Source organism: Schistocerca gregaria, chromosome 10 (genome assembly GCF_023897955.1).
Source record: "Schistocerca gregaria isolate iqSchGreg1 chromosome 10, iqSchGreg1.2, whole genome shotgun sequence".
Lineage (NCBI taxonomy): Eukaryota > Metazoa > Arthropoda > Insecta > Orthoptera > Acrididae > Schistocerca > Schistocerca gregaria.
Genome location: NC_064929.1, coordinates 9774192 through 9846280, shown reverse-complemented (window position 1 = coordinate 9846280; position 72089 = coordinate 9774192).

The window sequence follows — 72089 nt, the reverse complement described above, 5'->3', positions numbered from 1 at the left end:
GTATTGAATGCCGATGCAATTTCTGTGTTTCATCAACACTTTGAAGGTCCAAAAATTACAGAACGCCTCCAGATGTGCATCGGAAACTACTACTGTTCTTCCAGGGAACGATCAAAACGTAGACAGTTTGAGACATTACTCCCATGGAGGAATGTTCGCATGGTGACTGTTGTATTCAATCCCGATTCAATTTCTGTGTTTCAACAACACTCTTATAGTCCACAGATTACAGAATGCCTCCAGATGTGCATCGGAAACTACTACTGGTCTTCAAGGGAACGATCAAAGCGTAGACTATTTGAGACAGTACTCCCATTTAGAAAAATTGCGCATGGTGACTGTTGTATTCAATCCCGATGCAATTTCTGTGTTTCAACAACAGTCTGATAGTCCACACATTACGGAATGAACCCAGATGTGCATCGCAAACTACTACCGGTCTTAAAGTAAACGATCAAAGCGTAAACTGTTTGAGACATTACTCCCATGGAGGAAAGTGCGCATGGTGACTGTTGTGTTCAATCCCAATGCAATTTCTGTGTTTCATCAACACTCTGATAGTCCACAGATTACAGAATGCCTCCGGATGTGCATCGGAAACTACTACTGCTCTTCCAGCGAACGATCAAAGCGTAGACTGTTTGTGACATTATTCCCATGGAGGAAAGTGCGCATGGTGACTGTTGTATTCAATACTGATGCAATTTCTGTGTTTCATCAACACTATGATAGTCCACACATTACAGAATGCCGCCAGATGTGCATCGGAAACTACTACTTGTCTTCGAGGGAAACGATCAAAGCGTAAACTGTTTGAGACATTACTCCCATATAGGAAAGTGCGCATGGTAACTGTTGTATTCAATCCCGATGCAATTTCTGTGTTTCATCAACATTATGATAGTCCACAGATTTCAGAATGCCCCCAGATGTGCATCGGAAACTATACTGGTCTTCCAGGGAACGATAAAAGCGTAATCTGTTTGAGACATTACTCCCATGGAGGAAAATGCGCATGATAACTGTTGTATACAATCCCAAGGCGATTTCTGTGTTTCATCAACACTTTGAAGGTCCACAGATTACAGAATACCTCCAGATGTGCATCGGAAACTACTAGTGGTCTTGCAGGGAACGATCAAAGTGTAGACTGTTTGAGACATTACTCCCATTGAGGAGAGTGCGCATGGTGACTGTTGTATTCAATCCCGATGCAATATCTGTGTTTCTTCAACAGTCTGATAGTCCACAGATTACAGAATGCCCCCAGATGTACATCGGAAACTACTACTGGTCTTCCAGGGAACGATCAAAGCGTAAACTGTTTGAGTCATTACTCCCATGGAGGAATGTGCGCATGGTGACTGTTGTATTTAATCCCGATGCAATTTCTGTGTTTCATCAACAGTCTGATAATCCACAGACTACAGAATGATACCATATGTGCATCGGAAACTACTACTGGTCTTCAAGGAAACGATCAAAGCGTAGAAAGTTTGAGACATTACTCCCATGGAGGAAAGTGCTCATGGTGACTGTTGTATTGAATCCCGATGCAATTTCTGTGTTTCATCAACACTTTGAAGGTCCAAAAATTACAGAATGCCTCCAGATGTGCATCGGAAAGTACTACTGGTCTTCCAGGAAACAATCAAAACGTAGACAGTTTGAGACATTACTCCCATGGAGGAAAATTCGCATGGTGACTGTTGTATTCAATCCCGATTCAATTTCTGTGTTTCAACAACACTCTTATAGTCCACAGATTACAGAATGTCTCCAGATATGCATCGGAAACTACTACTGGTCATCCAGGGAACGATCAAAGCGTAGACTGTTTGAGACATTACTCCCATTTAGAAAAATTGCGCATGGTGATTGTTGTATTCAATCCCGATGCAATTTCTGTGTTTCAACAACACTCTGATAGTCTACACATTACAGAATGAACCCAGATGTGCATCGTAAACTACTACTTGTCTTCCAGGGAACGATCAAAGCGTTGACTGGTTGTGACATTACTCCCATTGAGGAAAGTGCGCATTGTGACTGTTGTATTCAATACTGATGCAATTTCTGTGTTTCATCAACACTATGATAGTCCACACATTACAGAATGCACCCAGATGTGAATCGGAAACTACTACTTGTCTTCCATGGAAACGATCAAAGCGTAAACTGTTTGAGACATTACTCCCATGGAGGAAAGTGCGCATGGTGACTGTTGTATTCAATCCCTGTGCAATTTCTGTGTTTGAACCACACTCTGATAGTTTACAGATTACAGAATGCCCCCAGATTTACATCGGAAACTACTACTGTTCTTCCAGGGAACGATCAAAGCGTAAACTGTTTGAGTCATTACTCCCATGGTGGAAAGTGCGCATGGAGACTGATGTATTCAATCCCGATGCAATTTCTGTGTTTCATCAACACTCTGATAGTCCACAGATTACAGAATGCCCCCAGATGGGCATCGGAAGCTCCACTGGTCTTGCAGGGAACGATAAAAGCGTAAACTGTTTGAGACATTACTCCCATTTAGAAAAATTGCGCATGGTGACTGTTGTATTCACTCCCGATGCAATTTCTGTGTTTCATCAACACTTTGAAGCGCCACAGATTACAGAATGCCTCCAGATGTGCATCGGAAACCTCTTCTGGTCTTCCAGGAAACGATCAAAGCGAAGACTGTTTGAGACATTACTCCCATGGAGGAAATAGCGCATGGTGACTGTTGTATTCAGTCCCGAGGCAATTTCTGTGTTTCATCAACGCTTTAAAGGTCCACAGATTACAGAATGCCTCAAGATGTGCATCGGAAACTACTACTGGTCTTGCAGGGAACGTTCAAAGCGTAGAGTGTTTGAGACATTACTCCCATGGAGGAAAGTGCGCGTGGTGACTGTTGTATTCAATCCCGATGCATTTTCTGTGTTTCATCAACACTCTGATAGTCCACAGATTTCAGAATGTCCCCAGATGTGCAACGGAAACTATACTGGTCTTCCAGGGAAAGATAAAAGCGTAATCTGTTTGAGACATTACTCCCATGGAGGAAAGTGTGCATTGTGACTGTTGTATTCAATCCCGATGCACTTTCTGTTTTTCATCAACACTCTGATAGTCCACACATTACAGAATGCACCCAGATGTGCATCAGAAACTACTACTGGTCTTCTAGGGATCGATCAAAGCGTAAAGTGTTTGAGACATTACTCATATGGACGAAAGTGTGCATGGTGACTTTTGTATTCAATCTCGATGCAATTTCTGTGTTTGAACAACACTCTGATAGTTTACAGATTACAGAATGCCTCCAGATGTGCATCGAAAACTACTACTTGTCTTCCAGGGAACGATCAAAGAGTAGAGTGTTTGAGACATTACTCCCATGGAGGAAAGTGCGCATGGTGACTGTTGTATTCAATCCCGATGCAATTTCTGTGTTTCATCAACACTCTGATAGTCCACAGATTACAGATTGCTTCCAGATGTACATCGGAAACTACTACTGGTCTACCAGGGAGCGATCAAAGCGTAATCTGTTTGACACATTACTCCCATGAACGAAAGTGTGCATGGTGACTGTTGTATTCAATCCCGATGCAATTTCTGTGTTTGAACAACTCTCTGATAGTTTACAGATTACAGAATGACACCATATGTGCATCGAAAACTATTACTTGTCTTTCAGGGAACGATCAAAGCGTTGACTGTTTGAGACATTACTCCCATGGAGGAAAGTGCGCGTGGTGACTGTTGTATTCAATCCTGATGCACTTTCTGTGCTTCATCAACATTGTGATAGTCCACAGATTAGAGAATGCCCCCAGATGTGCATCTGAAAGTACACTGGTCTTGCAGGGAACGATAAAAGCGTAAACTGTTTGAGGCATTACCCCCATGGAGGAAAGTACGCATGGTGACTGTTGTATTCACTCCCGATGCAATTTCTGTGTTTCATCAACAATTTAAAGGTCCACAGATTAAAGAATGCCTCCAGATGTGCATCGGAAACTACTACTGGTCTTCCGGGGAACGATCAAAACGTAGACAGTTTGAGACATTACTCCCATGAAGGAAAGTGCGCATGGTGACTGTTGTATTCAATCCCGATGCAATTTCTGGGTTTCATCAACACTCTGATAGTCCATAGATTACAGAATGACACCATATGTGCATCGGAAACTACTACTGGTCTTCCAGGAAACGATCAAAGCGTAGACAGTTTGAGACATTACTCCCATGGAGGAAAGTGCGCATGGTGACTGTTGTTTTCAATCCCGCGACAATTCCAGTGTTTCATCAACACTTTGAAGGTCCACAGATTACAGAATGCCTTCAGATGTGCATCGGAAACAACTACTGGTCTTGCAGGGAACGATCAAATCGTAGAGTGTTAGAGACATTACTCCCATGGAGGAAAGTGCGCATGGTGTCTGTTGTATTGAATGCCGATGCAATTTCTGTGTTTCATCAACACTTTGAAGGTCCAAAAATTACAGAACGCCTCCAGATGTGCATCGGAAACTACTACTGTTCTTCCAGGGAACGATCAAAACGTAGACAGTTTGAGACATTACTCCCATGGAGGAAAGTTCGCATGGTGACTGTTGTATTCAATCCCGATTCAATTTCTGTGTTTCAACAACACTCTTATAGTCCACAGATTACAGAATGCCTCCAGATGTGCATCGGAAACTACTACTGGTCTTCAAGGGAACGATCAAAGCGTAGACTATTTGAGACAGTACTCCCATTTAGAAAAATTGCGCATGGTGACTGTTGTATTCAATCCCGATGCAATTTCTGTGTTTCAACAACAGTCTGATAGTCCACACATTACGGAATGAACCCAGATGTGCATCGCAAACTACTACCGGTCTTAAAGTAAACGATCAAAGCGTAAACTGTTTGAGACATTACTCCCATGGAGGAAAGTGCGCATGGTGACTGTTGTGTTCAATCCCAATGCAATTTCTGTGTTTCATCAACACTCTGATAGTCCACAGATTACAGAATGCCTCCGGATGTGCATCGGAAACTACTACTGCTCTTCCAGCGAACGATCAAAGCGTAGACTGTTTGTGACATTATTCCCATGGAGGAAAGTGCGCATGGTGACTGTTGTATTCAATACTGATGCAATTTCTGTGTTTCATCAACACTATGATAGTCCACACATTACAGAATGCCGCCAGATGTGCATCGGAAACTACTACTTGTCTTCGAGGGAAACGATCAAAGCGTAAACTGTTTGAGACATTACTCCCATATAGGAAAGTGCGCATGGTAACTGTTGTATTCAATCCCGATGCAATTTCTGTGTTTCATCAACATTATGATAGTCCACAGATTTCAGAATGCCCCCAGATGTGCATCGGAAACTATACTGGTCTTCCAGGGAACGATAAAAGCGTAATCTGTTTGAGACATTACTCCCATGGAGGAAAATGCGCATGATAACTGTTGTATACAATCCCAAGGCGATTTCTGTGTTTCATCAACACTTTGAAGGTCCACAGATTACAGAATACCTCCAGATGTGCATCGGAAACTACTAGTGGTCTTGCAGGGAACGATCAAAGTGTAGACTGTTTGAGACATTACTCCCATTGAGGAGAGTGCGCATGGTGACTGTTGTATTCAATCCCGATGCAATATCTGTGTTTCTTCAACAGTCTGATAGTCCACAGATTACAGAATGCCCCCAGATGTACATCGGAAACTACTACTGGTCTTCCAGGGAACGATCAAAGCGTAAACTGTTTGAGTCATTACTCCCATGGAGGAATGTGCGCATGGTGACTGTTGTATTTAATCCCGATGCAATTTCTGTGTTTCATCAACAGTCTGATAATCCACAGACTACAGAATGATACCATATGTGCATCGGAAACTACTACTGGTCTTCAAGGAAACGATCAAAGCGTAGAAAGTTTGAGACATTACTCCCATGGAGGAAAGTGCTCATGGTGACTGTTGTATTGAATCCCGATGCAATTTCTGTGTTTCATCAACACTTTGAAGGTCCAAAAATTACAGAATGCCTCCAGATGTGCATCGGAAAGTACTACTGGTCTTCCAGGAAACAATCAAAACGTAGACAGTTTGAGACATTACTCCCATGGAGGAAAATTCGCATGGTGACTGTTGTATTCAATCCCGATTCAATTTCTGTGTTTCAACAACACTCTTATAGTCCACAGATTACAGAATGTCTCCAGATATGCATCGGAAACTACTACTGGTCATCCAGGGAACGATCAAAGCGTAGACTGTTTGAGACATTACTCCCATTTAGAAAAATTGCGCATGGTGATTGTTGTATTCAATCCCGATGCAATTTCTGTGTTTCAACAACACTCTGATAGTCTACACATTACAGAATGAACCCAGATGTGCATCGTAAACTACTACTTGTCTTCCAGGGAACGATCAAAGCGTTGACTGGTTGTGACATTACTCCCATTGAGGAAAGTGCGCATTGTGACTGTTGTATTCAATACTGATGCAATTTCTGTGTTTCATCAACACTATGATAGTCCACACATTACAGAATGCACCCAGATGTGAATCGGAAACTACTACTTGTCTTCCATGGAAACGATCAAAGCGTAAACTGTTTGAGACATTACTCCCATGGAGGAAAGTGCGCATGGTGACTGTTGTATTCAATCCCTGTGCAATTTCTGTGTTTGAACCACACTCTGATAGTTTACAGATTACAGAATGCCCCCAGATTTACATCGGAAACTACTACTGTTCTTCCAGGGAACGATCAAAGCGTAAACTGTTTGAGTCATTACTCCCATGGTGGAAAGTGCGCATGGAGACTGATGTATTCAATCCCGATGCAATTTCTGTGTTTCATCAACACTCTGATAGTCCACAGATTACAGAATGCCCCCAGATGGGCATCGGAAGCTCCACTGGTCTTGCAGGGAACGATAAAAGCGTAAACTGTTTGAGACATTACTCCCATTTAGAAAAATTGCGCATGGTGACTGTTGTATTCACTCCCGATGCAATTTCTGTGTTTCATCAACACTTTGAAGCGCCACAGATTACAGAATGCCTCCAGATGTGCATCGGAAACCACTTCTGGTTTTCCAGGAAACGATCAAAGCGAAGACTGTTTGAGACATTACTCCCATGGAGGAAATAGCGCATGGTGACTGTTGTATTCAGTCCCGAGGCAATTTCTGTGTTTCATCAACGCTTTAAAGGTCCACAGATTACAGAATGCCTCAAGATGTGCATCGGAAACTACTACTGGTCTTGCAGGGAACGTTCAAAGCGTAGAGTGTTTGAGACATTACTCCCATGGAGGAAAGTGCGCGTGGTGACTGTTGTATTCAATCCCGATGCATTTTCTGTGTTTCATCAACACTCTGATAGTCCACAGATTTCAGAATGTCCCCAGATGTGCAACGGAAACTATACTGGTCTTCCAGGGAAAGATAAAAGTGTAATCTGTTTGAGACATTACTCCCATGGAGGAAAGTGCGCATTGTGACTGTTGTATTCAATCCCGATGCACTTTCTGTTTTTCATCAACACTCTGATAGTCCACACATTACAGAATGCACCCAGATGTGCATCAGAAACTACTACTGGTCTTCTAGGGATCGATCAAAGCGTAAAGTGTTTGAGACATTACTCATATGGACGAAAGTGTGCATGGTGAATTTTGTATTCAATCTCGATGCAATTTCTGTGTTTGAACAACACTCTGATAGTTTACAGATTACAGAATGCCTCCAGATGTGCATCGAAAACTACTACTTGTCTTCCAGGGAACGATCAAAGCGTAGAGTGTTTGAGACATTACTCCCATGGAGGAAAGTGCGCATGGTGACTGTTGTATTCAATCCCGATGCAATTTCTGTGTTTCATCAACACTCTGATAGTCCACAGATTACAGATTGCTTCCAGATGTACATCGGAAACTACTACTGGTCTTCCAGGGAGCGATCAAAGCGTAATCTGTTTGAGACATTACTCCCATGGAGGAAAGTGCGCAAGGTGACTGTTGTATTCAATCCCTATGCACTTTCTGTTTTTCATCAACACTCTGATAGTCCACACATTACAGAATGCACCCAGATGTGCATCAGAAACTACTACTGGTCTTCTAGGGATCGATCAAAGCGTAAAGTGTTTGAGACATTACTCATATGGACGAAAGTGTGCATGGTGAATTTTGTATTCAATCTCGATGCAATTTCTGTGTTTGAACAACTCTCTGATAGTTTACAGATTACAGAATGACACCATATGTGCATCGAAAACTATTACTTGTCTTTCAGGGAACGATCAAAGCGTTGACTGTTTGAGACATTACTCCCATGGAGGAAAGTGCGCATGGTGACTGTTGTATTCAATCCCGATGCAATTTCTGGGTTTCATCAACACTCTGATAGTCCACAGATTTCAGAATGCCCCCAAATGTGCATCGGAAACTATACTGGTCTTCCAGGGAACGATAAAAGCGTAAACTGGTTGAGACATTACTCCCACGGAGGAAAGTATGCATGGTGAATGTTGTATTCAATCCCGGTGCAAATTCTGTGTTTGAACAACACTCTAATAGTTTACAGATTACAGAATGCCTCCAGATGTGCATCGGAAGCTACTACTGGTCTTAAAGGGAACGATCAAAACCTAGACTGTTTGAGACATTACTCCCATGGAGGAAAATGCGCATGATAACTGTTGTATTCAATCCCGAGGCAATTTCTGTGTTTCATCAACACTTTGAAGGTCCAGAGATTACAGAATGCCTCCAGATGTGCATCGGAATCTATTAGTGGTCTCGCAGGGAACGATCAAAGCGAAGACTGTTTGAGACATTACTCCCATGGAGGTGAGTGCGCATGGTGACTGTTGTATTCAATCCCCACGCAATTTCTGTGTTTCATCAACACTTTGAAGGTCTACAGATTACAGAATGCCTCCAGATGTGCACCGGAAACTACTAGTGGTCTTGATGGGGAACGATCAAAGCGTAGACTGTTTGAGACATTACTCCCATTGAGGAGAGTGCGCATGGTGACTGTTGTATTCAATCCCGATGCAATTTCTGGGTTTCATCAACACTCTGATAGTCCATAGATTACAGAATGACACCATATGTGCATCGGAAACTACTACTGGTCTTCCAGGAAACGATCAAAACGTAGACAGTTTGAGACATTACTCCCATGGAGGAAAGTGCGCATGGTGACTGTTGTTTTCAATCCCGCGACAATTCCAGTGTTTCATCAACACTTTGAAGGTCCACAGATTACAGAATGCCTTCAGATGTGCATCGGAAACAACTACTGGTCTTGCAGGGAACGATCAAATCGTAGAGTGTTAGAGACATTACTCCCATGGAGGAAAGTGCGCATGGTGTCTGTTGTATTGAATGCCGATGCAATTTCTGTGTTTCATCAACACTTTGAAGGTTCAAAAATTACAGAACGCCTCCAGATGTGCATCGGAAACTACTACTGTTCTTCCAGGAAACGATCAAAACGTAGACAGTTTGAGACATTACTCCCATGGAGGAAAGTGCGCATGGTGACTGTTGTTTTCAATCCCGCGACAATTCCAGTGTTTCATCAACACTTTGAAGGTCCACAGATTACAGAATGCCTCCAGATGTGCATCGGAAACTACTACTGGTCTTCAAGGGAACGATCAAAGCGTAGACTATTTGAGACAGTACTCCCATTTAGAAAAATTGCGCATGGTGACTGTTGTATTCAATCCCGATGCAATTTCTGTGTTTCAACAACAGTCTGATAGTCCACACATTACGGAATGAACCCAGATGTGCATCGCAAACTACTACCGGTCTTAAAGTAAACGATCAAAGCGTAAACAGTTTGAGACATTACTCCCATGGAGGAAAGTGCGCATGGTGACTGTTGTGTTCAATCCCAATGCAATTTCTGTGTTTCATCAACACTCTGATAGTCCACAGATTACAGAATGCCTCCGGATGTGCATCGGAAACTACTACTGCTCTTCCAGCGAACGATCAAAGCGTAGACTGTTTGTGACATTATTCCCATGGAGGAAAGTGCGCATGGTGACTGTTGTATTCAATACTGATGCAATTTCTGTGTTTCATCAACACTATGATAGTCCACACATTACAGAATGCCGCCAGATGTGCATCGGAAACTACTACTTGTCTTCGAGGGAAACGATCAAAGCGTAAACTGTTTGAGACATTACTCCCATATAGGAAAGTGCGCATGGTAACTGTTGTATTCAATCCCGATGCAATTTCTGTGTTTCATCAACATTATGATAGTCCACAGATTTCAGAATGCCCCCAGATGTGCATCGGAAACTATACTGGTCTTCCAGGGAACGATAAAAGCGTAATCTGTTTGAGACATTACTCCCATGGAGGAAAATGCGCATGATAACTGTTGTATACAATCCCAAGGCGATTTCTGTGTTTCATCAACACTTTGAAGGTCCACAGATTACAGAATACCTCCAGATGTGCATCGGAAACTACTAGTGGTCTTGCAGGGAACGATCAAAGTGTAGACTGTTTGAGACATTACTCCCATTGAGGAGAGTGCGCATGGTGACTGTTGTATTCAATCCCGATGCAATATCTGTGTTTCTTCAACAGTCTGATAGTCCACAGATTACAGAATGCCCCCAGATGTACATCGGAAACTACTACTGGTCTTCCAGGGAACGATCAAAGCGTAAACTGTTTGAGTCATTACTCCCATGGAGGAATGTGCGCATGGTGACTGTTGTATTTAATCCCGATGCAATTTCTGTGTTTCATCAACAGTCTGATAATCCACAGACTACAGAATGATACCATATGTGCATCGGAAACTACTACTGGTCTTCAAGGAAACGATCAAAGCGTAGAAAGTTTGAGACATTACTCCCATGGAGGAAAGTGCTCATGGTGACTGTTGTATTGAATCCCGATGCAATTTCTGTGTTTCATCAACACTTTGAAGGTCCAAAAATTACAGAATGCCTCCAGATGTGCATCGGAAAGTACTACTGGTCTTCCAGGAAACAATCAAAACGTAGACAGTTTGAGACATTACTCCCATGGAGGAAAATTCGCATGGTGACTGTTGTATTCAATCCCGATTCAATTTCTGTGTTTCAACAACACTCTTATAGTCCACAGATTACAGAATGTCTCCAGATATGCATCGGAAACTACTACTGGTCATCCAGGGAACGATCAAAGCGTAGACTGTTTGAGACATTACTCCCATTTAGAAAAATTGCGCATGGTGATTGTTGTATTCAATCCCGATGCAATTTCTGTGTTTCAACAACACTCTGATAGTCTACACATTACAGAATGAACCCAGATGTGCATCGTAAACTACTACTTGTCTTCCAGGGAACGATCAAAGCGTTGACTGGTTGTGACATTACTCCCATTGAGGAAAGTGCGCATTGTGACTGTTGTATTCAATACTGATGCAATTTCTGTGTTTCATCAACACTATGATAGTCCACACATTACAGAATGCACCCAGATGTGAATCGGAAACTACTACTTGTCTTCCATGGAAACGATCAAAGCGTAAACTGTTTGAGACATTACTCCCAAGGAGGAAAGTGCGCATGGTGACTGTTGTATTCAATCCCTGTGCAATTTCTGTGTTTGAACCACACTCTGATAGTTTACAGATTACAGAATGCCCCCAGATTTACATCGGAAACTACTACTGTTCTTCCAGGGAACGATCAAAGCGTAAACTGTTTGAGTCATTACTCCCATGGTGGAAAGTGCGCATGGAGACTGATGTATTCAATCCCGATGCAATTTCTGTGTTTCATCAACACTCTGATAGTCCACAGATTACAGAATGCCCCCAGATGGGCATCGGAAGCTCCACTGGTCTTGCAGGGAACGATAAAAGCGTAAACTGTTTGAGACATTACTCCCATTTAGAAAAATTGCGCATGGTGACTGTTGTATTCACTCCCGATGCAATTTCTGTGTTTCATCAACACTTTGAAGCGCCACAGATTACAGAATGCCTCCAGATGTGCATCGGAAACCACTTCTGGTTTTCCAGGAAACGATCAAAGCGAAGACTGTTTGAGACATTACTCCCATGGAGGAAATAGCGCATGGTGACTGTTGTATTCAGTCCCGAGGCAATTTCTGTGTTTCATCAACGCTTTAAAGGTCCACAGATTACAGAATGCCTCAAGATGTGCATCGGAAACTACTACTGGTCTTGCAGGGAACGTTCAAAGCGTAGAGTGTTTGAGACATTACTCCCATGGAGGAAAGTGCGCGTGGTGACTGTTGTATTCAATCCCGATGCATTTTCTGTGTTTCATCAACACTCTGATAGTCCACAGATTTCAGAATGTTCCCAGATGTGCAACGGAAACTATACTGGTCTTCCAGGGAAAGATAAAAGTGTAATCTGTTTTAGACATTACTCCCATGGAGGAAAGTGCGCATTGTGACTGTTGTATTCAATCCCGATGCACTTTCTGTTTTTCATCAACACTCTGATAGTCCACACATTACAGAATGCACCCAGATGTGCATCAGAAACTACTACTGGTCTTCTAGGGATCGATCAAAGCGTAAAGTGTTTGAGACATTACTCATATGGACGAAAGTGTGCATGGTGAATTTTGTATTCAATCTCGATGCAATTTCTGTGTTTGAACAACACTCTGATAGTTTACAGATTACAGAATGCCTCCAGATGTGCATCGAAAACTACTACTTGTCTTCCAGGGAACGATCAAAGCGTAGAGTGTTTGAGACATTACTCCCATGGAGGAAAGTGCGCATGGTGACTGTTGTATTCAATCCCGATGCAATTTCTGTGTTTCATCAACACTCTGATAGTCCACAGATTACAGATTGCTTCCAGATGTACATCGGAAACTACTACTGGTCTTCCAGGGAGCGATCAAAGCGTAATCTGTTTGAGACATTACTCCCATGGAGGAAAGTGCGCAAGGTGACTGTTGTATTCAATCCCTATGCACTTTCTGTTTTTCATCAACACTCTGATAGTCCACACATTACAGAATGCACCCAGATGTGCATCAGAAACTACTACTGGTCTTCTAGGGATCGATCAAAGCGTAAAGTGTTTGAGACATTACTCATATGGACGAAAGTGTGCATGGTGAATTTTGTATTCAATCTCGATGCAATTTCTGTGTTTGAACAACTCTCTGATAGTTTACAGATTACAGAATGACACCATATGTGCATCGAAAACTATTACTTGTCTTTCAGGGAACGATCAAAGCGTTGACTGTTTGAGACATTACTCCCATGGAGGAAAGTGCGCATGGTGACTGTTGTATTCAATCCCGATGCAATTTCTGGGTTTCATCAACACTCTGATAGTCCACAGATTTCAGAATGCCCCCAAATGTGCATCGGAAACTATACTGGTCTTCCAGGGAACGATAAAAGCGTAAACTGGTTGAGACATTACTCCCACGGAGGAAAGTATGCATGGTGAATGTTGTATTCAATCCCGGTGCAAATTCTGTGTTTGAACAACACTCTAATAGTTTACAGATTACAGAATGCCTCCAGATGTGCATCGGAAGCTACTACTGGTCTTAAAGGGAACGATCAAAACCTAGACTGTTTGAGACATTACTCCCATGGAGGAAAATGCGCATGATAACTGTTGTATTCAATCCCGAGGCAATTTCTGTGTTTCATCAACACTTTGAAGGTCCAGAGATTACAGAATGCCTCCAGATGTGCATCGGAATCTATTAGTGGTCTCGCAGGGAACGATCAAAGCGAAGACTGTTTGAGACATTACTCCCATGGAGGTGAGTGCGCATGGTGACTGTTGTATTCAATCCCCACGCAATTTCTGTGTTTCATCAACACTTTGAAGGTCTACAGATTACAGAATGCCTCCAGATGTGCACCGGAAACTACTAGTGGTCTTGCAGGGAACGATCAAAGCGTAGACTGTTTGAGACATTACTCCCATTGAGGAGAGTGCGCATGGTGACTGTTGTATTCAATCCCGATGCAATTTCTGTGTTTCTTCAACACTCTGATAGTCCACACATTACAGAATGCACCCAGATGTGAATCGGAAACTACTACTTGTCTTCCAGGGAAACGATCAAGCGTAACCTGTTTGAGACATTACTCCCATGGAGGAAAGTGCGCATGGTGACTGTTTTATTCAATCCCTGTGCAATTTCTGTGTTTGAACCACACTCTGATAGTTTACAGATTACAGAATGCCCCCAGATTTACATCGGAAACTACTACTGTTCTTCCAGGGAACGATCAAAGCGTAAACTGATTGAGTCATTACTCCCATGGAGGAAAGTGCGCATGGTGACTGTTGTATTCAATCCCGATGCAATTTTTGTGTTTCATCAACACTCTGATAGTCCACAGATTACAGAATGACACCATATGTGCATCGGAAACTACTACTGGTCTTCCAGGAAACGATCAAAGCGTAGACAGTTTGAGACATTACTCCCATGGAGGAAAGTGCGCATGGTGACTGTTGTTTTCAATCCCAAGGCAATTCCATTGTTTCATCAACACTGTGAAGGTCCACAGATTACAGAATACCTTCAGATGTGCATCGGAAACTACTACTGGTCGTGCAGGGAACAATCAAATCGTAGAGTGTTAGCGACATTACACCCATGGAGGAAAGTGCTCATGGTGCCTGTTGTATTGAATCCCGATGCAATTTCTGTGTTTCATCAACACTTTGAAGGTCCAAAAATTACGGAATGCCTGCAGATGTGCATCGGAAACTACTAATGGTCTTCCAGGGAACGATCAAAGCGTAGACTGTTTGAGACATTACTCGCATGGAGGAACGTGCGCATGGTGACTGTGGTATTCAATCACGATGCAATTTCTGTGTTTCATCAACACTCTGATAGTCCACAGATTACAGAATGCCCCCAGATGGTCATCGGAAGCTCCACTGGTCTTGCAGGGAACGATAAAAGCGTAAACTGTTTGAGACATTACTCCCATGGAGGAAAGTGCGCATGGTGACTGTTGTATTCACTCCCGATGTAATTTCTGTGTTTCATCAACAATTTGAAGCGCCACAGATTACAGAATGATTCCAGATGTGCATCGGAAACCACTACTGGTCTTCCAGGAAACGATCAAAGCGTAGACTGTTTGAGACATTACTCCCATGGAGGAAATAGCGCATGGTGACTGTTGTATTCAATCCCGATGCAATTTCTGTGTTTCATCAACACTCTGATAGTCCACAGATTTCAGAATGCCCCCAGATGTGCATCGGAAACTATACTGGTCTTCCAGGGAAAGATAAAAGCGTAATCTGTTTGAGACATTACTCCCATGGAGGAAAGTGCGCATGGCTACTGTTGTATTCAATCCCGATACACTTTCTGTGTTTCATCAACACTCTGATAGTCCACACATTACAGAATGCACCCAGATGTGCATCGGAAACTACTACTGGTCTTCCAGGGATCGATCAAAGCGTAAACTGTTTGAGACATTACTCCCATGGAGGAAAGTGCGCATGGTGACTGTTGTATTCAATCCCGATGCAATTTCTGAGTTTCATCAACACTCTGATAGTCCACAGATTACAGATTGCTCCCAGATGTACATCGGAAACTACTACTGGTCTTCCAGGGATCGATCAAAGCTTAAACAGTTTGAGACATTACTCCCTTGAACGAAAGTGTACATGGTGACTGTTGTATTCAATCCCGATGCAATTTCTGTGTTTGAACTACACTCTGATAGTTTACAGATTACAGAATGACACCATATGTGCATCGAAAACTACTATTGCTTTCCAGGGAACGATCAAAGCGTTGACTGTTTGAGACATTACTCCCATGGAGGAAAGTGCGCATGGTGACTGTTGTATTCAATCCCGATGCAATTTCTGTGTTTGATCAACGCTTTAAAGGTCCACAGATTACAGAATGCCTCCAGATGTGCATCGGAAACTACTACTGGTCTTGCAATGAACTATCAAAGCGTAGAGTGTTTGAGACATTACTCCCATGGAGGAAAGTGCGCATGGTGACTGTTGTATTCAATCCCGATGCAATTTCTGTGTTTGAACAACTCTCTGATAGTTTACAGATTACAGAATGACACCATATGTGCATCGAAAACTACTACTTGTCTTTCAGGGAACGATCAAAGCGTTGACTGTTTGAGACATTACTCCCATGGAGGAAAGTGCGCATGGTGACTGTTGTATTCAATCCTGATGCACTTTCTGTGCTTCATCAACACTGTGATAGTCCACAGATTAAAGAATGCCCCCAGATGTGCATCGGAAAGTACACTGGTCTTGCAGGGAACGATAAAAGCGTAAACTGTTTGAGGCATTACCCCCATGGAGGAAAGTACGCATGGTGACTGTTGTATTCACTCCCGATGCAATTTCTGTGTTTCATCAACAATTTAAAGGTCCACAGATTAAAGAATGCCTCCAGATGTGCATCGGAAACTACTACTGGTCTCGCAGGGAACGATCAAAGCGTAGACAGTTTGAGACATAACTCCCATGAAGGAAAGTGCGCATGGTGACTGTTGTATTCAATCCCGATGCAATTTCTAGGTTTCATCAACACTCTGATAGTCCACAGATTTAAGAATGCCCCCAGATGTGCATCGGAAACTATACTGGTCTTCCAGGGAACGATAAAAGCGTAAACTGGTTGAGACATTACTCCCATGGATGAAAGTATGTATGGTGAATGTTGTATTCAATCCCGGTGCAAATTCTGTGTTTGAACAACACTCTAATAGTTTACAGATTACAGAATGCCTCCAGATGTGCATCGGAAGCTACTACTGGTCTTAAAGGGAACGATCAAAACCTAGACTGTTTGAGACATTACTCCCATGGAGGAATATGCGCATGATAACTGTTGTATTCAATCCCGAGGCAATTTCTGTGTTTCATCAACACTTTGAAGGTCCACAGATTACAGAATGCCTCCAGATGTGCATCGGAAACTATTAGTGGTCTCGCAGGGAACGATCAAAGCGAAGACTGTTTGAGACATTACTCCCATGGAGGTGAGTGCGCATGGTGACTGTTGTATTCAATCCCCACGCAATTTCTGTGTTTCATCAACACTTTGAAGGTCTACAGATTACAAAATGCCTCCAGATGTGCACCGGAAACTACTAGTGGTCTTGCAGGGAACGATCAAAGCGTAGACTGTTTGAGACATTACTCCCATTGAGGAGAGTGCGCATGGTGACTGTTGTATTCAATCCCGATGCAATTTCTGTGTTTCTTCAACACTCTGATAGTCCACACATTACAGAATGCACCCAGATGTGAATCGGAAACTACTACTTGTCTTCCAGGGAAACGATCAAGCGTAACCTGTTTGAGACATTACTCCCATGGAGGAAAGTGCGCATGGTGACTGTTGTATTCAATCCCGATGCAATTTCTGTGTTTCATCAACACTCTGATAGTCCACAGATTACAGAATGACACCATATGTGCATCGGAAACTACTACTGGTCTTCCAGGAAACGATCAAAGCGTAGACTGTTTGAGACATTACTCGCATGGAGGAAAGTGCTCAAGGTGACTGTGGTATTCAATCACGATGCAATTTCTGTGTTTCATCAACACTCTGATAGTCCACAGATTACAGAATGCCCCCAGATGGGCATCGGAAGCTCCACTGGTCTTGCAGGGAACGATAGAAGCGTAAACTGTTTGAGACATTACTCCCATGGAGGAAAGTGCGCATGGTGACTGTTGTATTCACTCCCGATGTAATTTCTGTGTTTCATCAACAATTTGAAGCGCCACAGATTACAGAATGATTCCAGATGTGCATCGGAAACCACTACTGGTCTTCCAGGAAACGATCAAAGCGTAGACTGTTTGAGACATTACTCCCATTGAGGAAAGTCCGCATGGTGACTGTTGTATTCAATCCCGATGCAATTTCTGTGTTTGATCAACGCTTTAAAGGTCCACAGATTACAGAATGCCTCCAGATGTGCATCGGAAACTAATACTGGTCTTGCAGGGAACTATCAAAGCGTAGAGTGTTTGAGACATTACTCCCATGGAGGAAAGTGTGCATGGTGACTGTTGTATTCAATCCCGATGCAATTTCTGTGTTTGAACAACTCTCTGATAGTTTACAGATTACAGAATGACACCATATGTGCATCGAAAACTACTACTTGTCTTTCAGGGAACGATCAAAGCGTTGACTGTTTGAGACATTACTACCATGGAGGAAAGTGCGCATGGTGACTGTTGTATTCAATCCTGATGCACTTTCTGTGCTTCATCAACACTGTGATAGTCCACAGATTAGAGAATGCCCCCAGATGTGCATCGGAAAGTACACTGGTCTTGCAGGGAACGATAAAAGCGTAAACTGTTTGAGGCATTACCCCCATGGAGGAAAGTACGCATGGTGACTGTTGTATTCACTCCCGATGGAATTTCTGTGTTTCATCAACAATTTAAAGGTCCACAGATTAAAGAATGCCTCCAGATGTGCATCGGAAACTACTACTGGTCTTGCAGGGAACGATCAAAGCGTAGACAGTTTGAGACATTACTCCCATGAAGGAAAGTGCGCATGGTGACTGTTGTATTCAATCCCGATGCAATTTCTGGGTTTCATCAACACTCTGATAGTCCACAGATTTAAGAATGCTATATACTGGTCTTCCAGGGAACGATAAAAGCGTAAACTGGTTGAGACATTACTCCTATGGAGGAAAGTATGCATGGTGAATGTTGTATTCAATCCCGGTGCAAATTCTGTGTTTGAACAACACTCTAATAGTTTACAGATTACAGAATGCCTCCAGATGTGCATCGGAAGCTACTACTGGTCTTAAAGGGAACGATCGAAACCTAGACTGTTTGAGACATTACTCCCATGGAGGAATATGCGCATGATAACTGTTGTATTTAATCCCGAGGCAATTTCTGTGTTTCATCAACACTTTGAAGGTCCACAGATTACAGAATGCCTCCAGATGTGCATCGGAAACTATTAGTGGTCTCGCAGGGAACGATCAAAGCGAAGACTGTTTGAGACATTACTCCCATGGAGGTGAGTGCGCATGGTGACTGTTGTATTCAATCCCCACGCAATTTCTGTGTTTCATCAACACTTTGAAGGTCTACAGATTACAGAATGCCTCCAGATGTGCACCGGAAACTACTAGTGGTCTTGCAGGGAACGATCAAAGCGTAGACTGTTTGAGACATTACTCCCATTGAGGAGAGTGCGCATGGTGACTGTTGTATTCAATCCCGATGCAATTTCTGTGTTTCTTCAACACTCTGATAGTCCACACATTACAGAATGCACCCAGATGTGAATCGGAAACTACTACTTGTCTTCCAGGGAAACGATCAATCGTAACCTGTTTGAGACATTACTCCCATGGAGGAAAGTGCGCATGGTGACTGTTGTATTCAATCCCTGTGCAATTTCTGTGTTTGAACCACACTCTGATAGTTTACAGATTACAGAATGCCCCCAGATTTACATCGGAAACTACTACTGTTCTTCCAGGGAACGATCAAAGCGTAAACTGATTGAGTCATTACTTCCATGGAGGAAAGTGCGCATGGTGACTGTTGTATTCAATCCCGATGCAATTTCTGTGTTTCATCAACACCCTGATAGTCCACAGATTACAGAATGACACCATATGTGCATCGGAAACTACTACTGGTCTTCCATTAAACGATCAAAGCGTAGACAGTTTGAGACATTACTCCCATGGAGGAAAGTGCGCATGGTGACTGTTGTTTTCAATCCCAAGGCAATTCCAGTGTTTCATCAACACTGTGAAGGTCCACAGATTACAGAATACCTTCAGATGTGCATCGGAAACTACTACTGGTCTTGCAGGGAACGATCAAATCGTAGAGTGTTAGCGACATTACACCCATGGAGGAAAGTGCTCATGGTGCCTGTTGTATTGAATCCCGATGCAATTTCTGTGTTTCATCAACACTTTGAAGGTCCAAAAATTACAGAATGCCTGCAGATGTGCATCGGAAACTACTACTGGTCTTCCAGGGAACGATCAAAGCGTAGACTGTTTGAGACATTACTTGCATGGAGGAAAGTGCGCATGGTGACTGTGGTATTCAATCACGATGCAATTTCTGTGTTTCATCAACACTCTGATAGTCCACAGATTACAGAATGCCCCCAGATGGGCATCGGAAACTCCACTGGTCTTGCAGGGAACGATAAAAGCGTAAACTGTTTGAGACATTACTCCCATGGTGGAAAGTGCGCATGGTGACTGTTGTATTCACTCCCTATGTAATTTCTGTGTTTCATCAACAATTTGAAGCGCCACAGATTACAGAATGATTCCAGATGTGCATCGGAAACCACTACTGGTCTTCCAGGAAGCGATCAAAGCGTAGACTGTTTGAGACATTACTCCCATGGAGGAAATAGCGCATGGTGACTGTTGTATTCAGTCCCGAGGCAATTTCTGTGTTTCATCAACGCTTTATAGGTTCATAGATTACAGAATGCCTCCAGATGTGCATCGGAAACTACTACTGGTCTTGTAGGGAACGATCAAAGCGTAGAGAGTTTGATACATTACTCCCATGGAGGAAAGTGCGCATGGTGACTGTTGTATTCAATCCCGATGCAATTTCTGTGTTTCATCAACACTCTGATAGTCCACAGATTTCAGAATGCCCCCAGATGTGCATCGGAAACTATACTGGTCTTCCAGGGAAAGATAAAAGCGTAATCTGTTTGAGACATTACTCCCATGGAGGAAAGTGCGCATGGCTACTGTTGTATTCAATCCCGATGCCCTTTCTGTGTTTCATCAACACTCTGATAGTCCACACATTACAGAATGCACCCAGATGTGCATCGGAAACTACTACTGGTCTTCCAGGGATCGATCAAAGCGTAAACTGTTTGAGACATTACTCCCATGGACGAAAGTGTGCATGGTGACTGTTGTATTCAATCTCGATGCAATTTCTGTGTTTGAACAACACTCTGATAGTCCACAGAATTCAGAATGCCCCCAGATGTGCATCGGAAACTATACTGGTCATCCAGGGAACGATAAAAGCGTAAACTGGTTGAGACATTACTCCTATGGAGGAAAGTATGCATGGTGAATGTTGTATTCAATCCCGGTGCAATTTCTGTGTTTGAACAACACTCAAATAGTTTACAGATTACAGAATGCCTCCAGATGTGCATCGGAAACTACTACTGGTCTTAAAGGGAACGACCAAATCCTAGACTGTTTGAGACATTACTCCCATGGAGGAAAATGCGCATGATAACTGTTGTATTCAATCCCGAGGCAATTTCTGTGTTTCATCAACACTTTGAAGGTCCACAGATTACAGAATGCCTCCAGATGTGCATGGGAAACTACTAGTGGTCTTGCAGGGAACAATCAAATCGAAGACTGTTTGAGACATTACTCCCATTGAGGAGAGTGCGCATGGTGACTGTTGTATTCAATCCCGATGCATTTTCTGTGTTTCATCAACACTCTGATAGTCCACAGATTACAGATTGCCCCCAGATGTACATCGGAAACTACTACTGGTCTTCCAAGGAGCGATCAAAGCGGAATATGTTTGAGACATTACTCCCATGGAGGAAAGTGCGCATGGTGACTGTTGTATTCAATCCCGATGCAATTTCTGAGTTTCATCAACACTCTGATAGTCCACAGATTGCAGATTGCTCCCAGATGTACATCGGAAACTACTACTGGTCTTCCAGGGATCGATCAAAGCGTAAACTGTTTGAGACATTACTCCCTTGGACGAAAGTGTACATGGTGACTGTTGTATTCAATCCCGATGCAATTTCTGTGTTTGAACTTCACTCTGATAGTTTACAGATTACAGAATGACACCATATGTGCATCGAAAACTACTATTGTCTTCCAGGGAACGATCAAAGCGTTGACTGTTTGAGACATAACTCCTATGGAGGAAAGTGCGCATGGTGACTGTTGTATTCAATCCCGATGCAATTTCTGTGTTTCATCAACGCTTTAAAGGTCCACAGATTACAGAATGCCTCCAGATGTGCATCGGAAACTACTACTGGTCTTGCAGGGAACGATCAAAGCGTAGAGTGTTTGAGACATTACTCCCATGGAGGAAAGTGCGCATGGTGACTGTTGTATTCAATCCCGATGCAATTTCTGTGTTTCATCAACACTCTGATAGTCCACAGATTTCAGAATGCCCCCAGATGTGCATCGGAAACTATACTGGTCTTCCAGGGAAAGATAAAAGCGTAATCTGTTTGAGGCATTACTCCCAAGGAGTAAAGTGCGTATGGTGACTGTTGTAATCAATCCCGATGCACTCTCTGTGTTTCATCAACACTCTGATAGTCAACACATTACAGAATGCACCCAGATGTGCATCGGAAAATACTACTGGTCTTCCAGGGATCGATCAAATCGTAAACTGTTTGAGATATTACTCATATGGACGAAAGTGTGCATGGTGACTGTTGTATTCAATCTCGATGCAATTTCTGTGTTTGAACAACACTCTGATAGTTTACAGATTACAGAATGCCTCCAGATGTGCATCGAAAACTACTACTGGTCTTAAAGGGAACGATCAAAGCGTAGACTGTTTGAGACATTACTCCCATGGAGGAAAGTGCGCATGGTGACTGTTGTATTCAAGCCCGATGCAATTTCTGTGTTTCATCAACACTCTGATAGTCCACAGATTACAGATTGCTCCCAGATGTACATCGGAAACTACTACTGGTCTTCCAGGGAGCGATCAAAGCGTAATCTGTTTGAGACATTACTCCCATGGAGGAAAGTGCGCATGGTGACTGTTGTATTCAATCCCGATGCAATTTCTGTGTTTCATCAACACTCTGATAGTCCACAGATTACAGATTGCTCCCAGAAGTACATCGGAAACTACTACTGGTCTTCCAGGGATCGATCAAAGCGTAATCTGTTTGAGACATTACTCCCATGGACGAAAGTGTGCATGGTGACTCTTGTATTCAATCCCGATGCAATTTCTGTGTTTGAAGAACACTCTGATAGTTTACAGATTACAGAATGACACCATATGTGCATCGAAAACTACTACTTGTCTTCCAGGGAACGATCAAAGCGTTGACTGTTTGAGACATTACTCCCATGGAGGAAAGTGCGCATGGTGACTGCTGTATTCAATCCTGATGCACTTTCTGTGTTTCATCAACACTGTGATAGTCCACAGATTAGAGAATGCCCCCAGATGTGCATCGGAAAGTACACTGGTCTTGCAGGGAACGATAAAAGCGTAAACTGTTTGAGGCATTACCCCCATGGAGGAAAGTACGCATGGTGACTGTTGTATTCACTCCCGATACAATTTCTGTGTTTCATCAACAATTTAAAGGTCCACAGATTAAAGAATGCCTCCAGATGTGCATCGGAAACTACTAGTGGTCTTGCAGGGAACGATCAAAGCGTAGACTGTTTGAGACATTACTCCCATTGAGGAGAGTGCGCATGGTGACTGTTGTATTCAATCCCGATGCAATTTCTGTGTTTCTTCAACACTCTGATAGTCCACACATTACAGAATGCACCCAGATGTGAATCGGAAACTACTACTTGTCTTCCAGGGAAACGATCAAGCGTAAACTGTTTGAGACATTACTCCCATGGAGGAAAGTGCGCATGGTGACTGTTGTATTCAATCCATGTGCAATTTCTGTGTTTGGACCACACTCTGATAGTTTACAGATTACAGAATGCCCCCAGATTTACATGGGAAACTACTACTGTTCTTCCAGGGAACGATCAAAGCGTAAACTGTTTGAGACATTACTCCCATGGAGGAAAGTGCGCATGGTGACTGTTGTTTTCAATCCCAAGGCAATTCCAGTGTTTCATCAACACTTTGAAGGTCCACAGATTGCAGAATACCTTCAGATGTGCATCGGAAACTACTACTGGTCTTGCAGGGAACGATCAAATCGTAGAGTGTTAGCGACATTACACCCATGGAGGAAAGTGCTCATGGTGCCTGTTGTATTGAATCCCGATGCAATTTCTGTGTTTCATCAACACTTTGAAGGTCCAAAAATTACAGAATGCCTCCAGATGTGCATCCGAAACTACTACTGGTCTTCCAGGGAACGATCAAAGCGTAGACTGTTTGAGACATTACTCGCATGGAGGAACGTGCGCATGGTGACTGTTGTATTCAATCACGATGCAATTTCTGTGTTTCATCAACACTCTGATAGTCCACAGATTACAGAATGCCCCCACATGGGCATCGGAAGCTCCACTGGTCTTGCAGGGAACGATAAAAGCGTAAACTGTTTGAGACATTACTCCCATGGAGGAAAGTGCGCATGGTGAATGTTGTATTCACTCCCGATGCAATTTCTGTGTTTCATCAACAATTTGAAGCGCCACAGATTACAGAATGATTACAGATGTCCATCGGAGACCACTACTGGTCTTCCAGGACACGATCAAAGCGTAGACTGTTTGAGACATTACTCCCATGGAGGAAATAGCGCATGGTGACTGTTGTATTCAGTCCCGAGGCAATTTCTGTGTTTCATCAACGCTTTAAAGGTCCACAGATTACAGAATGCCTCCAGATGTGCATCGGAAACTACAACTGGTCTTGCAGGGAACGATCAAAGCGTAGAGTGTTTGATACATTACTCCCATGGAGGAAAGTGCGCATGGTGACTGTTGTATTCAAACTCGACGCAATTTCTGTGTTTGAACAACACTCAGATAGTTTACAGATTACAGAATGCCTCCAGATGTGCATCGAAAACTACTACTGGTCTTAAAGGGAACGATCAAAGCGTAGACTGTTTGAGACATTACTCCCATGGAGGAAAGTGCACATGGTGACTGTTGTATTCAAGCCCGATGCAATTTCTGTGTTTCATCAACACTCTGATAGTCCACAGATTACAGATTGCTCCCAGATGTACATCGGAAACTACTACTGGTCTTCCAGGGAGCGATCAAAGCGTAATCTGTTTGAGACATTACTCCCATGGAGGAAAGTGCGCATGGTGACTGTTGTATTCAATCCCGATGCAATTTCTGTGTTTCATCAACACTCTGATAGTCCACAGATTACAGATTGCTCCCAGAAGTACATCGGAAACTACTACTGGTCTTCCAGGGATCGATCAAAGCGTAATCTGTTTGAGACATTACTCCCATGGACGAAAGTGTGCATGGTGACTCTTGTATTCAATCCCGATGCAATTTCTGTGTTTGAAGAACACTCTGATAGTTTACAGATTACAGAATGACACCATATGTGCATCGAAAACTACTACTTGTCTTCCAGGGAACGATCAAAGCGTTGACTGTTTGAGACATTACTCCCATGGAGGAAAGTGCGCATGGTGACTGCTGTATTCAATCCTGATGCACTTCCTGTGTTTCATCAACACTGTGATAGTCCACAGATTAGAGAATGCCCCCAGATGTGCATCGGAAAGTACACTGGTCTTGCAGGGAACGATAAAAGCGTAAACTGTTTGAGGCATTACCCCCATGGAGGAAAGTACGCATGGTGACTGTTGTATACACTCCCGATACAATTTCTGTGTTTCATCAATAATTTAAAAGTCCACAGATTAAAGAATGCCTCCAGATGTGCATCGGAAACTACTAGTGGTCTTGCAGGGAACGATCAAAGAGTAGACTGTTTGAGACATTACTCCCATTGAGGAGAGTGCGCATGGTGACTGTTGTATTCAATCCCGATGCAATTTCTGTGTTTCTTCAACACTCTGATAGTCCACACATTACAGAATGCACCCAGATGTGAATCGGAAACTACTACTTGTCTTCCAGGGAAACGATCAAGCGTAAACTGTTTGAGACATTACTCCCATGGAGGAAAGTGCTCATGGTGAATGTTGTATTCACTCCCGATGCAATTTCTGTGTTTCATCAACAATTTGAAGCGCCACAGATTACAGAATGATTCCAGATGTCCATCGGAGACCACTACTGGTCTTCCAGGAAACGATCAAAGCTTAGACTGTTTGAGACATTACTCCCATGGAGGAAATAGCGCATGGTGACTGTTGTATTCAGTCCCGAGGCAATTTCTGTGTTTCATCAACGCTTTAAAGGTCCACAGATTACAGAATGCCTCCAGATGTGCATCGGAAACTACAACTGGTCTTGCAGGGAACGATCAAAGCGTAGAGTGTTTGATACATTACTCCCATGGAGGAAAGTGCGCATGGTGACTGTTGTATTCAATCTCGACGCAACTTCTGTGTTTGAACAACACTCAGATAGTTTACAGATTACGGAATGCCTCCAGATGTGCATCGAAAACTACTACTGGTCTTAAAGGGAACGATCAAAGCGTAGACTGTTTGAGACATTACTCCCATGGAGGAAAGTGCGCATGGTGACTGTTGTATTCAAGCCCGATGCAATTTCTGTGTTTCATCAACACTCTGATAGTCCACAGATTACAGATTGCTCCCAGATGTACATCGGAAACTACTACTGGTCTTCCAGGGAGCGATCAAAGCGTAATCTGTTTGAGACATTACTCCCATGGAGGAAAGTGCGCATGGTGACTGTTGTATTCAATCCCGATGCAATTTCTGTGTTTCATCAACACTCTGATAGTCCACAGATTACAGATTGCTCCCAGAAGTACATCGGAAGCTACTACTGGTCTTCCAGGGATCGATCAAAGCGTAAACTGTTTGAGATATTATTCCCATGGACGAAAGTGTGCATGGTGACCATTGTATTCAATCCCGATGCAATTTCTGTGTTTGAACAACACTCTGATAGTTTACAGATAACAGAATGACACTATATGTGCATCGAAAACTACTACTTGTCTTCCAGGGAACGATCAAAGCGTTGACGGTTTGAGACATTACTCCCATGGAGGAAAGTGCGCATGGTGACTGCTGTATTCAATCCTGATGCACTTTCTGTGTTTCATCAACACTGTGATAGTCCACAGATTAGAGAATGCCCCCAGATGTGCATCGGAAAGTACACTGGTCTTGCAGGGAACGATAAAAGCGTAAACTGTTTGAGGCATTACCCCTATGGAGGAAAGTACGCATGGTGACTGTTGTATTCACTCCCGATGCAATTTCTGTGTTTCATCAACAATTTAAAGGTCCACAGATTAAAGCATGCCTCCAGATGTGCATCGGAAACTACTAGTGGTCTTGCAGGGAACGATCAAAGCGTAGACTGTTTGAGACATTACTCCCATGGAGAAAAGCCTGCATGGTGCCAGTTGTATACAATCCCGATGCAATTTCTGTGTTACATCAACACATTGAAAGTCCACAGATTACAGAATGCCTCCAGATCTGTATCAGAAACTACTACTGGTCTTCCAGGAAACGATCAAAGTGTAGACTGTTTGAGAGATTACTCCCATGGAGAAAAGTGCGCATGGTGACTGTTGTATTCCATCCCGATGCAATTTCTGTGTTTCGTCCACACTTTGAAGGTCCACATATTACAGAATGCTTCCAGATGTGCATCGGAAACTACTACTGGTCTTCCAGGGAACGATCAAATCGTAGACAGTTTGAGACATTACTCCCAAGGAGGAAAGTGCGCATGGTGACTGTTGTATTCAATCCCGATGCAATTTCTGTGTTTCATCAAGACTCTGATAGTCCACAGATTACAGAATGCCTCCAGATGTGCATCGGAAACTACTACTGGTCTTCCAGGGAACGATCAAAGCGTAGACTGTTTAAGACATTCCTCACATGGAGGAAAGTGCACATGGTGACTGTTGTATTCAATCCCGATGCAATTTCTGTGTTTTATCAACACTCTGATAGTGCACAGATTACAGAATTTCTCCAAATGTGCATCGGAAACTACTACTGGTTTTCCAGGAAACGATCAAAGCATAGACTGTTTGAGACATTACTCCCATGGAGGAAAGTGCGCATGGTGACTGTTGTATACAATCCCGATGCAATTTCTGTGTTTTATCAACACTCTGACAGTCCACAGATTACAGAATATCTCCAAATGTGAATCGGTAACTACTACTGGTCTTCCAGGGAACAATCAAAGCGTAGACAGTTTGAGACATTACTCCCGTGGAGAAAAGGCGGCATGGTGCCAGTTGTATTCAATCCCGATGATATTTCTGTGTTTAATCAACGCTCTGTTTGTCCACAGATTACAGAATGAATTTAGAAGGGCTTCGGAAACTACTACTGGTCTTCCAGGGAACGATCAAGGCGTTCACAGTTTGAGACATTACTCCCATGGAGGGAAGCCTGCATGTTGCTTGTTGTATACAATCCCGATGCAATTTCTGTGTTTCATCAACACTCTGAGAGTCCACAGATTACAGAATGCCTCCAGATGTGCATCGGAAACTACTACTGGTCTTCCAGGGATCGATCAAACCGTAGACTGTTTGAGACATTACTCCCATGGAGGGAAGTGCGCATGGTGACTGTTCTATTAAATCCCGATGCAATTTCTGTGTTTCATCAACACTCTGATAGTCCACAGATTACAGAATGCCTCCAGATGTGCATCGGAAACTACTACTGGTCTTCCAGGGAACGATCAAAGCGTAGACTGTTTGAGAAATTAGTCACATGGAGGAAAGTGCGCTTGGTGACTGTTGTATTCAATCCCGATGCAATTTCTGTGTTTCATCAACACTATTAATGTCCACAGATTACAGAATGCTTCCAGATGTGCATCGGAAACTACTACTGGTCTTCTAGGGAACGATCAAATCGTAGACTGTTTGAGACATTACTCCCATGGAGGAATGTGAACATAGTGACTGTTGTATTCAATCCTGATGCAATTTCTGTGTTTCATCAACACTCTGCTAGTCCACAGATTACAGAATACCTCCAGATGTGCATCCTAAACTACTACTGGTCTTCCAGGGAACGATCAAGGCGTAGACTGTTTGAGACATTACTCCCATGGAGGAAAGTGCGCATGATGACTGTTGTATTCCATCCCGACGCAATTTCTGTGTTGCGTCAACACTTTGAAGGTCCACAGATTACAGAATGCCTCCAGATGTGCATCTGAAACTACTACTGGTCTTCCAGGGAACGATCAAAGAGTAGACAGTTTGAGACACTACTCCCGTGGAGGAAAGTGCGCATGGTGACTGTTGTATTCAATCCCGATGCAATTTCTGAGATTCGTCAACACTCTGATAGTAAACAGATTACTGAATGCCACGAGATGTGCATCGGAAACTACTACTGGTCTACCAGGGAACGATCAAAGCGTAGACTGTTTGAGACATTACTCACATGGAGGGTAGTGCGCATGGTGACTGTTGTATTCAATCCCGATGCAATTTCTGTGTTTCATCAACACTATTAATGTCCACAGATTACAGAATGCTTCCAGATGTGCATCGGAAACTTCTACTGGTCTTCCAGGGAACGATCAAAGCGTAGACTGTTTGGGACATTACCATCATTTAGGGAAGTGCGCATGGTGACTGGTGTATTCCATCCCTATGCAACTTCTGTGTTTTATCAACACTTTGAAGGTCCACAGCTTACAGAATGCCTCCAGATGTACATCGGAAACTACTATAGGTCTTCCAATGAACGATCAAAGCGTAGACAGTTTGAGACATTACTCCCATGGAGAAAAGCCTGCATGGTGAATGTTGTATACAATCCCGATGCAATTTTTGTGTTTCATCAACACTTTGAAAGTCCACAGATTACAGAGTGCCTTCAGATGTGCATCGGACACTACTACTGGTCTTCTAGGGAACGATCAAAGCGTAGACTGTTTGAGACATTACTCACATGTCGGAAAATGTGCATGGTGACTGTTGTATTCAATCCAGATGCAATTTCTGTGTTTCATCAACACTCTGGTACTCCACAGATTATAGAATGCCTCCAGATGTGCATCTGAAACTACTACTGGTCTTCCAGGGAACGATCAAAGAGTAGACAGTTTGCGACACTACTCCCGTGGAGGAAAGTGCGCATGGTGACTGTTGTATTCAATCCCTATGCAATTTCTGAGTTTCTTCAACACTCTGATAGTAAACAGATTACAGAATGCCACCAGATGTGCATCGGAAACTACTACTGGTCTTCCAGGGAACAATCAAAGCGTTGACTGTTTGAGACATTACTCCCATGGAGGAATGTGCGCATAGTGACTGTTGTATTCAATCCCGATGCAATTTCTGTGTTTCATCAACACTCTGATTGTCCACAGATTACAGAATGGCTCCAGATGTGCATCCTAAACTACTACTGGTCTTCCAGGGAACGATCAAGGCGTAGACTGTTTGAGACATTACTCACATGGAAGAAAGTGCGCATGGTGACTGTTGTATTCAATCCCGATGCAATATCTGTGTTTCATCAACACTCTGGTACTCCACAGTTTATAGAATGCCTCCAGATGTGCATCTGATACTACTACTGGTCTTCCAGGGAACGATCAAAGAGTAGACAGTTTGAGACACTACTCCCGTGGAGGAAAGTTCGCATGGTGACTGTTGTATTCAATCCCGATGCAATTTCTGAGATTCTTCAACACTCTGATAGTAAACAGATTACAGAATGCCACGAGATGTGCATCGGAAACTACTACTGGTCTACCAGGGAACGATCAAAGCGTAGACTGTTTGAGACATTACTCTCATGTTGGAAAATGTGCATGGTGACTGTTGTATTCAATCCCGACGCAATTTCTGTCTTTCATCAACATTCTGATAGTCCACAGATTACCGAATGCCTCCAGATGTGCATCGGAAACTACTACTGGTCTTCGAGGGATCGATCAAAGCGTAGACTGTTTGAGACATTACTCCCATGGAGGAATGTGCGCATGGTGACTATTGTATTCAATCCCGAGACAACTTCTGTGTTTTATAAACACTCTGATAATCCACAGAATAAGGAATGCCTCCAAATGTACATCGGAAACTACTACTGGTCTTCCAGGGAACGATCAAAGCGTAGACAGTTTGAGACATTACTCCTGTGGAGAAAAGCCCGCATGGTGCCTGTTGTATTCTATCCCGATGCAATTACTGTGTTTGTTCAACACTCTGATTGTCCACAGATTACAGAATGACTGCAGATGGGCTTCGGAAACTACTACTGGTCTTCCAAGGAACGATCAAAGCGTAGACAGTTTGAGACATTACTCCCATGGAGAAAAGCCTGCATGGTGCCAGTTGTATACAATCCCGATGCAATTTCTGTGTTACATCAACACATTGAAAGTCCACAGATTACAGAATGCCTCCAGATCTGTATCAGAAACTACTACTGGTCTTCCAGGAAACGATCAAAGTGTAGACTGTTTGAGAGATTACTCCCATGGAGAAAAGTGCGCATGGTGACTGTTGTATTCCATCCCGATGCAATTTCTGTGTTTCGTCCACACTTTGAAGGTCCACATATTACAGAATGCTTCCAGATGTGCATCGGAAACTACTACTGGTCTTCCAGGGAACGATCAAATCGTAGACAGTTTGAGACATTACTCCCAAGGAGGAAAGTGCGCATGGTGACTGTTGTATTCCATCCCGATGCAATTTCTGTGTTTCATCAAGACTCTGATAGTCCACAGATTACAGAATGCCTCCAGATGTGCATCGGAAACTACTACTGGTCTTCCAGGGAACGATCAAAGCGTAGACTCTTTAAGACATTCCTCACATGGAGGAAAGTGCACATGGTGACTGTTGTATTCAATCCCGATGCAATTTCTGTGTTTTATCAACACTCTGATAGTGCACAGATTACAGAATTTCTCCAAATGTGCATCGGAAACTACTACTGGTTTTCCAGGAAACGATCAAAGCATAGACTGTTTGAGACATTACTCCCATGGAGGAAAGTGCGCATGGTGACTGTTGTATACAATCCCGATGCAATTTCTGTGTTTTATCAACACTCTGACAGTCCACAGATTACAGAATATCTCCAAAAGTGAATCGGAAACTACTACTGGTCTTCCAGGGAACAATCAAAGCGTAGACAGTTTGAGACATTACTCCCGTGGAGAAAAGGCGGCATGGTGCCAGTTGTATTCAATCCCGATGATATTTCTGTGTTTAATCAACACTCTGTTTGTCCACAGATTACAGAATGAATTTAGAAGGGCTTCGGAAACTACTACTGGTCTTCCAGGGAACGATCAAGGCGTTCACAGTTTGAGACATTACTCCCATGGAGGAAAGCCTGCATGTTGCTTGTTGTATACAATCCCGATGCAATTTCTGTGTTTCATCAACACTCTGAGAGTCCACAGATTACAGAATGTCTCCAGATGTGCATCGGAAACTACTACTGGTCTTCCAGGGATCGATCAAACCGTAGACTGTTTGAGACATTACTCCCATGGAGGGAAGTGCGCATGGTGACTGTTCTATTAAATCCCGATGCAATTTCTGTGTTTCATCAACACTCTGATAGTCCACAGATTACAGAATGCACCCAGATGTGAATCGGAAACTACTACTTTTCTTCCAGTGAAACGATCAAGCGTAAACTGTTTGAGACATTACTCCCATGGAGGAAAGTGCGCATGGTGACTGTTGTATTCAATCCCTGTGCAATTTCTGTGTTTGAAGCACACTCTGATAGTTTACAGATTACAGAATGGCCCCAGATTTACATCGGAAACTACTACTGTTCTTCCAGGGAACGATCAAAGCGTAAACTGATTGAGTCATTACACCCATGGAGGAAAGTGCGCATGGTGACTGTTATATTCAATCCCGATGCAATATCTGTGTTTCATCAACACTGTGAAGGTCCACAGATTACAGAATACCTTCAGATGTGCATCGGAAACTACTACTGGTCTTGCAATGAACGATCAAATCGTAGAGTGTTAGCGACATTACACCCATGGAGGAAAGTGATCATGGTGCCTGTTGTATTGAATCCCGATGCAATTTCTGTGTTTCATCAACACTTTGAAGGTCCAAAAATTACAGAATGCCTCCAGATGTGCATCCGAAACTACTACTGGTCTTCCAGGGAACGATCAAAGCGTAGACTGTTTGAGACATTACTCGCATGGAGGAAAGTGCGCATGGTGACTGTTGTATTCAATCACGATGCAATTTCTGTGTTTCATCAACACTCTGATAGTCCTCAGATTACAGAATGCCCCCAGATGGGCATCGGAAGCTCCACTGGTCTTGCAGGGAACGATAAAAGCGTAAACTGTTATAGACATTACTCCCATGGAGGATAGTGCGCATGGTGAATGTTGTATTCACTCCCGATGCAATTTCTGTGTTTCATCAACAATTTGAAGCGCCACAGATTACAGAATGATTCCAGATGTGCATCGGAAACCACTACTGGTCTTCCAGGAAACGATCAAAGCGTAGACTGTTTGAGACATTACTCCCATGGAGGAAATAGCGCATGGTGACTGTTGTATTCAGTCCCGAGGCAGTTTCTGTGTTTCATCAACGCTTTAAAGGTCCACAGATTACAGAATGCCTCCAGATATGCATCGGAAACTACAACTGGTCTTGCAGGGAACGATCAAAGCGTAGAGTGTTAGATACATTACTCCCATGGAGGAAAGTGCGCATGGTGACTGTTGTATTCAATCCCGATGCAATTTCTGTGTTTCATCGACACTCTGATAGTACACAGATTTCAGAATGCCCCCAAATGTGCATCGGAAACTATACTGGTCTTCCAGGGAAAGATAAAAGCGTAATCTGTTTGAGACATTACTCCCAAGGAGGAAAGTGCGCATGGTGACTGTTGTATTCAATCCCGATGCAGTTTCTGTGTTTCATCAACACTCTGATAGTCCACACATTACAGAATGCACCCAGATGTGCATCGGAAACTACTACTGGTCTTCCAGGGATCGATCAAAGCGTAAACTATTTGAGAAATTACTCCCATGGACGAAAGTGTGCATGGTGACTGTTGTATTCAATCTCGATGCAATTTCTGTGTTTGAACAACACTCTGATAGTTTACAGATTACAGAATGCCTCCAGGTGTGCATCGAAAACTACTACTGGTCTTAAAGGGAACGATCAAATCCTAGGCTGGTTGAGACATTACTCCCATTGAGGAGAGTGCGCATGGTGACTGTTGTATTCAATCCCGATGAATTTTCTGTGTTTTATCAACACTCTGATAGTCCACAGATTACAGATTGCTGCCAGATGTACATCGGAAACTACTACTGGTCTTCAGGGGATCGATCAAGGCATCATCTGTTTGAGACATTACTCCCATGGAGGAAAGTGCGCATGGTGACAGTTGTATTCAATCCCGATGCTATTTCTGTGTTTCATCAACACTCTGATAGTCCACAGATTACAGATTGCTCCCAGATGTACATCGGAAACTACTACTAATCTTCCAGGGAGCGATCAAAGCGTAATCTGTTTGAGACTTTACTCCCATGGAGGAAAGTGCGCATGGTGACTGTTGTATTCAATCCCGATGCAATTTCTGTGTTTCATCAACACTCTGATAGTCCACAGATTACAGATTGCTCCCAGATGTACATCGGAAACTACTACTGGTCTTCCAGGGATCGATCAAAGCGTAAACTGTTTGAGACATTACTCCCATGGACGAAAGTGTACATGGTGACTGTTGTATTCAATCCCGATGTAATTTCTGTGTTTGAAAAACACTCTGATAGTTTACAGATTACAGAATGACACCATATGTGCATCGAAAACTACTACTTGTCTTCCAGGGAACGATCAAAGCGTTGACTGTTTGAGACATTACTGCCATGGAGGAAAGTGCGCATGGTGACTGTTTTATTCAATCCCGATGCAATTTCTGTGTTTCATCAACGCATTAAAGGTCCACAGATTACAGAATGCCTCCAGATGTGCATCGGAAACTACTACTGGTCTTGCAGGGAACGATCAAAGCGTAGAGTGTTTGAGACATTACTCCCATGGAGGAAAGTGCGCATGGTGACTGTTGTATTCAATCCCGATGCAATTTCTGTGTTTCATCAACACTCTGATAGTCCACAGATTTCAGAATGCCCCCAGATGTGCATCGGAAACTATACAAGTCTTCCAGGGAAAGATAAAAGCGTAATCTGTTTGAGACATTACTCCCATGGAGGAAAGTGCGTATGGTAACTGTTGTATTCAATCCCGATGCAATTTCTGTGTTTCATCAACACTCTGATAGTCCACACATTATAGAATGCACCCAGATGTGCATCGGAAAATACTACTAGTCTTCCAGGGATCGATCAAAGCGTAAACTGTTTGAGACATTACTCCCATGGACGAAAGTGTGCATGGTGACTGTTGTATTCAATCCCGATGCAATTTCTGTGTTTGAACAACACTCTGATAGTTTACAGATTACAGAATGACACCATATGTGCATCGAAAACTACTACTTGTCTTCCAGGGAACGATCAAAGCGTTGACTGTTTGAGACATTACTCCCATGAAGGAAAGTGCGCATGGTGACTGTTGTATTCAATCCTGATGCACTTTCTGTGTTTCATCAACACTGTGATAGTCCACAGATTAGAGAATGCCCCCAGATGTGCATCGGAAAGTACACTGGTCTTGCAGGGAACGATAAAAGCGTAAACTGTTTGAGGCATTTCCCCCAAGGAGGAAAGTACGCATGGTGACTGTTGTATTCACTCCCGATGCAATTTCTGTGTTTCATCAACAATTTAAAGGTCCACAGATTAAAGAATGCCTCCAGATGTGCATCGGAAACTACTACTGGTCTTGCAGGGAACGATCAAAGCGTAGACAGTTTGAGACATTACTCCCATGGAGGAAAGTGCGCATGGTGACTGTTGTATTCAATCCCGATGCAATTTCTGGGTTTCATCAACACTCTGATAGTCCACAGATTTCAGAACGCCCCCAGATGTGCATCGGAAACTATACTGGTCTTCCAGGGAACGATAAAAGCGTAAACTGGTTGAGACATTACTCCCATGTAGGAAAGTGCGCATGGTGACTGTTGTATTCAATCCCGATGCAATTTCTGTGTTTCATCAACACTTTGAAGGTCCACAGATTACAGAATGCCTCCAGATGTGCATCGGAAACTACTAGTGGTCTTGCAGGGAACGATCAAAGCGAAGACTGTTTGAGACATTACTCCCATGGAGGTGAGTGCGCATGGTGACAGTTGTATTCAATACCGACGCAATTTCTCTGTTTCATCAACACTTTGAAGGTCCACAGATTACAGAATGCCTCCAGATGTGCATCGGAAACTACTAGTTGTCCTGCAGGGAACGATCAAAGCGTAGACTGTTTGAGACATTACTCCCATTGAGGAGAGTGCGCATGGTGACTGTTGTATTCAATCGCGATGCAATTTCTGTGTTTCTTCAACACTCTCATAGTCCACACATTACAGAATGCACCCAGATGTGAATCGGAAACTACTACTTGTCTTCCAGGGAAACGATCAAGCGTAAACTGTTTGAGACATTACTCCCATGGAGGAAAGTGCGCATGGTGACTGTTTGTATTCAATCCCTGTGCGATTTCTGTGTTTGAACCACACTCTGATAGTTTACAGATTACAGAATGCCCCCAGATTTACATCGGAAACTACTACTGTTCTTCCAGGGAACGATCAAAGCGTAAACTGATTGAGTCATTACTCCCATGGAGGAAAGTGCGCATGGTGATTGTTGTTTTCAATCCCAAGGCAATTCCAGTGTTTCATCAACACTGTGAAGGTCCACAGATTACAGAATACCTTCAGATGTGCATCGGAAACTACTACTGGTCTTGCAGGGAACGATCAAATCGTAGAGTGTTAGCGACATTACACCCATGGAGGAAAGTGCTCATGGTGCCTGTTGTATTGAATCCCGATGCAATTTCTGTGTTTCATCATCACTCTGATAGTCCACAGATTACAGAATGACACCATATGTGCATCGGAAACTACTACTGGTCTTCCAGGAAACGATCAAAGCGTAGACAGTTTGAGACATTACTCCTATGGAGGAAAGTGTGCATGGTGATTGTTGTTTTCAATCCCAAGGTAATTCCAGTGTTTCATCAACACTGTGAAGGTCCACAGATTACAGAATACCTTCAGATGTGCGTCGGAAACTACTACTGGTCTAGCAGGGAACGATCAAATCGTAGAGTGTTAGCGACATTACACCCATGGAGGAAGGTGCTCATGGTGCCTGTTGTATTGAATCCCGATACAATTTCTGTGTTTCATCAACACTTTGAAGGTCCAAAAATTACAGAATGCCTCCAGATGTGCATCCGAAACTACTACTGGTGTTCCAGGGAACGATCAAAGCGTAGACTGTTTGAGACATTACTCGCATGGAGGAAAGTGCGCATGGTGACTGTTGTATTCAATCCTGATGCAATTTCTGTGTTTCATCAACAATTTGAAGCGCCACAGATTACAGAATGATTCCAGATGTGCATCGGAAACCACTACTGGTCTTCCAGGAAACGATCAAAGCGTAGACTGTTTGAGACATTACTCCCATGGAGGAAATAGCGCATGGTGACTGTTGTATTCAGTCCCGAGGCAATTTCTGTGTTTCATCAACGCTTTAAAGGTCCACAGATTACAGAATGCCTCCAGATGTGCATCGGAAACTACTACTGGTCTTGCAGGGAACGATCAAAGCGTAGAGTGTTTGATACATTACTCCCATTGAGGAAAGTGCGCATGGTGACTGTTGTATTCAATCCCGATGCAATTTCTGTGTTTCATCAACACTCTGATAGTCCACAGATTACAGAACGCCCCCAGATGTGCATCGGAAACTATACTGGTCTTCCAGGGAAAGATAAAAGCGTAATCTGTTTGAGACATTACTCCCATGGAGGAAAGTGTGCATGGTGACTGTTGTATTCAATCGCGATGCACTTTCTGTGTTTCATCAACACTCTGATAGTCCACACATTACAGAATGCACCCAGATGTGCATCGTAAACTACTACTGGTCTTCCAGGGATCGATCAAAGCGTAAACTGTTTGAGACATTACTCCCATGGACGAAAGTGTGCATGGTGACTGTTGTATTCAATCTCGATGCAATTTCTGTGTTTGAACAACAGTCTGATAGTTTACAGATTACAGAATGCCTCCAGATGTGCATCGAAAACTACTACTGGTCTTAAAGGGAACGATCAAATCCTAGGCTGGTTGAGACATTACTACCATTGAGGAGAGTGCGCATGGTGACTGTTGTATTCAATCCCGATGCAATTTCTGTGTTTCATCAACACTCTGATAGTCCACAGATTACAGATTGCTCCCAGATGTACATCGGAAACTACTACTGGTCTTCCAGGGAGCGATCAAAGTGTCATCTGTTTGAGACATTACTCCCATGGAGGAAAGTGCGCATGGTGACTGTTGTATTCAATCCCGATGCAATTTCTGTGTTTCATCAACACTCTGATAGCCCACAGATTACAGATTGCTCCCAGATGTACATCGGAAACTACTACTAATCTTCCAGGGAGCGATCAAAGCGTAATCTGTTTGAGACATTACTCCCATGGAGGAAAGTGCGCATGGTGACTGTTGTATTCAATCCCGATGCAATTTCTGTGTTTCATCAACACACTGATAGTCCACAGATTACAGATTGCTCCCAGATGTACATCGGAAACTACTACTGGTCTTCCAGGGATCGATCAAAGCGTAAACTGTTTGAGACATTACTCCCATGGACGAAAGTGTACATGGTGACTGTTGTATTCAATCCCGATGTAATTTCTGTGTTTGAACAACACTCTGATAGTTTACAGATTACAGAATGACACCATATGTGCATCGAAAACTACTACTTGTCTTCCAGGGAACGATCAAAGCGTTGACTGTTTGAGACATTACTCCCATGGAGGAAAGTGCGCATGGTGACTGTTTTATTCAATCCCGATGCAATTTCTGTGTTTCATCAACGCATTAAAGGTCCACAGATTACAGAATGCCTCCAGATGTGCATCGGAAACTACTACTGGTCTTGCAGGGAACGATCAAAGCGTAGAGTGTTTGAGACATTACTCCCATGGAGGAAAGTGCGCATGGTGACTGTTGTATTCAATCCCGATGCAATTTCTGTGTTTCATCAACACTCTGATAGTCCACACATTATAGAATACACCCAGATGTGCATCGGAAAATACTACTTGTCTTCCAGGGATCGATCAAAGCGTAATCTGTTTGAGACATTACTCCCATGGAGGAAAGTGCGTATGGTAACTGTTGTATTCAATCCCGATGCAATTTCTGTGTTTCATCAACACTCTGATAGTCCACACATTATAGAATACACCCAGATGTGCATCGGAAAATACTACTTGTCTTCCAGGGATCGATCAAAGCGTAAACTGTTTGAGACATTACTCCCATGGACGAAAGTGTGCATGGTGACTGTTGTATTCAATCCCGATGCAATTTCTGTGTTTGAACAACACTCTGATAGTTTACAGATTACAGAATGACACCATATGTGCATCGAAAACTACTACTTGTCTTCCAGGGAACGATCAAAACGTTGACTGTTTGAGACATTACTCCCATGAAGGAAAGTGCACATGGTGACTGTTGTATTCAATCCTGATGCACTTTCTGTGTTTCATCAACACTGTGATAGTCCACAGATTAGAGAATGCCCCCAGATGTGCATCGGAAAGTACACTGGTCTTGCAGGGAACGATAAAAGCGTAAACTGTTTGAGGCATTTCCCCCATGGAGGAAAGTACGCATGGTGACTGTTGTATTCACTCCCGATGCAATTTCTGTGTTTCATCAACAATTTAAAGGTCCACAGATTAAAGAATGCCTCCAGATGTGCATCGGAAACTACTACTGGTCTTGCAGGGAACGATCAAAGCGTAGACAGTTTGAGACATTACTCCCATGGAGGAAAGTGCGCATGGTGACTGTTGTATTCAATCCCGATGCAATTTCTGGGTTTCATCAACACTCTGATAGTCCACAGATTTCAGAACGCCCCCAGATGTGCATCGGAAACTATACTGGTCTTCCAGGGAACGATAAAAGCGTAAACTGGTTGAGACATTACTCCCATGTAGGAAAGTGCGCATGGTGACTGTTGTATTCAATCCCGATGCAATTTCTTTGTTTCATCAACACTTTGAAGGTCCACAGATTACAGAATGCCTCCAGATGTGCATCGGAAACTACTAGTGGTCTTGCAGGGAACGATCAAAGCGAAGACTGTTTGAGACATTACTCCCATGGAGGTGAGTGCGCATGGTGACAGTTGTATTCAATCCCGACGCAATTTCTGTGTTTCATCAACACTTTGAAGGTCCACAGATTACAGAATGCCTCCAGATGTGCATCGGAAACTACTAGTGGTCCTGCAGGGAACGATCAAAGCGTAGACTGTTTGAGACATTACTCCCATTGAGGAGAGTGCGCATGGTGACTGTTGTATTCAATCGCGATGCAATTTCTGTGTTTCTTCAACACTCTCATAGTCCACACATTACAGAATGCACCCAGATGTGAATCGGAAACTACTACTTGTCTTCCAGGGAAACGATCAAGCGTAAACTGTTTGAGACATTACTCCCATGGAGGAAAGTGCGCATGGTGACTGTTTGTATTCAATCCCTGTGCGATTTCTGTGTTTGAACCACACTCTGATAGTTTACAGATTACAGAATGCCCCCAGATTTACATCGGAAACTACTACTGTTCTTCCAGGGAACGATCAAAGCGTAAACTGATTGAGTCATTACTCCCATGGAGGAAAGTGCGCATGGTGATTGTTGTTTTCAATCCCAAGGCAATTCCAGTGTTTCATCAACACTGTGAAGGTCCACAGATTACAGAATACCTTCAGATGTGCATCGGAAACTACTACTGGTCTTGCAGGGAACGATCAAATCGTAGAGTGTTAGCGACATTACACCCATGGAGGAAAGTGCTCATGGTGCCTGTTGTATTGAATCCCGATGCAATTTCTGTGTTTCATCATCACTCTGATAGTCCACAGATTACAGAATGACACCATATGTGCATCGGAAACTACTACTGGTCTTCCAGGAAACGATCAAAGCGTAGACAGTTTGAGACATTACTCCTATGGAGGAAAGTGTGCATGGTGATTGTTGTTTTCAATCCCAAGGTAATTCCAGTGTTTCATCAACACTGTGAAGGTCCACAGATTACAGAATAACTTCAGATGTGCGTCGGAAACTACTACTGGTCTAGCAGGGAACGATCAAATCGTAGAGTGTTAGCGACATTACACCCATGGAGGAAGGTGCTCATGGTGCCTGTTGTATTGAATCCCGATACAATTTCTGTGTTTCATCAACACTTTGAAGGTCCAAAAATTACAGAATGCCTCCAGATGTGCATCCGAAACTACTACTGGTCTTCCAGGGAACGATCAAAGCGTAGACTGTTTGAGACATTACTCGCATGGAGGAAAGTGCGCATGGTGACTGTTGTATTCAATCCTGATGAAATTTCTGTGTTTTATCAACAATTTGAAGCGCCACAGATTACAGAATGATTCCAGATGTGCATCGGAAACCACTACTGGTCTTCCAGGAAACGATCAAAGCGTAGACTGTTTGAGACATTACTCCCATGGAGGAAATAGCGCATGGTGACTGTTGTATTCAGTCCCGAGGCAATTTCTGTGTTTCATCAACGCTTTAAAGGTCCACAGATTACAGAATGCCTCCAGATGCGCATCGGAAACTACTACTGGTCTTGCAGGGAACGATCAAAGCGTAGAGTGTTTGATACATTACTCCCATTGAGGAAAGTGCGCATGGTGACTGTTGTATTCAATCCCGATGCAATTTCTGTGTTTCATCAACACTCTGATAGTCCACAGATTACAGAACGCCCCCAGATGTGCATCGGAAACTATACTGGTCTTCCAGGGAAAGATAAAAGCGTGATCTGTTTGAGACATTACTCCCATGGAGGAAAGTGCGCATGGTGACTGTTGTATTCAATCCCGATGCACTTTCTGTGTTTCATCAACACTCTGATAGTCCACACATTACAGAATGCACCCAGATGTGCATCGTAAACTACTACTGGTCTTCCAGGGATCGATCAAAGCGTAAACTGTTTGAGACATTACTCCCATGGACGAAAGTGTGCATGGTGACTGTTGTATTCAATCTCGATGCAATTTCTGTGTTTGAACAACACTCTGTTAGTTTACAGATTACAGAATGCCTCCAGATGTGCATCGAAAACTACTACTGGTCTTAAAGGGAACGATCAAGTCCTAGGCTGGTTGAGACATTACTACCATTGAGGAGAGTGCGCATGGTGACTGTTGTATTCAATCCCGATGCAATTTCTGTGTTTCATCAACACTCTGATAGTCCACAGATTACAGATTGCTCCCAGATGTACATCGGAAACTACTACTGGTCTTCCAGGGAGCGATCAATGTGTCATCTGTTTGAGACATTACTCCCATGGAGGAAAGTGCGCATGGTGACTGTTGTATTCAATCCCGATGCAATTTCTGTGTATCATCAACACTCTGATAGCCCACAGATTACAGATTGCTCCCAGATGTACATCGGAAACTACTACTGGTCTTCCAGGGATCGATCAAAGCGTAAACTGTTTGAGACATTACTCCCATGGAGGAAAATGAGCATGGTGACTGTTGTATTCAATCCTGATGCACTTTCTGTGTTTCATCAACACTGTGATAGTCCACAGATTACAGAATGCCCCCAGATGTGCATCGGAAAGTACACTGGTCTTGCAGGGAACGATAAAAGCGTAAACTGTTTGAGGCATTACCCCCATGGAGGAAAATGCGCATGGTGACTGTTGTATTCACTCCCGATGCAATTTCTGTGTTTCATCAACAATTTTAAGGTCCACAGATTAAAGAATGCCTCCAGATGTGCATCGGAAACTATACTGGTCTTCCAGGGAACGATAAAAGCTTAAACTGGTTGAGACATTACTCCCATGGAGGAAAGTATGCATGGTGAATGTTGTATTCAATCCCGGTGCAATTTCTGTGTTTGAACAACACTCTAATAGTTTACAGATTACAGAATGCCTCCAGATGTGCAACGCAAACTACTACTGGTCTTAAAGGGAACGACCAAATCCTAGACTGTTTGAGACATTACTCCCATGGAGGAAAATGCGCATGATAACTGTTGTATTCAATCCCGAGGCAATTTCTGTGTTTCATCAACACTTTGAAGGTCCACAGATTACAGAATGCCTCCAGATGTGCATCGGAAACTACTAGTGGTCTTGCAGGGAACAATCAAATCGAAGACTGTTTGAGACATTACTCCCATGGAGGTGAGTGCGCATGGTGACTGTTGTATTCAATCCCGACGCAATTTCTGTGTTTCATCAACACTTTGAAGGTCCGCAGATTACAGAATGCCTCCAGATGTGCATCGGAAACTACTAGTGGTGTTGCAGGGAACAATCAAAGCGTAGACTGTTTGAGACATTACTCCCATTGAGGAGATTGCGCATGGTCACTGTTGTATTCAATCCCGATTCAATATCTGTGTTTCAACAACACTCTTATGGTCCACAGATTACAGAATGCCTCCAGATATGCATCGGAAACTACTACTGGTCATCCAGGGAACGATCAAAGCGTAGACTGTTTGAGACATTAGTCCCATGGGGGAAAGTGCGCATGGTGACTGTTGTATTCAATCTTGATGCAATTTCTGTCTTTCAACAACACACTGATAGTCCACAGATTACAGAAAGCATTCAGATGTGCATCGGAAACTACTACTGGTCTTCAAGGGAACGATCAAAACGTTGACTGTTTGAGACATTACTCCCATTTAGAAAAATTGCGCATGGTGACTGTTGTATTCAATCCCGATGCAATTTCTGTGTTTCAACAACACTCAGATAGTCTACACATTACAGAATGAACCCAGATGTGCATCGTAAACTACTACTTGTCTTCCAGCGAACGATCAAAGCGTTGACTGTTTGAGACATTACTCTCATGGAGGAAAGTGCGCATTGTGACTGTTGTATTCAATACTGATGCAATTTCTGTGTTTCATCAACACTATGATAGTCCACACATTACAGAATGCACCGAGATGTGAATCGGAAACTACTACTTGTCTTCCAGAGAAACGATCAAAGCGTAAACTGTTTGAGACATTACTCCCATGGAGGAAAGTGCGCATGGTGACTGTTGTATTCAATCCCTGTGCAATTTCTGTGTTTGAACCACACTCTGATAGTTTACAGATTACAGAATGCCCCCAGATTTACATCGGAAACTACTACTGTTCCTAAAGGGAACGATTAAAGCGTAAACTGTTTGAGACATTACTCCCATGGAGGAAAGTGCGCATGGTGACTGTTGTATTCACTCCCGATGAAATTTCTGTGTTTCATCAACACTTTGAAGCGCCACAGATTACAGAATGCCTCCAGATGTGCATCGGAAACCACTACTGGTCTTCCAGGAAACGATCAAAGCGTAGACTGTTTGAGACATTACTCCCATGGAGAAAATAGCGCATGGTGACTGTTGTATTCAGTCCCGAGGCAATTTCTGTGTTTTATCAACGCTTTAAAGGTCCACAGAATACAGAATGCCTCCAGATGTGCATCGGAAACTACTACTGGTCTTGCAGGGAACGATCAAAGCGTAGAGTGTTTGATACATTACTCTCATTGAGGAAAGTGCGCATGGTGACTGTTGTATTCAATCCCGATGCAATTTCTGTGTTTCATCAACACTCTGATAGTCCACAGATTACAGAACGCCCACAGATGTGCATCGGAAACTATAGTGGTCTTCCAGGGAAAGATAAAAGCGTAATCTGTTTGAGACATTACTCCCATGGAGGAAAGTGCGCATGGTGACTGTTGTATTCAATCCCGATGCACTTTCTGTGTTTCATCAACACTCTGAAAGTCCACACATTACAGAATGCACCCAGATGTGCATCGTAAACTACTACTGGTCTTCCAGGGATCGATCAAAGCGTAAACTGTTTGAGACATTACTCCCATGGACGAAAGTGTGCATGGTGACTGTTGTATTCAATCTCGATGCAATTTCTGTGTTTGAACAACACTCTGATAGTTTACAGATTACAGAATGCCTCCAGATGTGCATCGAAAACTACTACTGGTCTTAAAGGGAACGATCAAATCCTAGGCTGGTTGAGACATTACTACCATTGAGGAGAGTGCGCATGGTGACTGTTGTATTCAATCCCGATGCAATTTCTGTGTTTCATCAACACTCTGATAGTCCACAGATTACAGATTGCCCCCAGATGTACATCGGAAACTACTACTGGTCTTCCAGGGAGCGATCAAAGTGTCATCTGTTTGAGACATTACTCCCATGGAGGAAAGTGCGCATGGTGACTGTTGTATTCAATCCCGATGCAATTTCTGTGTTTCATCAACACTCTGATAGCCCACAGATTACAGATTGCTCCCAGATGTACATCGGAAACTACTACTGGTCTTCCAGGGATCGATCAAAGCGTAAACTGTTTGAGACATTACTCCCATGGAGGAAAATGAGCATGGTGACTGTTGTATTCAATCCTGATGCACTTTCTGTGTTTCATCAACACTGTGATAGTCCACAGATTACAGAATGCCCCCAGATGTGCATCGGAAAGTACACTGGTCTTGCAGGGAACGATAAAAGCGTAAACTGTTTGAGGCATTACCCCCATGGAGGAAAATGCGCATGGTGACTGTTGTATTCACTCCCGATGCAATTTCTGTGTTTCATCAACAATTTTAAGGTCCACAGATTAAAGAATGCCTCCAGATGTGCATCGGAAACTATACTGGTCTTCCAGGGAACGATAAAAGCTTAAACTGGTTGAGACATTACTCCCATGGAGGAAAGTATGCATGGTGAATGTTGTATTCAATCCCGGTGCAATTTCTGTGTTTGAACAACACTCTCATAGTTTACAGATTACAGAATGCCTCCAGATGTGCATCGGAAACTACTACTGGTCTTAAAGGGAACGACCAAATCCTAGACTGTTTGAGACATTACTCCCATGGAGGAAAATGCGCATGATAACTGTTGTATTCAATCCCGAGGCAATTTCTGTGTTTCATCAACACTTTGAAGGTCCACAGATTACAGAATGCCTCCAGATGTGCATCGGAAACTACTAGTGGTCTTGCAGGGAACAATCAAATCGAAGACTGTTTGAGACATTACTCCCATGGAGGTGAGTGCGCATGGTGACTGTTGTATTCAATCCCGACGCAATTTCTGTGTTTCATCAACACTTTGAAGGTCCGCAGATTACAGAATGCCTCCAGATGTGCATCGGAAACTACTAGTGGTGTTGCAGGGAACAATCAAAGCGTAGACTGTTTGAGACATTACTCCCATTGAGGAGATTGCGCATGGTCACTGTTGTATTCAATCCCGATTCAATATCTGTGTTTCAACAACACACTTATAGTCCACAGATTACAGAATGCCTCCAGATATGCATCGGAAACTACTACTGGTCATCCAGGGAACGATCAAAGCGTAGACTGTTTGAGACATTAGTCCCATGGGGGAAAGTGCGCATGGTGACTGTTGTATTCAATCTTGATGCAATTTCTGTCTTTCAACAACACACTGATAGTCCACAGATTACAGAATGCATTCAGATGTGCATCGGAAACTACTACTGGTCTTCAAGGGAACGATCAAAACGTTGACTGTTTGAGACATTACTCCCATTTAGAAAAATTGCGCATGGTGACTGTTGTATTCAATCCCGATGCAATTTCTGTGTTTCAACAACACTCAGATAGTCTACACATTACAGAATGAACCCAGATGTGCATCGTAAACTACTACTTGTCTTCCAGGGAACGATCAAAGCGTTGACTGTTTGAGACATTACTCTCATGGAGGAAAGTGCGCATTGTGACTGTTGTATTCAATACTGATGCAATTTCTGTGTTTCATCAACACTATGATAGTCCACACATTACAGAATGCACCGAGATGTGAATCGGAAACTACTACTTGTCTTCCAGAGAAACGATCAAAGCGTAAACTGTTTGAGACATTACTCCCATGGAGGAAAGTGCGCATGGTGACTGTTGTATTCAATCCCTGTGCAATTTCTGTGTTTGAACCACACTCTGATAGTTTACAGATTACAGAATGCCCCCAGATTTACATCGGAAACTACTACTGTTCCTAAAGGGAACGATTAAAGCGTAAACTGTTTGAGACATTACTCCCATGGAGGAAAGTGCGCATGGTGACTGTTGTATTCACTCCCGATGAAATTTCTGTGTTTCATCAACACTTTGAAGCGCCACAGATTACAGAATGCCTCCAGATGTGCATCGGAAACCACTACTGGTCTTCCAGGAAACGATCAAAGCGTAGACTGTTTGAGACATTACTCCCATGGAGAAAATAGCGCATGGTGACTGTTGTATTCAGTCCCGAGGCAATTTCTGTGTTTTATCAACGCTTTAAAGGTCCACAGAATACAGAATGCCTCCAGATGTGCATCGGAAACTACTACTGGTCTTGCAGGGAACGATCAAAGCGTAGAGTGTTTGATACATTACTCTCATTGAGGAAAGTGCGCATGGTGACTGTTGTATTCAATCCCGATGCAATTTCTGTGTTTCATCAACACTCTGATAGTCCACAGATTACAGAACGCCCCCAGATGTGCATCGGAAACTATACTGGTCTTCCAGGGAAAGATAAAAGCGTAATCTGTTTGAGACATTACTCCCATGGAGGAAAGTGCGCATGGTGACTCTTGTATTCAATCCCGATGCACTTTCTGTGTTTCATCAACACTCTGAAAGTCCACACATTACAGAATGCACCCAGATGTGCATCGTAAACTACTACTGGTCTTCCAGGGATCGATCAAAGCGTAAACTGTTTGAGACATTACTCCCATGGACGAAAGTGTGCATGGTGACTGTTGTATTCAATCTCGATGCAATTTCTGTGTTTGAACAACACTCTGATAGTTTACAGATTACAGAATGCCTCCAGATGTGCATCGAAAACTACTACTGGTCTTAAAGGGAACGATCAAATCCTAGGCTGGTTGAGACATTACTACCATTGAGGAGAGTGCGCATGGTGACTGTTGTATTCAATCCCGATGCAATTTCTGTGTTTCATCAACACTCTGATAGTCCACAGATTACAGATTGCCCCCAGATGTACATCGGAAACTACTACTGGTCTTCCAGGGAGCGATCAAAGTGTCATCTGTTTGAGACATTACTCCCATGGAGGAAAGTGCGCATGGTGACTGTTGTATTCAATCCCGATGCAATTTCTGTGTTTCATCAACACTCTGATAGCCCACAGATTACAGATTGCTCCCAGATGTACATCGGAAACTACTACTGGTCTTCCAGGGATCGATCAAAGCGTAAACTGTTTGAGACATTACTCCCATGGAGGAAAATGAGCATGGTGACTGTTGTATTCAATCCTGATGCACTTTCTGTGTTTCATCAACACTGTGATAGTCCACAGATTACAGAATGCCCCCAGATGTGCATCGGAAAGTACACTGGTCTTGCAGGGAACGATAAAAGCGTAAACTGTTTGAGGCATTACCCCCATGGAGGAAAATGCGCATGGTGACTGTTGTATTCACTCCCGATGCAATTTCTGTGTTTCATCAACAATTTTAAGGTCCACAGATTAAAGAATGCCTCCAGATGTGCATCGGAAACTATACTGGTCTTCCAGGGAACGATAAAAGCTTAAACTGGTTGAGACATTACTCCCATGGAGGAAAGTATGCATGGTGAATGTTGTATTCAATCCCGGTGCAATTTCTGTGTTTGAACAACACTCTAATAGTTTACAGATTACAGAATGCCTCCAGATGTGCATCGGAAACTACTACTGGTCTTAAAGGGAACGACCAAATCCTAGACTGTTTGAGACATTACTCCCATGGAGGAAAATGCGCATGATAACTGTTGTATTCAATCCCGAGGCAATTTCTGTGTTTCATCAACACTTTGAAGGTCCACAGATTACAGAATGCCTCCAGATGTGCATCGAAACTACTAGTGGTCTTGCAGGGAACAATCAAATCGAAGACTGTTTGAGACATTACTCCCATGGAGGTGAGTGCTCATGGTGACTGTTGTATTCAATCCCGACGCAATTTCTGTGTTTCATCAACACTTTGAAGGTCCGCAGATTACAGAATGCCTCCAGATGTGCATCGGAAACTACTAGTGGTGTTGCAGGGAACAATCAAAGCGTAGACTGTTTGAGACATTACTCCCATTGAGGAGATTGCGCATGGTCACTGTTGTATTCAATCCCGATTCAATATCTGTGTTTCAACAACACTCTTATAGTCCACAGATTACAGAATGCCTCCAGATATGCATCGGAAACTACTACTGGTCATCCAGGGAACGATCAAAGCGTAGACTGTTTGAGACATTAGTCCCATGGGGGAAAGTGCGCATGGTGACTGTTGTATTCAATCTTGATGCAATTTCTGTCTTTCAACAACACACTGATAGTCCACAGATTACAGAATGCATTCAGATGTGCATCGGAAACTACTACTGGTCTTCAAGGGAACGATCAAAACGTCGACTGTTTGAGACATTACTCCCATTTAGAAAAATTGCGCATGGTGACTGTTGTATTCAATCCCGATGCAATTTCTGTGTTTCAACAACACTCAGATAGTCTACACATTACAGAATGAACCCAGATGTGCATCGTAAACTACTACTTGTCTTCCAGGGAACGATCAAAGCGTTGACTGTTTGAGACATTACTCTCATGGAGGAAAGTGCGCATTGTGACTGTTGTATTCAATCCCGATGCAATTTCTGTGTTTCATCAACACTCTGATAGTCCACAGATTACAGATTGCCCCCAGATGTACATCGGAAACTACTACTGGTCTTCCAGGGAGCGATCAAAGTGTCATCTGTTTGAGACATTACTCCCATGGAGGAAAGTGCGCATGGTGACTGTTGTATTCAATCCCGATGCAATTTCTGTGTTTCATCAACACTCTGATAGCCCACAGATTACAGATTGCTCCCAGATGTACATCGGAAACTACTACTGGTCTTCCAGGGATCGATCAAAGCTTAAACTGTTTGAGACATTACTCCCATGGAGGAAAATGAGCATGGTGACTGTTGTATTCAATCCTGATGCACTTTCTGTGTTTCATCAACACTGTGATAGTCCACAGATTACAGAATGCCCCCAGATGTGCATCGGAAAGTACACTGGTCTTGCAGGGAACGATAAAAGCGTAAACTGTTTGAGGCATTACCCCCATGGAGGAAAATGCGCATGGTGACTGTTGTATTCACTCCCGATGCAATTTCTGTGTTTCATCAACAATTTTAAGGTCCACAGATTAAAGAATGCCTCCAGATGTGCATCGGAAACTACTACTGGTCTTGCAGGGAACGATCAAAGCGTAGAGTGTTTGATACATTACTCTCATTGAGGAAAGTGCGCATGGTGACTGTTGTATTCAATCCCGATGCAATTTCTGTGTTTCATCAACACTCTGATAGTCCACAGATTACAGAACGCCCCCAGATGTGCATCGGAAACTATACTGGTCTTCCAGGGAAAGATAAAAGCGTAATCTGTTTGAGACATTACTCCCATGGAGGAAAGTGCGCATGGTGACTGTTGTATTCAATCCCGATGCACTTTCTGTGTTTCATCAACACTCTGAAAGTCCACACATTACAGAATGCACCCAGATGTGCATCGTAAACTACTACTGGTCTTCCAGGGATCGATCAAAGCGTAAACTGTTTGAGACATTACTCCCATGGACGAAAGTGTGCATGGTGACTGTTGTATTCAATCTCGATGCAATTTCTGTGTTTGAACAACACTCTGATAGTTTACAGATTACAGAATGCCTCCAGATGTGCATCGAAAACTACTACTGGTCTTAAAGGGAACGATCAAATCCTAGGCTGGTTGAGACATTACTACCATTGAGGAGAGTGCGCATGGTGACTGTTGTATTCAATCCCGATGCAATTTCTGTGTTTCATCAACACTCTGATAGTCCACAGATTACAGATTGCCCCCAGATGTACATCGGAAACTACTACTGGTCTTCCAGGGAGCGATCAAAGTGTCATCTGTTTGAGACATTACTCCCATGGAGGAAAGTGCGCATGGTGACTGTTGTATTCAATCCCGATGCAATTTCTGTGTTTCATCAACACTCTGATAGCCCACAGATTACAGATTGCTCCCAGATGTACATCGGAAACTACTACTGGTCTTCCAGGGATCGATCAAAGCGTAAACTGTTTGAGACATTACTCCCATGGAGGAAAATGAGCATGGTGACTGTTGTATTCAATCCTGATGCACTTTCTGTGTTTCATCAACACTGTGATAGTCCAGAGATTACAGAATGCCCCCAGATGTGCATCGGAAAGTACACTGGTCTTGCAGGGAACGATAAAAGCGTAAACTGTTTGAGGCATTACCGCCATGGAGGAAAATGCGCATGGTGACTGTTGTATTCACTCCCGATGCAATTTCTGTGTTTCATAACAATTTTAAGGTCCACAGATTAAAGAATGCCTCCAGATGTGCATCGGAAACTATACTGGTCTTCCAGGGAACGATAAAAGCTTAAACTGGTTGAGACATTACTCCCATGGAGGAAAGTATGCATGGTGAATGTTGTATTCAATCCCGGTGCAATTTCTGTGTTTGAACAACACTCTAATAGTTTACAGATTACAGAATGCCTCCAGATGTGCATCGGAATCTACTACTGGTCTTAAAGGGAACGACCAAATCCTAGACTGTTTGAGACATTACTCCCATGGAGGAAAATGCGCATGATAACTGTTGTATTCAATCCCGAGGCAATTTCTGTGTTTCATCAACACTTTGAAGGTCCACAGATTACAGAATGCCTCCAGATGTGCATCGGAAACTACTAGTGGTCTTGCAGGGAACAATAAAATCGAAGACTGTTTGAGACATTACTCCCATGGAGGTGAGTGCGCATGGTGACTGTTGTATTCAATCCCGACGCAATTTCTGTGTTTCATCAACACTTTGAAGGTCCGCAGATTACAGAATGCCTCCAGATGTGCATCGGAAACTACTAGTGGTGTTGCAGGGAACAATCAAAGCGTAGACTGTTTGAGACATTACTCCCATTGAGGAGATTGCGCATGGTCACTGTTGTATTCAATCCCGATTCAATATCTGTGTTTCAACAACACTCTTATAGTCCACAGATTACAGAATGCCTCCAGATATGCATCGGAAACTACTACTGGTCATCCAGGGAACGATCAAAGCGTAGACTGTTTGAGACATTAGTCCCATGGGGGAAAGTGCGCATGGTGACTGTTGTATTCAATCTTGATGCAATTTCTGTCTTTCAACAACACACTGATAGTCCACAGATTACAGAATGCATTCAGATGTGCATCGGAAACTACTACTGGTCTTCAAGGGAACGATCAAAACGTTGACTGTTTGAGACATTACTCCCATTTAGAAAAATTGCGCATGGTGACTGTTGTATTCAATCCCGATGCAATTTCTGTGTTTCAACAACACTCAGATAGTCTACACATTACAGAATGAACCCAGATGTGCATCGTAAACTACTACTTGTCTTCCGGGGAACGATCAAAGCGTTGACTGTTTGAGACATTACTCTCATGGAGGAAAGTGCGCATTGTGACTGTTGTATTCAATACTGATGCAATTTCTGTGTTTCATCAACACTATGATAGTCCACACATTACAGAATGCACCGAGATGTGAATCGGAAACTACTACTTGTCTTCCAGAGAAACGATCAAAGCGTAAACTGTTTGAGACATTACTCCCATGGAGGAAAGTGCGCATGGTGACTGTTGTATTCAATCCCTGTGCAATTTCTGTGTTTGAACCACACTCTGATAGTTTACAGATTACAGAATGCCCCCAGATTTACATCGGAAACTACTACTGTTCCTAAAGGGAACGATTAAAGCGTAAACTGTTTGAGACATTACTCCCATGGAGGAAAGTGCGCATGGTGACTGTTGTATTCACTCCCGATGAAATTTCTGTGTTTCATCAACACTTTGAAGCGCCACAGATTACAGAATGCCTCCAGATGTGCATCGGAAACCACTACTGGTCTTCCAGGAAACGATCAAAGCGTAGACTGTTTGAGACATTACTCCCATGGAGAAAATAGCGCATGGTGACTGTTGTATTCAGTCCCGAGGCAATTTCTGTGTTTTATCAACGCTTTAAAGGTCCACAGATTACAGAATGCCTCCAGATGTGCATCGGAAACTACTACTGGTCTTGCAGGGAACGATCAAAGCGTAGAGTGTTTGAGACATAACTCCCATGAAGGAAAGTGCGCATGGTGACTGTTGTATTCAATCCCGATGCAATTTTTGTGTTTCATCAACACTCTGATAGTCCATAGATTTCAGAATGCCCCCAGATGTGCATCGGAAACTATACTGGTCTTCCAGGGATATATAAAAGCGTAATCTGTTTGAGACATTAGTCACATGGAGCAAAGTGCGCATGGTGACTGTTGTATTCAATCCCGATGCACTTTCTGTGTTTCATCAACACTCTGATAGTCCACACATTACAGAATGCACCCAGATGTGCATCGGACACTACTACTGGTCTTCCAGGGATTGATCAAAGCGTAAACTGTTTGAGACATTACTCCCATGGACGAAAGTGTGCATGGTGACTGTTGTATTCAATCTCGATGCAATTTCTGTGTTTGAACAACACTCTGATAGTTTACAGATTACAGAATGCCCCCAGATAAGCATCGAAAACTACTACTGGTCTTAAAGGGAACGATCAAAGCGTAGACTGTTTGAGACATTACTCCCATGGAGGAAAGTGCGCATGGTGACTGTTGTATTCAATCCCGATGCAATTTCTGTGTTTCATCAACACTCTGATAGTCCACAGATTACAGAACGCCCCCAGCTGTGCATCGGAAACTATACTGGTCTTCCAGGGAAAGATAAAAGCGTAATCTGTTTGAGACATTACTCCCATGGAGGAAAGTGCGCATGGTGACTGTTGTATTCAATCCCGATGCACTTTCTGTGTTTCATCAACACTCTGATAGTCCACACATTACAGAATGCACCCAGATGTGCATCGTAAACTACTACTGGTCTTCCAGGGATCGATCAAAGCGTAAACTGTTTGAGACATTACTCCCATGGACGAAAGTGTGCATGTTGACTGTTGTATTCAATCTCGATGCAATTTCTGTGTTTGAACAACACTCTGATAGTTTACAGATTACAGAATGCCTCCAGATGTGCATCGAAAACTACTACTGGTCTTAAAGGGAACGATCAAATCCTAGGCTGGTTGAGACATTACTACCATTGAGGAGAGTGCGCATGGTGACTGTTGTATTCAATCCCGATGCAATTTCTGTGTTTCATCAACACTCTGATAGTCCACAGATTACAGATTGCTCCCAGATGTACATCGGAAACTACTACTGGTCTTCCAGGGAGCGATCAAAGTGTCATCTGTTTGAGACATTACTCCCATGGAGGAAAGTGCGCATGGTGACTGTTGTATTCAATCCCGATGCAATTTCTGTGTTTCATCAACACTCTGATAGCCCACAGATTACAGATTGCTCCCAGATGTACATCGGAAACTACTACTGGTCTTCCAGGGATCGATCAAAGCGTAAACTGTTTGAGACATTACTCCCATGGAGGAAAATGAGCATGGTGACTGTTGTATTCAATCCTGATGCACTTTCTGTGTTTCATCAACACTGTGATAGTCCACAGATTACAGAATGCCCCCAGATGTGCATCGGAAAGTACACTGGTCTTGCAGGGAACGATAAAAGCGTAAACTGTTTGAGGCATTACCCCCATGGAGGAAAATGCGCATGGTGACTGTTGTATTCACTCCCGATGCAATTTCTGTGTTTCATCAACAATTTTAAGGTCCACAGATTAAAGAATGCCTCCAGATGTGCATCGGAAACTATACTGGTCTTCCAGGGAACGATAAAAGCTTAAACTGGTTGAGACATTACTCCCATGGAGGAAAGTATGCATGGTGAATGTTGTATTCACTCCCGGTGCAATTTCTGTGTTTGAACAACACTCTAATAGTTTACAGATTACAGAATGCCTCCAGATGTGCATCGGAAACTACTACTGGTCTTAAAGGGAACGACCAAATCCTAGACTGTTTGAGACATTACTCCCATGGAGGAAAATGCGCATGATAACTGTTGTATTCAATCCCGAGGCAATTTCTGTGTTTCATCAACACTTTGAAGGTCCACAGATTACAGAATGCCTCCAGATGTGCATCGGAAACTACTAGTGGTCTTGCAGGGAACAATCAAATCGAAGACTGTTTGAGACATTACTCCCATGGAGGTGAGTGCGCATGGTGACTGTTGTATTCAATCCCGACGCAATTTCTGTGTTTCATCAACACTTTGAAGGTCCGCAGATTACAGAATGCCTCCAGATGTGCATCGGAAACTACTAGTGGTGTTGCAGGGAACAATCAAAGCGTAGACTGTTTGAGACATTACTCCCATTGAGGAGATTGCGCATGGTCACTGTTGTATTCAATCCCGATTCAATATCTGTGTTTCAACAACACTCTTATAGTCCACAGATTACAGAATGCCTCCAGATATGCATCGGAAACTACTACTGGTCATCCAGGGAACGATCAAAGCGTAGACTGTTTGAGACATTAGTCCCATGGGGGAAAGTGCGCATGGTGACTGTTGTATTCAATCTTGATGCAATTTCTGTATTTCAACAACACACTGATAGTCCACAGATTACAGAATGCATTCAGATGTGCATCGGAAACTACTACTGGTCTTCAAGGGAACGATCAAAACGTTGACTGTTTGAGACATTACTCCCATTTAGAAAAATTGCGCATGGTGACTGTTGTATTCAATCCCGATGCAATTTCTGTGTTTCAACAACACTCAGATAGTCTACACATTACAGAATGAACCCAGATGTGCATCGTAAACTACTACTTGTCTTCCAGGGAACGATCAAAGCGTTGACTGTTTGAGACATTACTCTCATGGAGGAAAGTGCGCATTGTGACTGTTGTATTCAATACTGATGCAATTTCTGTGTTTCATCAACACTATGATAGTCCACACATTACAGAATGCACCGAGATGTGAATCGGAAACTACTACTTGTCTTCCAGAGAAACGATCAAAGCGTAGACTGTTTGAGACATTACTCCCATGGAGAAAATAGCGCATGGTGACTGTTGTATTCAGTCCCGAGGCAATTTCTGTGTTTTATCAACGCTTTAAAGGTCCACAGATTACAGAATGCCTCCAGATGTGCATCGGAAACTACTACTGGTCTTGCAGGGAACGATCAAAGCGTAGAGTGTTTGAGACATAACTCCCATGAAGGAAAGTGCGCATGGTGACTGTTGTATTCAATCCCGATGCAATTTTTGTGTTTCATCAACACTCTGATAGTCCATAGATTTCAGAATGCCCCCAGATGTGCATCGGAAACTATACTGGTCTTCCAGGGATATATAAAAGCGTAATCTGTTTGAGACATTAGTCACATGGAGCAAAGTGCGCATGGTGACTGTTGTATTCAATCCCGATGCACTTTCTGTGTTTCATCAACACTCTGATAGTCCACACATTACAGAATGCACCCAGATGTGCATCGGACACTACTACTGGTCTTCCAGGGATTGATCAAAGCGTAAACTGTTTGAGACATTACTCCCATGGACGAAAGTGTGCATGGTGACTGTTGTATTCAATCTCGATGCAATTTCTGTGTTTGAACAACACTCTGATAGTTTACAGATTACAGAATGCCCCCAGATAAGCATCGAAAACTACTACTGGTCTTAAAGGGAACGATCAAAGCGTAGACTGTTTGAGACATTACTCCCATGGAGGAAAGTGCGCATGGTGACTGTTGTATTCAATCCCGATGCAATTTCTGTGTTTCATCAACACTCTGATAGTCCACAGATTACAGAACGCCCCCAGCTGTGCATCGGAAACTATACTGGTCTTCCAGGGAAAGATAAAAGCGTAATCTGTTTGAGACATTACTCCCATGGAGGAAAGTGCGCATGGTGACTGTTGTATTCAATCCCGATGCACTTTCTGTGTTTCATCAACACTCTGATAGTCCACACATTACAGAATGCACCCAGATGTGCATCGTAAACTACTACTGGTCTTCCAGGGATCGATCAAAGCGTAAACTGTTTGAGACATTACTCCCATGGACGAAAGTGTGCATGTTGACTGTTGTATTCAATCTCGATGCAATTTCTGTGTTTGAACAACACTCTGATAGTCCACAGATTACAGATTGCTCCCAGATGTACATCGGAAACTACTACTGGTCTTCCAGGGAGCGATCAAAGTGTCATCTGTTTGAGACATTACTCCCATGGAGGAAAGTGCGCATGGTGACTGTTGTATTCAATCCCGATGCAATTTCTGTGTTTCATCAACACTCTGATAGCCCACAGATTACAGATTGCTCCCAGATGTACATCGGAAACTACTACTGGTCTTCCAGGGATCGATCAAAGCGTAAACTGTTTGAGACATTACTCCCATGGAGGAAAATGAGCATGGTGACTGTTGTATTCAATCCTGATGCACTTTCTGTGTTTCATCAACACTGTGATAGTCCACAGATTACAGAATGCCCCCAGATGTGCATCGGAAAGTACACTGGTCTTGCAGGGAACGATAAAAGCGTAAACTGTTTGAGGCATTACCCCCATGGAGGAAAATGCGCATGGTGACTGTTGTATTCACTCCCGATGCAATTTCTGTGTTTCATCAACAATTTTAAGGTCCACAGATTAAAGAATGCCTCCAGATGTGCATCGGAAACTATACTGGTCTTCCAGGGAACGATAAAAGCTTAAACTGGTTGAGACATTACTCCCATGGAGGAAAGTATGCATGGTGAATGTTGTATTCACTCCCGGTGCAATTTCTGTGTTTGAACAACACTCTAATAGTTTACAGATTACAGAATGCCTCCAGATGTGCATCGGAAACTACTACTGGTCTTAAAGGGAACGACCAAATCCTAGACTGTTTGAGACATTACTCCCATGGAGGAAAATGCGCATGATAACTGTTGTATTCAATCCCGAGGCAATTTCTGTGTTTCATCAACACTTTGAATGTCCACAGATTACAGAATGCCTCCAGATGTGCATCGGAAACTACTAGTGGTCTTGCAGGGAACAATCAAATCGAAGACTGTTTGAGACATTACTCCCATGGAGGTGAGTGCGCATGGTGACTGTTGTATTCAATCCCGACGCAATTTCTGTGTTTCATCAACACTTTGAAGGTCCGCAGATTACAGAATGCCTCCAGATGTGCATCGGAAACTACTAGTGGTGTTGCAGGGAACAATCAAAGCGTAGACTGTTTGAGACATTACTCCCATTGAGGAGATTGCGCATGGTCACTGTTGTATTCAATCCCGATTCAATATCTGTGTTTCAACAACACTCTTATAGTCCACAGATTACAGAATGCCTCCAGATATGCATCGGAAACTACTACTGGTCATCCAGGGAACGATCAAAGCGTAGACTGTTTGAGACATTAGTCCCATGGGGGAAAGTGCGCATGGTGACTGTTGTATTCAATCTTGATGCAATTTCTGTCTTTCAACAACACACTGATAGTCCACAGATTACAGAATGCATTCAGATGTGCATCGGAAACTACTACTGGTCTTCAAGGGAACGATCAAAACGTTGACTGTTTGAGACATTACTCCCATTTAGAAAAATTGCGCATGGTGACTGTTGTATTCAATCCCGATGCAATTTCTGTGTTTCAACAACACTCAGATAGTCTACACATTACAGAATGAACCCAGATGTGCATCGTAAACTACTACTTGTCTTCCAGGGAACGATCAAAGCGTTGACTGTTTGAGACATTACTCTCATGGAGGAAAGTGCGCATTGTGACTGTTGTATTCAATACTGATGCAATTTCTGTGTTTCATCAACACTATGATAGTCCACACATTACAGAATGCACCGAGATGTGAATCGGAAACTACTACTTGTCTTCCAGAGAAACGATCAAAGCGTAGACTGTTTGAGACATTACTCCCATGGAGAAAATAGCGCATGGTGACTGTTGTATTCAGTCCCGAGGCAATTTCTGTGTTTTATCAACGCTTTAAAGGTCCACAGATTACAGAATGCCTCCAGATGTGCATCGGAAACTACTACTGGTCTTGCAGGGAACGATCAAAGCGTAGTGTGTTTGAGACATAACTCCCATGGAGGAAAGTGCGCATGGTGACTGTTGTACTCAATCCCGATGCAATTTTTGTGTTTCATCAACACTCTGATAGTCCATAGATTTCAGAATGCCCCCAGATGTGCATCGGAAACTATACTGGTCTTCCAGGGATATATAAAAGCGTAATCTGTTTGAGACATTAGTCACATGGAGCAAAGTGCGCATGGTGACTGTTGTATTCAATCCCGATGCACTTTCTGTGTTTCATCAACACTCTGATAGTCCACACATTACAGAATGCACCCAGATGTGCATCGGACACTACTACTGGTCTTCCAGGGATTGATCAAAGCGTAAACTGTTTGAAACATTACTCCCATGGAGGAAAGTGCGCATAGTGACTGTTGTATTCAATCCCGATGCAATTTCTGTGTTTCATCAACACTCTGATAGTCCACAGATTACAGATTGCTCCATTGCTCCCAGATGTACATCGGAAACTACTACTGGTCTTCCAGGGATCGATCAAAGCGTAAACTGTTTGAGACATTATTCCCATGGACGAAAGTGTGCATGGTGACCATTGTATTCAATCCCGATGCAATTTCTGTGTTTGAACAACACTCTGATTGTTTACAGATAACAGAATGACACCATATGTGCATCGAAAACTACTACTTGTCTTCCAGGGAACGATCAAAGCGTTGACTGTTTGAGACATTACTCCCATGGAGGAAAGTGCGCATGGTGACTGCTGTATTCAATCCTGATGCACTTTCTGTGTTTCATCAACACTGTGATAGTCCACAGATTAGAGAATGCCCCCAGATGTGCATCGGAAAGTACACTGGTCTTGCAGGGAACGATAAAAGCGTAAACTGTTTGAGGCATTACCCCTATGGAGGAAAGTACGCATGGTGACTGTTGTATTCAATCCCGATGCAATTTCTGTGGTTCATCAACACTGTGATAGTCCACACATTACAGAATGCACCCAGATGTGCATCGGAAACTACTACTGGTCTTCCAGGGATCGATCAAAGCGTAAACTATTTGAGAAATTACTCCCATGGACGAAAGTGTGCATGGTGACTGTTGTATTCAATCTCGATGCAATTTCTGTGTTTGAACAACACTCTGATAGTTTACAGATTACAGAATGCCTCCAGGTGTGCATCGAAAACTACTACTGGTCTTAAAGGGAACGATCAAATCCTAGGCTGGTTGAGACATTACTACCATTGAGGAGAGTGCGCATGGTGACTGTTGTATTCAATCCCGATGCAATTTCTGTGTTTCATCAACACTCTGATAGTCCACAGATTACAGATTGCTGCCAGATGTACATCGGAAACTACTACTGGTCTTCCAGGGAGCGATCAAGGCATCATCTGTTTGAGACATTACTCCCATGGAGGAAAGTGCGCATGGTGACTGTTGTATTCAATCCCGATGAAATTTCTGTGTTTCATCAACACTCTGATAGTCCACAGATTACAGATTGCTCCCAGATGTACATCGGAAACTACTACTGGTCTTCCAGGGATCGATCAAAGCGTAAACTGTTTGAGACATTACTCCCATGGAGGAAAGTGAGCATGGTGACTTTTGTATTCAATCCTGATGCACTTTCTGTGTTTCATCAACACTGTGATAGTCCACAGATTACAGAATGCCCCCAGATGTGCATCGGAAAGTACACTGGTCTTGCTGGGAACGATAAAAGCGTAAACTGTTTGAGGCATTACCCCCATGGAAGAAAGTGCGCATGGTGACTGTTGTATTCACTCCCGATGCAATTTCTGTGTTTCATCAACAATTTAAAGGTCCACAGATTAAAGAATGCCTCCAGATGTGCATCGGAAACTACTACTGGTCTTGCAGGGAACGATCAAAGCGTAGACAGTTTGAGACATTACTCCCATGAAGGAAAGTGCGCATGGTGACTGTTGTATTCAATCCCGATGCAATTTCTGTGTTTCATCAACACTCTGATAGTCCACAGATTACAGATTGCTCCCAGATGTACATCGGAAACTACTACTGGTCTTCCAGGGAGCGATCAAAGCGTAATCTGTTTGAGACATTACTCCCATGGAGGAAAGTTCGCATGGTGACTGTTGTATTCAATCGCTCATGCAATTTCTGTGTTTCATCAACACTCTGATAGTCCACAGATTACAGATTGCTCCCAGATGTACATCGGAAACTACAACTGGTCTTCCAGGGATCGATCAAAGCGTAAACTGTTTGAGACATTACTCCCATGGACGAAAGTGTACATGGTGACTGTTGTATTCAATCCCGATGCAATTTCTGTGTTTGAACAACACTCTGATAGTTTACAGATTACAGAATGACACCATATGTGCATCGAAAACTACTACTTGTCTTCCAGGGAACGATCAAAGCGTTGACTGTTTGAGACATTACTCCCATGGAGGAAAGTGCGCATGGTGACTGTTGTATTCAATCCCGATGCAATTTCTGTGTTTCATCAACGCTTTAAAGGTCCACAGATTACAGAATGCCTCCAGATGTGCATCGGAAACTACTACTGGTCTTGCAGGGAACGATCAAAGCGTAGAGTGTTTGAGACATTACTCCCATGGAGGAAAGTGCGCATGGTGACTGTTGTATTCAATCCCGATGCAATTTCTGTGTTTCATCAACACTCTGATAGTCCACAGATTTCAGAATGCCCCCAGATGTGCATCGGAAACTATACATGTCTTCCAGGGAAAGATAAAAGCGTAATCTGTTTGAGACATTACTCCCATGGAGGAAAGTGCGTATGGTAACTGTTGTATTCAATCCCGAAGCACTTTCTGTGTTTCATCAACACTCTGATAGTCCACACATTACAGAATGCACCCAGATGTGCATCGGATAATACTACTTGTCTTCCAGGGATCGATCAAAGCGTAAACTGTTTGAGACATTACTCCCATGGACGAAAGTGTGCATGGTGACTGTTGTATTCAATCCCGATGTAATTTCTGGGTTTGAACAACACTCTGATAGTTTACAGATTACAGAATGACACCATATGTGCATCGAAAACTACTACTTGTCTTCCAGGGAACGATCAAAGCGTTGACTGTTTGAGACATTACTCCCATGAAGGAAAGTGCGCATGGTGACTGTTGTATTCAATCCTGATGCACTTTCTGTGTTTCATCAACACTGTGATAGTCCACTGATTAGAGAATGCCCCCAGATGTGCATCGGAAAGTACACTGGTGTTGCAGGGAACGATAAAAGCGTAAACTGTTTGAGGCATTAGCCCTATGGAGGAAAGTACGCATGGTGACTGTTGTATTCACTCCCGATGCAATTTCTGTGTTTCATCAACAATTTAAAGGTCCACAGATTAAAGAATGCCTCCAGATGTGCATCGGAAACTACTAGTGGTCTTGCAGGGAACGATCAATGCGTAGACTGTTTGAGACATTACTCCCATTGAGGAGAGCGCGCATGGTGACTGTTGTATTCAATCCCGATGCAATTTCTGTGTTTCTTCAACACTCTGATAGTCCACACATTACAGAATGCACCCAGATGTGAATCGGAAACTACTACTTGTCTTCCAGGGAAACGATCAAGCGTAAACCGTTTGAGACATTACTCCCATGGAGGAAAGTGCGCATGGTGACTGTTGTATTCAATCCCTGTGCAATTTCTGTGTTTGAAGCACACTCTGATAGTTTACAGAATACAGAATGCCCCCAGATTTACATCGGAAACTACTACTGTTCTTCCAGGGAACGATCAAAGCGTAAACTGATTGAGTCATTACTCCCATTGAGGAAAGTGCGCATGGTGACTGTTGTATTCAATCCCGATGCAATATCTGTGTTTCATCAACACTCTGATAGTCCACAGATTACAGAATGACACCATATGTGCATCGGAAACTACTACTGGTCTTCCAGGAAACGATCAAAGCGTAGACAGTTTGAGACATTACCACCATGGAGGAAAGTGCGCATGGTGACTGTTGTTTTCAATCCCAAGGCAATTCCAGTGTTTCAGCAACACTGTGAAGGTCCACAGATTACAGAATACCTTCAGATGTGCATCGGAAACTACTACTGGTCTTGCAGGGAACGATCAAATCGTAGAGTGTTAGCGACATTACACCCATGGAGGAAAGTGCTCATGGTGCCTGTTGTATTGAATCCCGATGCAATTTCTGTGTTTCATCAACACTTTGAAGGTCCAAAAATTACAGAATGCCTCCAGATGTACATCCGAAACTACTACTGGTCTTCCAGGGAACGATCAAAGCGTAGACTGTTTGAGACATTACTCGCATGGAGGAAAGTGCGCATGGTGACTGTTGTATTCAATCACGATGCAATTTCTGTGTTTCATCAACACTCTGATAGTCCACAGATTACAGATTGCTGCCAGATGTACATCGGAAACTACTACTGGTCTTCCAGGGAGCGATCAAGGCATCATCTGTTTGAGACATTACTCCCATGGAGGAAAGTGCGCATGGTGACTGTTGTATTCAATCACGATGCAATTTCTGTGTTTCATCAACACTCTGATAGTCAACAGATTGCAGAATGCCCCCAGATGGGCATCGGAAGCTCCACTGGTCTTGCAGGGAACGATAAAAGCGTAAACTGTTTGAGACATTACTCCCATGGAGGAAAGTGCGCATGGTGAATGTTGTATTCAGTCCCGATGCAATTTCTGTGTTTCATCAACAATTTGAAGCGCCACAGATTACAGAATGATTCCAGATGTGCATCGGAAACCACTACTGGTCTTCCAGGAAACGATCAAAGCGTAGACTGTTTGAGACATTACTCCCACGGAGGAAATAGCGCATGGTGACTGTTGTATTCAGTCCCGAGGCAGTTTCTGTGTTTCATCAACGCTTTAAAGGTCCACAGATTACAGAATGCCTCCAGATGTGCATCGAAAACTACTACTGGTCTTAAAGGGAACGATCAAATCCTAGGCTGGTTGAGACATTACTACCATTGAGGAGAGTGCGCATGGTGACTGTTGTATTCAATCCCGATGCAATTTCTGTGTTTCATCAACACTCTGATAGTCCACAGATTACAGATTGCTGCCAGATGTACATCGGAAACTACTACTGGTCTTCCAGGGAGCGATCAAGGCATCATCTGTTTGAGACATTACTCCCATGGAGGAAAGTGCGCATGGTGACTGTTGTATTCAATCCCGATGAAATTTCTGTGTTTCATCAACACTCTGATAGTCCACAGATTACAGATTGCTCCCAGATGTACATCGGAAACTACTACTGGTCTTCCAGGGATCGATCAAAGCGTAAACTGTTTGAGACATTACTCCCATGGAGGAAAGTGAGCATGGTGACTTTTGTATTCAATCCTGATGCACTTTCTGTGTTTCATCAACACTGTGATAGTCCACAGATTACAGAATGCCCCCAGATGTGCATCGGAAAGTACACTGGTCTTGCTGGGAACGATAAAAGCGTAAACTGTTTGAGGCATTACCCCCATGGAAGAAAGTGCGCATGGTGACTGTTGTATTCACTCCCGATGCAATTTCTGTGTTTCATCAACAATTTAAAGGTCCACAGATTAAAGAATGCCTCCAGATGTGCATCGGAAACTACTACTGGTCTTGCAGGGAACGATCAAAGCGTAGACAGTTTGAGACATTACTCCCATGAAGGAAAGTGCGCATGGTGACTGTTGTATTCAATCCCGATGCAATTTCTGTGTTTCATCAACACTCTGATAGTCCACAGATTACAGATTGCTCCCAGATGTACATCGGAAACTACTACTGGTCTTCCAGGGAGCGATCAAAGCGTAATCTGTTTGAGACATTACTCCCATGGAGGAAAGTTCGCATGGTGACTGTTGTATTCAATCGCTCATGCAATTTCTGTGTTTCATCAACACTCTGATAGTCCACAGATTACAGATTGCTCCCAGATGTACATCGGAAACTACAACTGGTCTTCCAGGGATCGATCAAAGCGTAAACTGTTTGAGACATTACTCCCATGGACGAAAGTGTACATGGTGACTGTTGTATTCAATCCCGATGCAATTTCTGTGTTTGAACAACACTCTGATAGTTTACAGATTACAGAATGACACCATATGTGCATCGAAAACTACTACTTGTCTTCCAGGGAACGATCAAAGCGTTGACTGTTTGAGACATTACTCCCATGGAGGAAAGTGCGCATGGTGACTGTTGTATTCAATCCCGATGCAATTTCTGTGTTTCATCAACGCTTTAAAGGTCCACAGATTACAGAATGCCTCCAGATGTGCATCGGAAACTACTACTGGTCTTGCAGGGAACGATCAAAGCGTAGAGTGTTTGAGACATTACTCCCATGGAGGAAAGTGCGCATGGTGACTGTTGTATTCAATCCCGATGCAATTTCTGTGTTTCATCAACACTCTGATAGTCCACAGATTTCAGAATGCCCCCAGATGTGCATCGGAAACTATACATGTCTTCCAGGGAAAGATAAAAGCGTAATCTGTTTGAGACATTACTCCCATGGAGGAAAGTGCGTATGGTAACTGTTGTATTCAATCCCGAAGCACATTCTGTGTTTCATCAACACTCTGATAGTCCACACATTACAGAATGCACCCAGATGTGCATCGGATAATACTACTTGTCTTCCAGGGATCGATCAAAGCGTAAACTGTTTGAGACATTACTCCCATGGACGAAAGTGTGCATGGTGACTGTTGTATTCAATCCCGATGTAATTTCTGGGTTTGAACAACACTCTGATAGTTTACAGATTACAGAATGACACCATATGTGCATCGAAAACTACTACTTGTCTTCCAGGGAACGATCAAAGCGTTGACTGTTTGAGACATTACTCCCATGAAGGAAAGTGCGCATGGTGACTGTTGTATTCAATCCTGATGCACTTTCTGTGTTTCATCAACACTGTGATAGTCCACTGATTAGAGAATGCCCCCAGATGTGCATCGGAAAGTACACTGGTGTTGCAGGGAACGATAAAAGCGTAAACTGTTTGAGGCATTAGCCCTATGGAGGAAAGTACGCATGGTGACTGTTGTATTCACTCCCGATGCAATTTCTGTGTTTCATCAACAATTTAAAGGTCCACAGATTAAAGAATGCCTCCAGATGTGCATCGGAAACTACTAGTGGTCTTGCAGGGAACGATCAATGCGTAGACTGTTTGAGACATTACTCCCATTGAGGAGAGCGCGCATGGTGACTGTTGTATTCAATCCCGATGCAATTTCTGTGTTTCTTCAACACTCTGATAGTCCACACATTACAGAATGCACCCAGATGTGAATCGGAAACTACTACTTGTCTTCCAGGGAAACGATCAAGCGTAAACCGTTTGAGACATTACTCCCATGGAGGAAAGTGCGCATGGTGACTGTTGTATTCAATCCCTGTGCAATTTCTGTGTTTGAAGCACACTCTGATAGTTTACAGAATACAGAATGCCCCCAGATTTACATCGGAAACTACTACTGTTCTTCCAGGGAACGATCAAAGCGTAAACTGATTGAGTCATTACTCCCATTGAGGAAAGTGCGCATGGTGACTGTTGTATTCAATCCCGATGCAATATCTGTGTTTCATCAACACTCTGATAGTCCACAGATTACAGAATGACACCATATGTGCATCGGAAACTACTACTGGTCTTCCAGGAAACGATCAAAGCGTAGACAGTTTGAGACATTACCACCATGGAGGAAAGTGCGCATGGTGACTGTTGTTTTCAATCCCAAGGCAATTCCAGTGTTTCAGCAACACTGTGAAGGTCCACAGATTACAGAATACCTTCAGATGTGCATCGGAAACTACTACTGGTCTTGCAGGGAACGATCAAATCGTAGAGTGTTAGCGACATTACACCCATGGAGGAAAGTGCTCATGGTGCCTGTTGTATTGAATCCCGATGCAATTTCTGTGTTTCATCAACACTTTGAAGGTCCAAAAATTACAGAATGCCTCCAGATGTGCATCCGAAACTACTACTGGTCTTCCAGGGAACGATCAAAGCGTAGACTGTTTGAGACATTACTCGCATGGAGGAAAGTGCGCATGGTGACTGTTGTATTCAATCACGATGCAATTTCTGTGTTTCATCAACACTCTGATAGTCCACAGATTACAGATTGCTGCCAGATGTACATCGGAAACTACTACTGGTCTTCCAGGGAGCGATCAAGGCATCATCTGTTTGAGACATTACTCCCATGGAGGAAAGTGCGCATGGTGACTGTTGTATTCAATCACGATGCAATTTCTGTGTTTCATCAACACTCTGATAGTCAACAGATTACAGAATGCCCCCAGATGGGCATCGGAAGCTCCACTGGTCTTGCAGGGAACGATAAAAGCGTAAACTGTTTGAGACATTACTCCCATGGAGGAAAGTGCGCATGGTGAATGTTGTATTCAGTCCCGATGCAATTTCTGTGTTTCATCAACAATTTGAAGCGCCACAGATTACAGAATGATTCCAGATGTGCATCGGAAACCACTACTGGTCTTCCAGGAAACGATCAAAGCGTAGACTGTTTGAGACATTACTCCCACGGAGGAAATAGCGCATGGTGACTGTTGTATTCAGTCCCGAGGCAGTTTCTGTGTTTCATCAACGCTTTAAAGGTCCACAGATTACAGAATGCCTCCAGATGTGCATCGGAAGCTACAACTGGTCTTGCAGGGAACGATCAAAGCGTAGAGTGTTTGATACATTACTCCCATGGAGGAAAGTGCGCATGGTGACTGTTGTATTCAATCCCGATGCAATTTCTGTGTTTCATCAACACTCTGACAGTACACAGATTTCAGAATGCCCCCAGATGTGCATCGGAAACTATACTGGTCTTCCAGGGAAAGATAAAAGCGTAATCTGTTTGAGACATTACTCCCATGGAGGAAAGTGCGCATGGTGACTGTTGTATTCAATCCCGATGCACTTTCTGTGTTTCATCAACACTCTGATAGTCCACACATTACAGAATGCACCCAGATGTGCATCGGAAACTACTACTGGTCTTCCAGGGATCGATCAAAGAGTAAACTGTTTGAGAAATTACTCCCATGGACGAAAGTGTGCATGGTGACTGTTGTATTCAATCTAGATGCAATTTCTGTGTTTGAACAACACTCTGATAGTTTACAGATTACAGTATGCCTCCAGGTGTGCATCGAAAACTACTACTGGTCTTAAAGGGAACGATCAAATCCTAGGCTGGTTGAGACATTACTCCCATTGAGGAGAGTGCGCATGGTGACTGTTGTATTCAATCCCGATGCAATTTCTGTGTTTCATCAACACTCTGATAGACCACAGATTACAGATTGCTCCCAGATGTACATCGGAAACTACTACTGGTCTTCCAGGGATCGATAAAAGCGTAAACTGTTTGAGACATTACTCCCATGGACGAAAGTGTACATGGTGACTGTTGTATTCAATCCCGATGCAATTTCTGTGTTTGAACAACACTCTGATAGTTTACAGATTAGAGAATGACACCATATGTGCATCGAAAACTACTACTTGTCTTCCAGGGAACGATCAAAGCGTTGACTGTTTGAGACATTACTCCCATGGAGGAAAGTGCGCATGGTGACTGTTGTATTCAATCCCGATGCAATTTCTGTGTTTCATCAACGCTTTAAAGGTCCACAGATTACAGAATGCCTCCATATGTGCATCGGAAACTACTACTGGTCTTGCAGGGAACGATCAAAGCTTAGAGTGTTTGAGACATTACTCCCATGGAGGAAAGTGCGCATGGTGACTGTTGTATTCAATCCCGATGCAATTTCTGTGTTTCATCAACACTCTGATAGTCCACAGATTTCAGAATGCCCCCAGATGTGCATCGGAAACTATACAGGTCTTCCAGGGAAAGATAAAAGCGTAATCTGTTTGAGACATTACTCCCATGGAGGAAAGTGCGTATGGTAACTGTTGTATTCAATCCCGATGCACTTTCTGTGTTTCATCAACACTCTGATAGTCCACACATTACAGAATGCACCCAGATGTGCATCGGAAAATACTACTGGTCTTCCAGGGATCGATCAAAGCGTAAACTGTTTGAGACATTACTCCCATGGACGAAAGTGTGCATGGTGACTGTTGTATTCAATCCCGATGCAATTTCTGTGTTTGAACAACACTCTGATAGTTTACAGATTACAGAATGACACCATATGTGCATCGAAAACTACTACTTGTCTTCCAGGGAACGATCAAAGCGTTGACTGTTTGAGACATTACTCCCATGAAGGAAAGTGCGCATGGTGACCGTTGTATTCAATCCTGTTGCACTTTCTGTGTTTCATCAACAGTGTGATAGTCCACAGATTAGAGAATGCCCCCAGATGTGCATCGGAAAGTATACTGGTCTTGCAGGGAACGATAAAAGCGTAAACTATTTGAGGCATTTCCCCCATGGAGGAAAGTACGCATGGTGACTGTTGTATTCACTCCCGATGCAATTTCTGTGTTTCATCAACAATTTAAAGGTCCACTGATTAAAGAATGCCTCCAGATGTGCATCGGAAACTACTACTGGTCTTGCAGGGAACGATCAAAGCGTAGACAGTTTGAGACATTACTCCCATGGAGGAAAGTGCGCATGGTGACTGTTGTATTCAATCCCGATGCAATTTCTGGGTTTCATCAACACTCTGATAGTCCACAGATTTCAGAACGCCCCCAGATGTGCATCGGAAACTATACTGGTCTTCCAGGGAACGATAAAAGCGTAAACTGGTTGAGACATTACTCCCATGGAGGAAAGAATGCATGGTGAATGTTGTATTCAATCCCGGTGCAATTTCTGTGTTTGAACAACACTCTAATAGTTTACAGATTACAGAATGCCTCCAGATGAGCATCGGAAACTACTACTGGTCTTAAAGGGAACGATCAAAACCTAGACTGTTTGAGACATTACTCCCATGGAGGAAAATGCGCATGATAACTGTTGTATTCAATCCCGAGGCAATTTCTGTGTTTCATCAACACTTTGAAGGTCCACAGATTACAGTATGCCTCCAGATGTGCATGGGAAACTACTAGTGGTCTTGCAGGGAACGATCAAAGCGAAGACTGTTTGAGACGTTACTCCCATGGAGTAGACTGCGCATGGTGACAGTTGTATTCAATCCCGACGCAATTTCTGTGTTTCATCAACACTTTGAAGGTCCACAGATTACAGAATGCCTCCAGATGTGCATCGGAAACTACTAGTGGTCTTGCAGGGAACGATCAAAGCGTAGACTGTTTGAGACATTACTCCCATTGAGGAGAGTGCGCATGGTGACTGTTGTATTCAATCGCGATGCAATTTCTGTGTTTCTTCAACACTCTGATAGTCCACACATTACAGAATGCACCCAGATGTGAATCGGAAACTACTACTTGTCTTCCAGGGAAACGATCAAGCGTAAACTGTTTGAGACATTACTCCCATGGGGGAAAGTGCGCATGGTGACTGTTTGTATTCAATCCCTCCTGCAATTTCTGTGTTTGAACCACACTCTGATAGTTTACAGATTACAGAATGCCCCCAGATTTACATCGGAAACTACTACTGTTCTTCCAGGGAACGATCAAAGCGTAAACTGATTGAGTCATTACTCCCATGGAGAAAAGTGCGCATGGTGATTGTTGTTTTCAATCCCAAGGCAATTCCAGTGTTTCATCAACACTGTGAAGGTCCACAGATTACAGAATACCTTCAGATGTGCATCGGAAACTACTACTGGTCTTGCAGGGAACGATCAAATCGTAGAGTGTTAGCGACATTACACCCATGGAGGAAAGTGCTCATGGTGCCAGTTGTATTGAATCCCGATGCAATTTCTGTGTTTCATCATAACTCTGATAGTCCACAGATTACAGAATGACACCATATGTGCATCGGAAACTACTACTGGTCTTCCAGGAAACGATCAAAGCGTAGACAGTTTGAGACATTACTCCTATGGAGGAAAGTGTGCATGGTGATTGTTGTTTTCAATCCCAAGGTAATTCCAGTGTTTCACCAACACTGTGAAGGTCCACAGATTACAGAATACCTTCAGATGTGCGTCGGAAACTACTACTGGTCTAGCAGGGAACGATCAAGTCGTAGAGTGTTAGCGACATTACAGCCATGGAGGAAAGTGCTCATGGTGCCTGTTGTATTGAATCCCGATGCAATTTCTGTGTTTCATCAACACTTTGAAGGTCCAAAAATTACAGAATTCCTCCAGATGTGCATCGGAAACTACTACTGGTCTTCCAGGGTACGATCAAAGCGTAGACTGTTTGAGACATTACTCGCATGGAGGAAAGTGCGCATGGTGACTGTTGTATTCAATCACAATGCAATTTCTGTGTTTCATCAACACTCTGATAGTCCACAGATTACAGAATGCCCCCAGATGGGCATCGGAAGCTCCACTGGTCTTGCAGGGAACGATAAAAGCGTAAACTGTTTGAGACATTACTCCCATGGAGGAAAGTGCGCATGGTGACTGTTGCATTCACTCCAGATGCAATTTCTGTGTTTCATCAACAATTTGAAGCGCCACAGATTACAGAATGATTCCAGATGTGCATCGGAAACCACTACTGGTCTTCCAGGAAACGATCAAAGCGTAGACTGTTTGAGACATTACTCCCATGGAGGA